Source organism: Hyperolius riggenbachi, chromosome 3, assembly GCF_040937935.1.
Source record: "Hyperolius riggenbachi isolate aHypRig1 chromosome 3, aHypRig1.pri, whole genome shotgun sequence".
NCBI lineage: Eukaryota > Metazoa > Chordata > Amphibia > Anura > Hyperoliidae > Hyperolius > Hyperolius riggenbachi.
The window spans coordinates 140,018,847-140,090,935 of NC_090648.1; the positions used below are offsets into that span (position 1 = coordinate 140,018,847).

At 46.5% G+C, this 72,089-nt stretch overlaps 2 protein-coding genes across 7 annotated transcripts in view; one reads left to right on the forward strand and one right to left on the reverse strand.

Annotated features, from left to right (window-relative positions):
• MTFMT (mitochondrial methionyl-tRNA formyltransferase) overlaps nucleotides 1–4,946 on the forward strand; it is a 68,486-nt gene extending 63,540 nt beyond the window's left edge. For all 3 annotated transcript variants that reach the window (XM_068274996.1, XM_068274994.1, XM_068274995.1), the window contains 2 exons: nucleotides 2,018–2,085; nucleotides 4,331–4,946. In XM_068274996.1, the coding sequence (XP_068131097.1) occupies nucleotides 2,018–2,085; nucleotides 4,331–4,525 (263 nt within the window). In that variant the 3' untranslated portion in view covers nucleotides 4,526–4,946. The remainder of the gene's footprint in view (nucleotides 1–2,017; nucleotides 2,086–4,330) is intronic.
• Nucleotides 4,947–19,301: 14,355 nt separating this feature from the next.
• LOC137561173 (uncharacterized protein HI_0077-like) lies at nucleotides 19,302–59,604 on the reverse strand. 4 transcript variants are annotated; one of them, XM_068272429.1, is made up of 14 exons: nucleotides 59,556–59,604; nucleotides 58,628–58,745; nucleotides 56,682–56,767; nucleotides 55,388–55,506; nucleotides 51,603–51,705; nucleotides 49,147–49,247; nucleotides 47,031–47,180; nucleotides 43,155–43,265; nucleotides 40,465–40,632; nucleotides 40,316–40,385; nucleotides 40,152–40,230; nucleotides 24,779–24,932; nucleotides 21,434–21,538; nucleotides 19,302–19,891 (listed from the first exon to the last, which is right to left on the reverse strand). In XM_068272429.1, exons 2-14 carry the CDS (start codon nucleotides 58,732–58,734, stop codon nucleotides 19,862–19,864), a joined length of 1,383 nt encoding a protein of 460 aa, XP_068128530.1. In that variant the 5' UTR covers nucleotides 58,735–58,745; nucleotides 59,556–59,604; the 3' UTR covers nucleotides 19,302–19,861. The 4 variants fall into 4 exon arrangements, with proteins under 4 accessions (XP_068128530.1, XP_068128532.1, XP_068128529.1 ...); XM_068272431.1 differs by lacking the exon at nucleotides 43,155–43,265; XM_068272428.1 differs by lacking the exons at nucleotides 58,628–58,745; nucleotides 59,556–59,604 and adding an exon at nucleotides 59,344–59,517.
• Between the last annotated feature and the right edge of the window lie 12,485 nt (nucleotides 59,605–72,089).

Below are 72,089 nucleotides of genomic sequence, written 5' to 3' on the forward strand. Positions count from 1 at the left end.
ATTAATATTCACTGCACGTTGTGACGTACAGTGTTTACTTCCTGGTGCGGCCGCTCTGTGCGGCGACTGGCCGGCGGGACCACGTGATGCCGCATGCGTCCAAGAGTACGCATCACGGACGCCAGAGTGAGCTGCACAACGCGGCTCACTCTGACGTCCACATCGAAGTGCACCAGGCCTTGCGTTAGGTGCACGTTATGCGACCTTAACGTAGCACCTAACGCAAGGTCTTGGTGTGTAACTAGCCTAAAGAGGAACTCCAGTGAAAATAATGTAATAAAAAAAAGCTTCATTTTTACAATAATTATGTATAAATGATTTAGTCAGTATTTGCCCATTGTAAAATCTTTTAAATCCCTGATTTACATTCTGACATTTATTACATGGTGACATTTTTAATGTTGGCAGGTGATGTAGCTGCTGCATGCTTTTTTGGCAGTTGGAAACAGCTGTAAACAGCTATTTCCCACAATGCAGCAAGGTTCACAGACAGGAAACTGCCAGGAGTACCACGGTCCTCAGAGTTTCTTGTGGGAGGGGTTTCACCACAATATCAGCCATACAGCGCCCCCTGATGGTCTGTTTGTGAGAAGGAATAGATTTCTCGTGTAAAAGGGGGTATCGGCTACTGATTGGGATAAAGTTCAATTCTTGGTCTGCGTTTCTCTTTAATCAAATAACATAGATAAGGTGAAAACGGAAACAGGTGAAAAAGCTTTGTGAATCGGGCCCAATGCCTGAGGACAAACACCTGGAATCTGCCATTAGTAGGATTTTTTGTAGTATCAATACTTAAGTTTGCCATACATCACTTGTACCATGTGACTCAATGCTTGTAGTGATGTCACACGTGCGCCAGTGTCCTATGCTCTTCTGATTTGATAAAGTGATAGTATCAGAGGGTTGATCGAGCTGTAATATAGAGTACTGTACGGGCACACTTAGTGAGTTACCTTATTAACCACCCTGGCGTTCTATTAAGATCGCCAGGGCAGCTGCATGAGGGTTTTTTTTAAATAAAAAAAAAACTATTTCATGCAGCCAACTGAAAGTTGGCTGCATGAAAGCCCACTAGATGGCGCTCCGGAGGCGTTCTTCTGATCGCCTCCGGCGCCCAGAATAAACAAGGAAGGCCGCAATGAGCGGCCTTCCTTGTTTTGCTTAGATCGTCGCCATAGCGACGAGCGGAGTGACGTCATGGACGTCAGCCGACGTCCTGACGTCTGCCGCCTCCGATCCAGCCCTTAGCGCTGGCCGGAACTATTTGTTCCGGCTGCGCAGGGCTCAGGCGGCTGGGGGGACCCTCTTTCGCCGCTGCTCGCGGCGGATCGCCGCAGAGCGGCGGCGATCGGGCAGCACACGCGGCTGGCAAAGTGCCGGCTGCGTGTGCTGCTCTTGATTTGATCAAAATCGGCCCAGCAGGGCCTGAGCGGCACCCTCTGGCGGTAATGGACGAGCTGAGCTCGTCCATACCGCTAAGGTGGTTAAAGGCCAATTAACTTATTTGTTTTTGGGAAATGGAAACTAGACTTCCCATAGGAATCCCACACAAACTAGGGGAAACAGCATGCAGATAATGCACTGCCATAGATTTGAGCTAGTGCCCTTATCCTAAGCTAGGGCCAATTTCTGGGGAAACAAATAAATGGTTATTGCAGACTCTTACTATATTGTACCAGAGACGGAGATCCCCCAATAAAATATACATACTCGGGGGGTTGGCGCTCTCCACTTCCTGCTGTAATACTGCACAGGAGCAGAAAACTCCAGGTGACGTGAACGGGCGGTAGTGCGCTCGCGGCTGGGCCGCGCATGTGCAGTTGGCCCTGGACCGAAGGAATTTCCGGGGTCAATTACGGGCGCATGGAGGGAGAGAAGAGGATGCCGTGGGAGTGATCAGGCTGGAGGGGGCTGTAGGAAGCCCCAGGTATGTATATTTTATTGGGGAATTTCCGTCTCGGGGTACATCTTAAGCCCAGTATTCTTACCTCTTTTTTTTTTTTTCTTGCTCTTGTAGATTTTTCAAAAGCCCCAGGAACCCTCCGCTATGTACATGAATCTCAGCTCTTGGTGGTGCGCTGCAAAGTAAGCTTCCATGAATTGTTTGGTTACATTATCTCCTCTATGCATGAACTAAGTAGTGTCTGGTTTTTGCTGACCTTCTGGTATAAGTTTGTAAATCACACTACCCAATCTGTCTTGAAATATAAATGCTCCCTCGTCAGCAGGGGTGTTGTATTCCAGATTACAGAATTAAAAATGATAGAGAAAGTTTTTAAAGTATGCCTGTCACACAAAAAAAAAGTCTCCTATGGGGTATTTACCTCAGGAGGGGGAAACCTCTGGATCTTAATGAGGCTTCCCCATCCACTGTAGCCTCATGGATCCAGCGCTGGCTCCCCTGAATATTCCTCCAACAAGCACTGTGTTGGCGCAGCAATATTTACCTACCATGATTCAATGCAGTAGCAGCTTTTCCAATCAGCTCCCACGCAGTAGAGTGGACCTAATCTGGCTGGATTATTTCTGCCTGAGCCCAATGGGAAAGCCGCTACTGCCCCTACGCTGGATTGCGGTAGGTAAATATTTACCTCCCCGGAGTCTGGGGGCTTCCAGCGCTGGATCGCTGGGATGGAGGAAGCCTCATTAGGATCCAGAGCAAGAGTAGGGACCCTATGGCTCAGGAGCCAGATGTGGCTCTTTTGATGGCTACATCTTGCTCACAGACAAATCAGTAGGGGGTTGATTCACTAAGCTACACCGCTCAAGTAGCGCAACTTAGTGTGGCAGCGCAAGTAAAATTGCTTTTCAATCACTTAACAGGCAGCCTATTGGGCCAAAGTACGGGGATCTCATCCTACAAAGTGAATCAACCCCCAAGTCAGCTAGCTAACTGTACAAGCTGTTAGTCGGTATTTCTCCTGTCTGGCTCTCTGGGAAATTGCTGATGTTGCTGAAACCCAAGAGAAGCTGAAGATGTGTCTGACACTTCCGCAACTTGGAGGATCAATCCTCCATCACCATGGCAACAGGGATGTGAGCCCTACTGTCCCAGTTTGAAACATTGTATGGCTCTCATTGAATTACAATTTAAATGATGTGCTGTTTATGGCTCTCTCAGACAAAAAGGTTCCTGACCCAAAGGCTTCCCGCTCCCAAGGTTAGTAACCCCCAGGCGTGGTTTCATTACAGGTACTTTCTTAAAGTGGTATCGTCACCATAAAAATCAAATTTCAACAGCAACTGGTCTGAGTGTATTAAGTGATAAAGATGCTAATCCTGCATTCAAAACTTGCAAAACTTTTTCTGCTGTTATGATTTGGAGTTATCACATACTTAAGGAACACTGGCCCTTTAGTAGTCGTGCTAAAGAATTGCATGCTGGGGGTTCTTTTTATCTATAATCTATTCCTCCTCTTTCCTTTATTTCCCTGCCAGCTTCTTATCTAAAACCTAATCACTTGTGTTTACAAGCAAGGCTGAGGCGACTCAGCGATTGGAGGAGACAAGAAAAAAAGTAAAGGGCAGAAATGACATCACGAGTTATCCTTAAAGAGAACCTGTACTGAGTAAATATATTTAAAATAAACACATGAGGTAACTTCAAATGAAAATTACAGAGTTACCTTGCCATCAGTTCCTCTCAGAAGCTCACCATTTTCTTCTGACAATAATCCCATCCAGTTCTGACAATATTTTGTCAGATCTGAAATATATCAGTTGCTGTCAGTAAAATATCAGTTGCTGTCAGTTATAGCTGAGAGGAAAACGGATGTACCAGGTAATGTCAATGTTTCCCTATGGCTCAAGTGGGCGATGTTACAGTTTAACTGTGTGCTGACCAGAAAGCTGTTATGGGTAATGGCTATTTTCAAAATGGAGGACGGAAAATTCCCTTGATCATAGTGAACAAATAGGACGCGGGACAGGAGAAAGACACTGAGGAGTAGACTACACGGAAGGTAAGTATGACTTGTGTATGCTTATTTTGACTTTTATTTTCAGTACAGGTTTTCTTTAACTGTGGGCAAAAGACATGGCTCCCACCAGGAACAGAATTCTCGTCATTTACTATATAACATTCACTGAAATCAAAACGTGGACAGTATAATACATGTGTTATGTAAGTAGATCAAGTATTTATCTACTTATATGTGTTTTTTCCCTGGCATAGTATGGCTGATCCTACTGCTTTAATCGTAACTGTTATGTGGTAAACCTCAGGACTAAAGCACTACGATCTCACCTTCCCCAGATGGCTACAGCACTTGATTTTGACTTTCCTTTATGACTGGTTGGTAATGGTTTTCTGGGATTTTTGTCTCCATAGGATGGTTGGGTTGGAGTCAGAGCTGTGATACTAAAGAAGAGGATTTCAGCAAAGGATTTTTATAATGCCTACCTGCAGCCATGGTATGTGAAGAAACCATACTTGCCACTGGAGGACTGTCGCTTCACTACACTGTACCTACCAGAAAAACCCAAGACTTCAAAGCTGAAACCAGCGTCCATGCAGAATGTGTGATAGCAGCAGCAATACTTCAAGCTGCAGATAGAAGAATCCATGCAAGGCACATTATGGGACAGGGCAGCTCCTGCACAGGCCACAGGAAGCTGCATCCCAAACTGGAGACTAGACTGACTGACAGGGAAGAGACACTTCACATATAACCGCCAATGTCAAGAACATAAAGGATCTCCATTCCTGACTCCACTCTAAAATTGGCAACATGTTTTGGGGTACTGGAAATGGAAGTGTTAACAGCTATGATACAAATAGACACACAAAAGGGTGTATTTAAATTGTGTTTTAGAGTAGCCTGGGGATGGTATGCACAGCTGTGTTACAATGCAGCAGTTCTGGAGCTTGCAATTATGTTGGTTTTCTTTAAAAAAAAAAAAAAAATCATTTTTGACTTTTTCTATAAACAGTTCCTGATTTAGAAGGCCTAATTTTTGTAGTCTGGTATTGTAACAAGATACATTTTCAGGTACAACTTACTCTCACTCCCTAATCTATGTAAAAACAATATATACTTTCTGGCACTATAAGAGGAGGCAAGAGATAGAAATTATTTAAATATTGAAAATTATATTTTAATATACAGATTTCAGGTATGCTTTAGGCTCAGTTTGCACTCAGGAAAAAACTCAGAGTGCCAACCTGCTGCACCACACACTCAGGGCACAGGCACAATCAGAAGCCTATGAGAGCGGACATGTCTATTCTCTCTATGCTGGTTGCCAACCACCAACTCACTACCAATGAGAATCCTCCCTGGTGGAAAGGAGGATTCCCATAGGTCTTTTGCAATCCAATGGGGAGCTCCATGCTTCTGCTGGGCTCTGATCTGTTTACACCAGATATTTCCTGGTAGTTGATGGTTTGCAAAATCAGTGCTATGAGCAATGGTTCACTCCATCTTTTCACTTGTTTCATACATTTGGCCACATTAACTTATGGTGCAGTGAGAATGACAGAATCACCACAAGTGGTGTATGAATCTAAACTAACAAATAACCATGCCCGTGTACAAACCTCAAGGAATGAAAATTACAGTGCAATCCATGTTGAAAGACTGGTGTATTGGAGAGAGTGAAAGACCAGAGGAAATGCCGTAGTGGGGGAGATAGTGTAGAGCATACAGAGAGGAGAGCACACAGCCCCCACATGTGCCATTACCATTCACCGACAAGTTGCTTCTTCCGGGTTTGGATTTATTTAAACGTTTGTAGGGATTCTGTCACTCAATGTAGTCCTCTCTTTCCTTACCCATCGTCACTTAAGCCCTTCTCAGATAGCATGCTGCACTTTATTCCAGTAGGACTGGGCTCCATTAGAGATTGCAATATCAGGCTTAACAGAGTTTTTAGCTTGTCAGACCTCGTTATGGGCAAGGCATTCAATATTATTTGCTCCCTACTCAATATATTTAGCTTCCTCTTTTTTTGTACCAATAAAGCAAACAGGATCCATTCAGAAATGTACCATTTTGTCCCCTTTGCATTGTAACTGCAACAGAAACTCCAAAGTCCCAACCTGCATGTTTTTTTACAGACACCAGACAGAAGTCAAACACAGCACAATAGATGGTTTTATGACCTGTCTGATGAAACAGTCAGATCTGAATAGGGGCTCCTGCTGAGGACGGTGTGTGCTCTGCAGCTAGTTTATTATGAGTATTAAAGCACAGCTTATGCAATAAATACTGGAGGAAATACACCAGTATAGTAAGTAAAACGCCTCATTTTAAATAAACTTAAAATAACCTGAGATGGTGTAAAAGGAAGAAATGATACATACCTGGGGCTTCCTCCAGCCTGATCGGTCCCTCACCAGCCTTCTGTGTTACCTGGATCCTCTGCAAATTGCCCCGGGTGTACTGCACATGCCTGGCCGCACGCACGCCCAGTTGTGATTCCATGACCAGGGGTGCTCTGCGCCTGTGCAGCACGCTCCTGCCCACAGGAGTGTGACGGGGGAATGTGCGTGGTCTGCGCCAACTGGAGGATTTTCATAGGCAAATTGCGGAGGATCCAGGCAGCGCAGAAGAACGGCGAGGGACCGATCGGCCTGGAGAAAGCCCCAGGTATGTGCAATTTCTTCCTTTTACACCATTTCGGGTACACTTCAAAGGAAAACTTAAGTCAGAAAAAAAAAAATGACATTTACTCACCCGGGGCATCCCTCAGCCCCCCGAAGCTGGATGGTGCCCTCGCAGCCCCGCTCCGATCGTCCTGTCCCCGCCGGCGGCTACTTCCGGGTTCGGCGACAGCTGCCGACAGGCTAGGAGCGCGGCTGATTTTCCGCGTTCCCAGCTGCTATATCACCCTCTATGCTGCTATAGCGTATATATATACGCTATAGCAGCATAGAGGCAAGGCTGTGGAGTCGGTCCAAAAATCCACCGACTCCGACTCCTCAGTTTAGGATTCCTCCGACTCCTCGACTCCGACTCCTCTAATTTGCATATTACAATTTTGTTGATTAAAAGTATATAACATGAAATTCGTCTCTTAACTGCCAACGCCTAGGAATTTTACAAGACAACTGAAGTGAGAAGGATATGTAGACTACTATATTTATTCCCTTTAGACTAAAACTATTCCTTGGTAAGAGTACTTGTAAAAGGTACAAACCGGAACAAAGAACATCTATCAGGCCCTAGGCAATGTAAGTGTGGGTACATGTAAGAATGATGTGCAGGTACTCTGCAGGGGAATGAGGAGATTCTTCCTCTATTACACATTCTTCATGCACAATCTGAACAAGGTTTATGGGTGACAGACAACACCTCTGTGTTCAATGTGCACAGCATTCTCAGTGGATTCCCTGCAGCTCTGTGGGGAGTGCATATGTAGAGTATAGTACTACTGTGTAACAAAGTAAACCTGAGACAGATGAAATTAAAGTTTTATACATACCTGGGGCTTCCTCCAGCCGCCTTCAGGATAATCAGTCCCTCGTTGTTCTCCTCCACCACCTGGATCTTCTGCTATGAGTCCAGGTACTTGAGCCAGTCGGGCGTAGTGCGCATGCACACACTCCGCCGCCAGGAGCATACTACACCTGTGCAGCACTATTGCGCAGGTGCAGAATGTTCCTGGCTGTGGGAGCGGCATGCGGCCGGACAGCGCTGACTGGCTGAATTACCAGGACTCATAGCAGAAGTTTCGGGTGGTGGAGGACAGCGAGGGACTGATTAGCCTGAAGGGGGCTGGAGGAAGCCCCAGGTATGTATAAAACTTTACTTTTCATCTGTCTCAGGTACCCTTTAATTTGTAGTCACCAAACCAAATTTTAACAACATATCACATTTTTTATTTCATCAGCAAAGGGAGTGCATACATTTGCATAAATCAGCATCAGTGCACAATTATTTCCATCTCATTGACCATCTCTATTAGTGACACAGCTACACATTAGGCTGTATTCTTACAGCATAGATGTTATTTAGTATATATATAAGAGATTCCTGTGTACACATCATATATACTGTGCAGTCACAATCAGATATGTATATCTGACCTTAAAAATACGGGAACTGCTTTATTGAAGCAGCACAAGTAACTAATTTTGATTGGTTTATTTCATTTTTGTGGACAGCTATTACTGTATATATACTGTATTTATACATTATTTTTAATGACTATTATCTGAGAAATAGAACATTTTATCATATTTTCTATTTTAATTACAGTTACAAATTCATTAGGAGTCGGAGTTGGTGCATTTTTTCCCGACTCCGACTCCAGGCACCCAAAATTGCCCGACTCCACGACTCCGACTCAGACTCCACAGCCCTGCATAGAGGGGTGAAATAGCGGCTGGGAACGCGGAAAATCAGCCGCGTTCCCAGCCTGTCGGCGGCTGTCGCCGAACCCGGAAGTAGCCGCCGGCGGGGACAGGACGATCTGAGCGGGGCTGCGAGTGGACCATCCAGCTTCGGGGGGCTGAGGGATGCCCCGGGTGAGTAAATGTCTTTTTTTCTGACTTAAGTTTTCCTTTAATTTAAAGGATACCTGAGGTGACATGATGAGATAGACATTACGTTACGTCCTAAGTAGGGATAATTATTTCTGATTAAATAAGGACATAGCTAAACTGTCAAAACTGCTCTGGTCAATAAGTGGGAAAAAAGGTCTGGATGCGAAGTGGTTAAAAAAATCACTCCCATTCACTAGCAATTTTACTGTCATTTTAATGCAAGTGAATTGGAGCGATTTTTTTTTGAAAGCGCTGATGACCTGAAAGCGCTCAGAAAAGTATGTATAGTGTGTCTGAATCCTAAGTGTGTTTAGTATCTAGATAAATGAGCGCTGCCCTTGTTAACTTGATTTCAAAGGGGCAAGATCTGAGGTGCTTCACGGCTATCCAAGTCACTGAACAAGCATGCAGCTAGTACCTTGTCAAGGCTTTGCATGCAGGTTGCAATTGTGTGGCTCACTAACACGTAGGCCTAGTGCACACCAAAAACCGCTAGCAGATCCGCAAAATGCTAGCAGATTTTGAAACGCTTTTTCTTATTTTTCTGCAGCGTTTCAGCTAGCGTTTTGTGTAGCGGTTTTGGTATAGTAGATTTCATGTATTGTTACAGTAAAGCTGTTACTGAACAGCTACTGTAACAAAAAACGCCTGGCAAACCGCTCTGAAGTGCCGTTTTTCAGAGCGGTTTGCGGTTTTCCTATACTTAACATTGAGGCAGAAACGCATCCGCAATCCAAAATCTGCAGCAGCCCGGGAGTATGCGTTTCTGCAAAACGCCTCCCGCTCTGGTGTGCACCAGCCCATTGAAATACATTACCCTAGCGGATCCGCACCCGCAAGCAGATCGCAAACGGCAGCGGAAACGCTCCGGTGTGCACTAGGCCGTAAAGAGTAACTGTCAGGCTGCAAAAGCTAATTTAATCCTCTAGTCTCCTGTGTTAAACAGTTTAGAAGGAAGCCAAAAATGTAATACTGAAGTTAAAAATCCCTCTTACTTTTGATGTGTGCTGAACAGCAAGGCTGTTAGACCCAAGCTCTTAACCTCTTGATGACCAGCTAACGCCGATTGGCGTAAACTGGTCGTCTGCAGGTTACCATGGAAACGGCCGCTCGATTGAGCGGCCTTTCCATGTCAGTTCACGGAGGGTGTCTCCGTGAACAGCCGGAGAGCCGCCGATCGCGGCTCGCCGGCAAAATGTAAACACGCGGGGAAGAAATCCCCGCTGTTTACATCATACGGCGCTGCTGCGCAGCAGCGCCGTAGGGCAGATCGGCGATCCCCGGCCTCTGATTGGCCGGGGATCGCAGGCATCTGATAGGCGGAAGCCTATCCTTCAATGCGCAGGACGGAACTCCGTCCTGCGCATTACGGAGAGAGGGAGGGAGGTAAGGAGGCAGAGGGCGGAAATGGCTGCGGAGGGGGGCTTTGAGGAGCCCCCCCCCCCCCCCCGCAAAACGCAGATGGCCGGCGGCGATCAGACCCCCCCGGCAGGACATCCCCCTAGTGGGGAAAAAAGGGGGGAAGTCTGATCGCCCTGCCATAATACTGATCTGTGCTGCGGGCTGGAGAGCCCACGCAGCACAGATCAGGCAAATCACCCCTAGTCGGCAAGTGGTTAAGAGGCCGCATACCATACTGCAAAGCATTCTGGGGCTGCTTCTTCCCACCTTGGGTCCTCCCCTCTGCTGCTAGCGAGAAGTTACAGGCTCATGTTATAACAGCATGTAACGCAGTCCAGCTCACATCACTGAAAAATCACAGGGCAGAGTATACTGCATGAGTCTGCTATTGTTCCTAGCCACATGGCTAATTAATATTCACTGCACAGTAGTGTTGTCTTTTTTCTGAGTCTAAGCAGGGAGGACATGAGGACACATTTGGCTTCATAGGAGACAGACAAACATGGAACCTGCCATGAGCTGTCAGAAGCATCATTCTCTGCAAATACTATATAAAAATTCTGTGAAATCCAAACGTGGACAGTGAAATGCATATGTAATGGAAGTACAGCCAATCTTTAGCTACTGATATATGTGTTTTTTTTCTCTGAGACCTTATACCTAACAGCTCCTCTTTAAAGGATACCCAAGCTGAAGGCCTCTTTCACAGTGGGACATTAAAGTCGCATGCTATAAAAATGTATAACGCAGACTAACGCACAGCAATGCAAAGTCTGTGCGACATTCACAGTGCACATGTTGCATTGTGTGTAACGTGTAGCAATAATTAGAAAGTGCTGCATGCTGTGCGTTTAGCAATAAATTTGCTGCGTTGTGTGTTGCACATGCTCAGTAATGTTTTTTTTTTTAAATGTAACGCATGCACAGTTTTCGTTCCATTAGTATGCGACGAAAACGGCGCACCAAGAGACACAACGCAGTGCAAAATAACGTCCTATTTCATAACCTACATGCACGTTAGGGGCACATTGTGCAACTTTAATGTCGCATCAAACGCAACGTCCCACTGTGAAAGAGGCCTAATAGTGAGGGTGAAAATGAGGGCATGTATGTTGAGCCTTACCTACACTGCATCTACAAAGAATTCACAGCAATCACTTTTTCCACATTTTGGCTGTGAATACTTATGTCCATGTGCTTTCTTAGTTATTTTTATTTTGGGGATTTGTGTGTAGAATTCTGAGGAAAATTAATTAAATCCATTTTGGAATATGGCTATAACAAAATGAGGAAAAAGCGATGCACTGTATGTTTCAGATTACTTTTGAGAGGCTGTTATGCTGTGGGAGTGACTTTAGTTAGTCACCAACCTTTGACTCTGAGGCAGTAACTCTGCATGCTCAGGCCAGTTTCACACTGCATATTGGCAGTAGTGGTGCAGTCCAGGGACCGCACCATAAAAAACAGGCCTTCGGGGATTACGGTGTTAGTACACGGCAATCCCCGTCTGGCAACTGGCCAAGCAGGAAGTGACGCTCACTTCCTGTGGCCGAAGCGATCATGTGTACGGAAGCGTATTGCTAAAATAAAACTCGTGACTGGAATTTTAAAAAATATGAGACGCTATAGATATCAGGGCTGTGGAGCTGGAGTCGTGGAGTTGGAGCAATTTTGGGTGCCTGGAGTCTGAGTCGGGAAAAAAAATGCACCAACGCCTAATGAATTTAAACTGTAAATAAAATAGAAAATATGATAAAATGTTCTATTTCTCAGACAATAGTCATCATAAATTTATATATACAGTAATAGCTCTGCTTAGTCCACAAAAATTAAATAAACTAATCAAAATTAGTTATTTGTGCTGTTTCAATAAAGCAGTCCCCATATTTTTAAAGTCAGATATACATACTGTATCTGATGGTCACTGTACAGTGTATATGATGTGTACATAGGAATCTCTTATATATACTAAATAACATCTATGCTGTAAGAATAAAGCCTGATGTGTAGCTGTGTCACTAATAGAGATGGTCATTGAGATGGAAATCATTCTGCGTTGATGCTGATTTATGCAAATGTATGCACTCTCTTTGCTCATTAAAACAAATCATTTAATATATTGTTAAAATTTGGTTTGGTGACTATGAATTAAAGGGTACCTGAGAGGGATGAAAAGAAAAGTTTTATACATACCTGGGGCTTCCTCTAGCCCCCTTTAGGCCAATCAGTCCCTCGCTGTCCTCCTCCGCCACCTGGATCTTCTGCTATGAGTCCCGGTAATTCAGCCAGTCAGCGCAGTCCGGCCTCGTGCTGCTCCTACAGCCAGGAACATTCTGCACCTGCACAATAGTGCTGCACAGGTGTAGTACGCTCCCAGCTGTGGAGTGTGTGCATGTGCATTACGCCAGACTGGCTCAAGTACCTGGACTCATAGCAGAAGATCCAGGTGGCGGAGGAGGACAGCGAGGAACTGATTAGCCTGAAGGGGGCTGGAGGAAGCCCCAGGTATGCATTAAACTTTAATTTCAACTGTCTCAGGTTTACTTTGTTACACAGAAGTACTATACTCTACATATGCACTCCCCACAGAGCTGCAGGCAATCCACTGAGAATGCTGTGCACATTGAACACAGAGGTGTTTATCACCCATAAACCTTGTTCAGATTGTACATGAAGAATGTGTAATAGAGGAAGAATCTCCTCATTCCCCTGCAGAGTACCTGCACATCACTCTTACATGTACCCACAGTTACATTGCCTAGGGCCTGATAGATGTTCTTTGTTCATGTCTGTATCTTTTACAAGTACTCTTACCAAGGACTAGTTTTAGTCTATGACTAAAGGGAATAAATATCCTTCTCACTTCAGTTGTCTTTTAAAATTCCTAAGCGTTGGCAATTAACCACTTGCCACGCTTATCTACGCCCCTTTAAAATTCACCTGGGGCACAGGGGCGTAGATAGGCATCTCCTGTTTGTTTTCCCGCTGTGAGCGTTCGCGTGCGCGATCGCGTGCACGCGGATGCGCGGTCGCGTTCGGCACCCGCTGGTCAGCCAATCAAAGTGCTTACAAGTTTGAATGAGCACTGCCAAAGCCAATGACAGTGCTCATTCATTCAGAATGTGTGTAAACATTGAATCAGTCACTATGCTGTTACAGTTACTGAGATCACTTGTGAGAGGATCTCAGATAACCAATACAGCATTAGTGAGTGATCAGCATCAGTGAGGTTTTTTTTTTTAAATAAATTATACCCCCATTAAAGGGAACCTTAACTGAACGGGGGGTATAGAGTTTTACTTACCTGGGGCTATTACCAGCCCCCTGCAGCAGTCCTGTGCCCTCGGCGCCGCTCTGGAATCCTCTGGTCCCCCGCTGTCACTTAGTTTCGTTTTTGACGACTCACCAGTCGCCGGCCGCCATGCGTATTATTGGACGCATTCACCAATGCAATTAGCGCTATTGCGGACCGCAACGCGTACAAAAATACGCGTTGCCGCATATGTACGCGTGCGGAATGCGGCAACGCGTATTTTTGTGCGCGTTGCGGTCCGCAATAGTGCTAATTGCATTGGTGAATGCGTCCAATAATACGCATGGCGGCCGGCGCCTGGTGAGTCGTCAAAAACGAAACTAAGTGACAGCAGGGGACCAGAGGATTCCAGAGCGGCGCCGAGGGCACAGGACTGCTGCAGGGGGCTGGCAATAGCCCCAGGTAAGTAAAACTCTATACCCCCCGTTCAGTTAAGGTTCCCCTTTAAGCCCATTAACCCTTGCCTCCCTGAAATGTTAAAATTGCTGTGGTTTTTAGGTGAAAAACCCTGTGGTAGAGAAGTGGTTAAGAGATGAATTTCATGTCACATGCTTTCAATCAACAAGATTGTAATATTCAAATTAGAGGAGGAGGAGTTGGTGGAATCCTAAACTGAGGAGTCGGAGGATTTTTGTACCGACTCAATGGGAGGGGGAGTAGTGTTTACATTTACCCAGCAGCCTCCTCCTTTAACGCGTCCCACAGCGCGCCCCAAGCCGCCTCACGTGACTACTATGCTTCCTCCAACCCGGAAAGGAGGAAGTGTTTGTAGTCACGTGACAGCCGATTGGAACACCGCATGGGACGGGTTAAAGAGGAAGGCTGCTGGGTAAGTTTAACCCTTCCCCCCCCCTTGCACACACCCATTCAGCTGCACTAATTAGGAGGATGAAATCCAAATGAAACTCATTCGGATTTCATCCGGAGCTCATTGCTACTTTCAGTCCAGCTCACTTCTCCATAGGAGCCACACAGTAACGTAGGTATGCGCACACGTAAGATAGGGTACTTCCGGTGCACCACGGCCAATGTGAACTATCCCATAAACTTACATTGCCCTAGCAGTAGCCTGCGGTAAAATTTGCGCCAGCGTGAAAGGGCCCTCAGGTTTTCGTTCAGGGCATGTTTCCACTGGCTGTGAATTCACATTGCATCAAAACTGACGCCAATGCAAGTCAATGGAGTACTTCCAACTGCATGCGAATGATGCAACGAGACCTGAGAAAAGAATCGGATGCATGCTGCGTATATACGCAACACGCATCCGATTCCCTTAGGCTACATCCGGACTTCTGGAACACAACCGGAAGTCACTTGCACTATATCTACGCTCCTTTGGACTTCAGTTCCCCGCCCGGAGCGTAGATATACGCACCCCCCGCCGCTGTCCACGCTCCCGCTCGCACGTGCGCTTCTGCGATCGTGCACGCCGCCGCCCGCTCGGAGATCAATGAATGGGAAAATTAATTCCCGTTCGTTGATCTCTGTCCCCCAGCAATGATCGGCTGCTTCTATGAGAAGCAGCGCGATCATTGTGAAAAAAAAAAAAAAAGTTTCCCTGCCTCCCTGAACATCCATCCTGTAAGCGTACTTCCGACGCTTACAGGTCGCATTCACAAAAAGTTACTGTGGCCATCTTGTGGACAAAAAGTAAAGCTACACCCAAAAACATTTTTCATATACAAATACATTAGTTTACATTATAAATTGACTCATTAACTCCCACACTCCAATTGTTACCAACTTATTTATTTTTTTTGTAATAAAAAAATTACAATATTATTATTTATATCAAGAGGGTATAACACTGTTACTTTATAAATTATGGGCTTGTAATTAGGGATGGACGCAAAACTGGAAAAACATGCACCTTTATTTGCAAATAAAAAATTGGCGCCAAACGTGATAGGGACATAATTTAAACGGTGTAATAACAGGGACAAATGGTCAAATAAGTTACATGGATTTTAATTACAGTAGCATGCATTATTTAAAAACTATAATGGCTGCAAAAACTGAAAAATGATTTTTTTTTTTCAAATGTTTTCCTATTTTCCCATTAAAACACGTTTAGAATAAAATAATTCTTGGCATAATGTCCCACCTAAAGAAAACCTAATTGATGGCGAAAAAAACAAGATATAGTTAATTTCATTGTGATAAGATAAAGTTATAGGTGAATGAATGTAAGGAGCGCTGAAAGGAGAAAATTGCTCGGATGCTGAAGGGGTAAAACCCCTCAGTTGTGAAGCGGTTAAGCATGGCTCTATTATGAGTCATTTACAGGTATGTAATTGAAAATGCCTTTTTAATAATTTGAATAATAAAATCTTCTCTGCATACTCAGGTTGCATGGTGATTTTATTTAAACCACACTTTACAGATAATAACCAGGGAGTTTGGTGTTGAAAAGTATCAAAAACTCCTCATTCATGGTTTAATAAAAATCATTAAAACAAAGTAACATTCATTAGTACAGTACAGAGATTATTGGAAAAGTTATGGCTTACCTGTGAAGAATAAATATGCTTAAAGGGACTCCGAGCAGTGCAGAAACTGTCCAGTCGCCCTACGCCTTTTAGTTTTCTCTATTTTTGAGATCGAAATCGCAGCCGCGGCAATTTCAATCGCGAAAATAGCGAAAACTAAAAGGCATAGCGCGGTGGTTTATATATCATTGGAAAGAGGAGAAAGAGAGCTTTAAAATGATATGCATCTTCCCATAGTTTCTGCACTGCTCGGAGTCCCTTTAAAGAGGGAAGAAAAATGTTATAGATCCCCGGTAGCAGTCCCATTCTCCACGGCCAGTCGGTGTAGGCGCAGTGTGGCCAAGCACCCTCCATGGCTGGGAACGTTCTGCAGGCTGCAGAGAACGGGACTGCTACCGGGAGATCTAGGAGGCATTGGACCGTGGAGGGGGCTGGAAGAAGCCCCAGGTATGTATAAAACTTCTCTTACCCTTCGTCTCAGGTACACTCTAAGGACCGAATTCAGACTTGCCTTTTATGAAGGCACAATGTCTACAAAAAAAAAAAAAATCCTGTGTTTCATGCAGGGCTGTGGAGTCGGTCCAAAAATCCACCGACTCCGACTCCTCAGTTTAGGATTCCACCGACTCCGACTCCTCGACTCCGACTCCTCTAATTTGCATATTACAATTTTGTTGATTAAAAGTATATAACATGAAATTCGTCTCTTAACTGCCAACGCCTAGGAATTTTACAAGACAACTGAAGTGAGAAGGATATGTAGACTACTATATTTATTCCCTTTAGACTAAAACTAGTCCTTGGTAAGAGTACTTGTAAAAGGTACAAACCGGAACAAAGAACATCTATCAGGCCCTAGGCAATGTAAGTGTGGGTACATGTAAGAATGATGTGCAGGTACTCTGCAGGGGAATGAGGAGATTCTTCCTCTATTACACATTCTTCATGCACAATCTGAACAAGGTTTATGGGTGACAGACAACACCTCTGTGTTCAATGTGCACAGCATTCTCAGTGGATTCCCTGCAGCTCTGTGGGGAGTGCATATGTAGAGTATAGTACTACTGTGTAACAAAGTAAACCTGAGACAGATGAAATTAAGTTTTATACATACCTGGGGCTTCCTCCAGCCGCCTTCAGGATAATCAGTCCCTCGTTGTCCTCCTCCACCACCTGGATCTTCTGCTATGAGTCCAGGTACTTGAGCCAGTCGGGCGTAGTGCGCAAGCACACACTCCGCCGCCAGGAGCATACTACACCTGTGCAGCACTATTGCGCAGGTGCAGAATGTTCCTGGCTGTGGGAGCGGCATGCGGCCGGACAGCGCTGACTGGCTGAATTACCAGGACTCATAGCAGAAGTTTCGGGTGGTGGAGGACAGCGAGGGACTGATTAGCCTGAAGGGGGCTGGAGGAAGCCTCAGGTATGTATAAAACTTTACTTTTCATCTGTCTCAGGTACCCTTTAATTTGTAGTCACCAAACCAAATTTTAACAACATATCAAATTTTTGATTTCATCAGCAAAGGGAGTGCATACATTTGCATAAATCAGCATCAGTGCACAATTATTTCCATCTCATTGACCATCTCTATTAGTGACACAGCTACACATTAGGCTGTATTCTTACAGCATAGATGTTATTTAGTATATATAAGAGATTCCTGTGTACACATCATATATACTGTACAGTCACAATCAGATATGTATATCTGACCTTAAAAATACGGGAACTGCTTTATTGAAGCAGCACAAGTAACTAATTTTGATTGGTTTATTTCATTTTTGTGGACAGCTATTACTGTATATATACTGTATTTATACATTATTTTTAATGACTTATCTGAGAAATAGAACATTTTATCATATTTTCTATTTTAATTACAGTTACAAATTCATTAGGAGTCGGTGCATTTTTTCCCGACTCCGACTCCAGGCACCCAAAATTGCCCAACTCCACGACTCCGACTCCACAGCCCTGGTTTCATGTATATGTTACGGTCAGAACCCGAAGTTTGGCCACTTCTAGTTCTGGCCGGCCACTTCGGGTTCTGGCCGGCCAATGTGCGAAGTGGCCGCTGCGCTGCGGCCAATGTGAGAAATGGAATGAGTCATGTAACATTCATGTATATTCTGGCCGCAGCGCAGCGGCCAAATGTATCGCAACTTAGTTAATTTAATTAAATTAAGCCAGCGGCAATGAAACAGATGAAGCTGCCGGCTTTTGCTCTGCCTCTCTCTCCTCCTCTTATTATGGGCAGCACTCGTGTCCCCCTCCAGAGTCGTTCGTCGCACCAGGGAAGCAGAGCGGGGAGGCTGCAGACATTGCTTCTGGCAGCACCCGCTCTGCGAGAACGGCAGGATTCCCTGCCGCAACGAACGACTCTGGAGGGGACACGCGTGTCCCCCCCCCCCCCCTCGGCTGCCCATAATAAGAGAATGAGAGAGAGGCGGGGGGAGGAGAGAGCGGCAGAGAAAAAGCCAGCGGCTTCATCTGCTACATTGCCGCCGGCTTAATTTCATTAAAATAACTAAGTTGCGATATATTTGGCCGCTGCGCTGGGGCCAGCAGATACATTAATGTTACATAATTCATTCCCTTTCTTACATTGGCCGCAGCGCAGCGGCCACTTCGCACATTGGCCGGCCAGAACTAGAAGTGGCCAAACTTCGGGTTCTGGCCGTAACATATATATTAGTTTGCATTTGAAATTGCAAAATCTCAGCTGCATGGATTCACATGGATCAGCCTCCTCCTTAGCAACTGAATAAACTCACTTAGGGTGCCATACATTAGGCGATTTGTTACTTGCCCACACACTGCAGACAGATTTTCTTATTGTAAATTGTCCTAGCACTGCCACACCGCACCCAGAGTGCCCCCCCTCTTCCAGTGAGTGGTGCATGCTCACCTGTCATGGTGGTGCCACTCCTCGCCTCTACCAGTGTCTTTATTTTAATTGCCGTCGTGAGTGTCCTACCATGTGACACCGATGCACGTAGTAACCTCAGCACATGGACCGGTGGTCATTTGGTACAGGTACTCGCGGTAACAAGAGTAACCGGACACAGGAGGGGGAAAGGAGTCCCGCTGGTGTGACAGGTGAGCATGCAACAATCGCCACGGGCCCAAGGCAAACTGGTCGGGGGGTACGTCGGTTATTGGGCAATCAAACACGGTTACCACTGCACACCTGACTGAGCCCTTAAAACCGAGATTTTCCAGCATGCCCAATCAATCCGTTTTCACCAATTTTTGCCAGAAATCGATCAATTGGGTGGCCATTTTACAGCACTGATATCTGCCCGATTTGATCATTATGATCAAATTGGCCGGATATCAATGCTGAAAATCAAGTGATGTATTAGCTCCCTTACTCTTAAAGGAAACCAGATACAAAGCATAGTGAAAGTTTTATACATACTTGCGGCATCCTCTAGCCCCATCCGCATGAATCACTCCCTCACCGCCATCCTCAGCCTTCTCCATCGTCTGTACCAGGTCCTGTAGCTACGGCCAGTGTTACACATGCCCAGTGCACTCCCCCCGTCTCTCGGGCGAATAGTACTGCGCCTGCGTAGTACTATTCCCTGCCGGGAGAGATGGAGGGAGTGAACTGCACATGCCCAGACTGGCCGAAGATATGGGACCCAGTACCGAAGAGGGAGAATACTGAGGGTGGGAGCGATGCGTGCGGATGGGGCTGGAACAAGCCCCAGGTATGTATAAAACTTTCACTATGCTTTGTCTCTGGAAATCAGTCTTCAGTAGGAAGGCGTGGCTACAGTGTGTCTAATAGCTGCACAAACCTCACTGCTCTGAGCAGTATCACTGCATCCCCCACATACTGTAAGGGGAAGTGCTTCCAATGTAGATTATTAATACAATAAATATTGCATTCATAAAAAGTGAGTATGAACGTCGTCTTCAAGCTACCTTTGTATAAAACAACAGTGTTTTAGAAGATACATATTTTTGGCACAGAAGTGAGGTAATAGGTAGTGGCAGAACCTGTAAGTCACTCCCAGTTACACATTGTCCAGCAATGAATGGTCTTACAGTGTAGGAGTAGTGTGGAACCAGCTGGCTTGCTGAGACTGTAGAGGGAGAAGGTGCTTTATAATAAGCAGAGCAGTGTTTGGTATCTGGCAATACAGCAGCTGCATCCTCTCAGGATGGTTTTACTAGAGGGAGGTACCACTGGAAGAGAGAACACAACAGCCTTAATTAATTACATAGCACAAGTCAATACACAGATCCTCTCCCCTGCTACACCATAAACTGTAACCTAAAAAGGTATTTTACTGTACAAAAAGTACTAAGATATAAGGGGAATCTTTGGGTCTAAAGAAGGTGATGAGCCACTTGAATTATTTAGGGAAATGTGGAGGGAGTTCAAATGTCACAAAAGTGCAGAAACTGAGGATAGAGAGGGACTAGGAGAAAATATGGCAGCCTCCATATACTTCTCGCTTCAGGTTCCCTTTAAAGGACAAGTGAAGTGAAAAGACTATGGAGGCTGCCATGTTTATTTCCTTTTAAACAATATCAGTTGCCTGGCAGCCCTGCTGGTCTGTTTGGCTGCAGAAGTGTCTGAATAACACCAGAACAAACATGCAGCAAATCTGTCAGATCTGACTAATGCCAGAAACTCCTGCTTGCTCAGGGTCTATGGCTAAAAGTATTAGATGCAGAGGATCAGCAGGACAGCCAGGCAACTGGTATTGCTTAAAGAGAACCTGAGGTGGGTTCTAAGAATCCTAATAGCAGACAGAGGCTGGGTCTGCGTAAACTGCCCAGCCTCTGTTGCTATACAGCGTCCATCCAGGGCCCCCCTGCACTCTTCTCTGCCCCCCATAAATCATCTCTGCCCCCCATAAATCACACGCCGCTGTTTACCTCTACCTATCAATCTCGCTGCTCCTCCACCTCCTCTAGGTCGCCGCTTCCCGTCCGCATTCCTTCCCTCCAATCAGCGGGGAGGGAAGGGACGTGGGTGGGAAGCGGCGACCTAGAGGAGGCGGGGGAGCGGCGAGATTGATAGTCAGAGGTAAACAGCCGGCTGGAGACTACTGCGTGTCGCCAGCACGGCATTTGATTTATGGGGGGCAGAGCAGAGCACAGGGGGGCCCTGGAGGGACACTGTATAGCAACAGAGGCTGGGCAGTATACACAGACCCAGCCTCTGTCTGCTATTAGGAGTCTTAGAACCCACCTCGGGTTCTCTTTAAAGGAAATAAACATGGCAGCTTCCATATACCTATATCTTCAGTTGTCCTTTAAGACTGCCACTGCTGTGTCCTCTGTTGAAGTAGAAAACATTCATATTGGCTATAAAACATTTCAACTGTGATTGCTAGATGGTACTTTTGAGTTCAGGACTGAATTTACAATCCCCATTCAAAAAAAATGTAATAAGGCTGTGTAAAGGGTGTATATAAAAACAGAATGTGGTGATTTGTTATTTCTGTAAACTCTATATTTAATTAAAAACAGTACAGAGACAGCATAATGTTAAAAAATAGAAATAATATATATTTTTAAATATACACTCATTTTTAATTTGTTGCTGGCCACACATTTATCAGTGTGTGGCATCACCTATGGGATTCTAAATGTATTCACTTCAGAATGGTAGACAGAGGTTTCTCCCCAGAAGTGATGAACAATAAGAGCCACATAACTGCACTGTGTCTTTATTTTGTGGTGCGATGTAGGATAAGTTACATGACACAACATTACCTCTTCTGACATCCCAGCTGATTTCCTGCCCTCAGTATTGAATGGAGGTTTCAAGTATCCTTTGAAGTACAGCGGTACCAATTCATGGAAAGTGGATAAGCAGTCCTGCAGAGGGAGAGGAATGGTACGCTACAGTGTAAACAATGACTAAAATATAAGTGTACTAATAAGATTACTTCCTGCAGCTTCTTTCTGTCATTCAGTCCACAAACACTGTGATGCTTTGGACAAGCCCATTTATGAGGGTCACCCAGAAAGTAATGCTAGCTACACACTATGAGATTTTCTGGCCGATTTACTGTCAGATCAATTATTTACAACATGTTCGATCTGCTTTCCGATTGATTTCCGAGCATTTTCTGATTAATTTCCGTTCAATTAAACAGGAAATCGCTCGGAAAATGCTCGGTAATCGATCGAAAAACAGACTGAACATATTGGAAATAATCGATCTGACAGTAAATCGGCCAGAAAATCTCATAGTGTGTACCCAGCATAAGGCTTCATTTCCACCAGACGCGATCAGCTCAAAAAAAGTGGATTGTGGCTGTTCTTTCTATCATAATTCGCGGTGCTCATTTTCCATCAGCTCGTTCTGATTTGTAGCAAATGGCAATCATCGGGCTGCACAATTTTTGGTGCAATCGCACTCCATTCTTGACGGTTCATGGCACAATTGCGGCGAGTGGAAAATGTAGGCTGTACAATCACATTGCAATTTTGAGTGTGATCACACCTAATGGAAAAGCAGCCTTACAGTCGTTTTCATTTACTCAATTAACCTCCTTGCCGGTTATCCCGAGCTCAGCTTGGGGTAACCCGCCGCGGAGGATTACTCTGGCCCTGCTGGGCCGATTTGCATAACTTTTTTCTTTATTACATGCAGCTAGCACTCTGCTAGCTGCGTGTACCATCCAATCGCCGCCGCTCACCGCCGATCCGCCGTGCCGCACCCCCGCCCCCTCCAGACCCCTTGCGCAGGCTGGCCAATCAGTGCCAGGCAGCGCTGAGGGGTGGATCGGGACTCCGTCTGACTTCAATGACGTCAGTCCGATCGTCGCCATGGCGACGGGCAAAGCCCATACAGGAAATCCCGTTCAGAACAGGATTTCCTGTTGGGTATTTGCGCCAGAGGGGATCGAAGGGGGAGAAGCATGTAGCTAGCGCTAGGCTAGCTACATGCTTAAAAAATAAAAACAACCCTACCGCTGCCGTGCGCAGCAAGTAATTCGAACGGCAGGGAGGTTAAGGAAACATTTTATTTATTTTATTGAAACACTGTTTTGATACTCCTCCATAATATAATCACTCGTTTTATATAAGCTTTTGTCATATTTCTAAAATGTTTTCAATCCTTTTGTCATAGTAGAATCACACTTCTCACCTATGGTTTGGAGGAATGGGGTGGGGGTGCTTCATGGTAATGCTGTTGAATAAGCAGTTACTGGCATTCTGTGGTCATGTGACAAGTGGTGCATGGAGAGAAGAGGTCAACCTGACAGACTGAAGTTACGTTACACAGAAATAATCCTATTATTAATGATCTTTTCTAAAAGTACTGACATTTATCCAGGCCATTTTGTAGAAAAGCAATACTTTTAGTCTTCATACTTGCTTTGCTTTACTTGCTGACATGCCAGCAGCATGTAGCTATACCAGAGACAGTAGCTCTTTATTAGGCATAAAGGACATGTTAAATGAGCTGTAAGGATACCAACAAAGTTGACAACATCTGTACTCAGGTGTAGCTATCATACAAATGTGAACAACCGTACATTATTACCACAGTAATCTTATTAGTAGTTGATATACTTTAGGAGGTTATAGATAACCCCTGTTAATTTCTCTAATGCTAGGTACACACGGTACAATTTACTGTTAGTTACCTGCCAGATCGATTTTTCCCAACATGTCCAATCTTAATTTTGATCGATTTTCTGATCGATTTCCGCTCTTTTCTATGTGTTTATAGTGTGTGACTATGAATCTGGGGCCTGTCTATGCTGAATTCATATTATTAAAGAAAACCTGTAACATCAAAAAGTTCCCCTGGGAGGTACTCACCTCGGGAGGGGAAGCCTCAGGGTCCCAATGAGGCTTCCCATGCCGTCCTCCGTCCCACGGGGGTCTCCCTGCAGCTCTCCGAACAGCGGCGATGTAAATATTTGCCTTCCCGGCTCCTGCGCAGGCGTTGTGGAGGCTCTCTGCTCCAAAATAGGCGGAAATACCCGATCACCGTCGGGTCTGCTCTACTGCGCAGGTGCAAGTCTCTGGCGCCTGCGCAGTAGAGCGGACCCGACTGAGATCGGGTATTTCCGTCTACTTCGGAGCGGAAAGCCGCCACAGCGCCCCCGCTGGAGCCTGGAAAGGTAAATATCGAACAGGCTGACGGATCTGTCTGGCCGCTGTTCGGAGGGCTGCAGCGAGACCCCCATGGGACAGAGGATGGCGTGGGAAGCCTCATTGGGACCCTAAGGCTTCACCCTCCCGAGGCGAGTACCCCCCAGGGGAACTTCTTGATGTTACAGTGTCTCTTTAAAAGGTTATTAAAGTGATTTTATCATTTCTGTGTGAGAGAGTGGGGTAGTAACCCCTAATCTTTAAAAAGAAGTTGGCAAGGGCAGTTTTCCATTCACTTTCAGATTCCTTTAGACAACATAGCTGCCATACTGCATCATGGCCCATATGCAATTAAACTGGAATGAAACCCAGCATTTCTTTTTTGCTCTAATAGATTATTTACAGCATATTACATACAACCAGCTTTTTTTTATTTTTTTTACTAGAACAGCATTCAAAGGGTTACACACAGGACTTAGAAGCTTCCCTGCCAGCAAAGCTGAACGCATCCGAACTAAAGATAATGTTATCTTGTGGCAGTACAGCAAAACACACTGGGCACTGACCCTTTAAACGCTTTATTTTCCGGTATTAAGACAATCAGAACAATGGTAAAGTCCATAAAACATGTGCATCAAACCTGGATTGATGTTCGCGTATGGGTGCTCGAGGGTCGGGTGACCAGGGGGCACAACACTTTGTGCCGTCCAACCATGGCGAAAAAAAAAAAAGTACAACAAAATGATTTTTTATATATTTTTTTGCTTGCTGGCGTTTTAAAAGGCATATTTATTTACAAGTTGTGAAAATATCACCTAGGAGAAAACTCAGGTGAAAAATGTAATTGCATATGGGCCCATAATAACTCTGATCAATGTCTGCTGGACAGAATTAAATGAATATGGAACTCAAACACATAAAAATACCTGTACAGTATAGCTGAGGAATAGTAGTTACACAGTAGCAGATTAGGATGCTGGTAAGACCAATGTCTTAATAACTTACCCGCTGCTCCTTGGCACAGATGTAAGTGAACCACCTCAGGCCAGCTGCCACATGTGTGATTTCATCAGTGTAAAGTACCTCCAGTATTTGAGCTGAGCCTTCATCCCCCTGAGCCAGGAATCGCTGCAGTGTCTGTGGGTGGACATCTAGACCTCTGCAAAGCATAGTATAGCTATTCATGTAGAACAGAACAGGATGCACACAGTAAAGTTTCACAGTGCATTGCATTATACTATTACTGACGGCACACATACCATATGTGGGCAGAATCACACTCAAACATCATGTTACGGCATTTGTCTGTCCCCCTCTGAATGCCATTATGACTGTAAAACACACTATTTTTTTTCACTGTATTGCCAATCATTCGAACACTGCTGTTACTAGCATCTGTAATGCTCTAATTCAGTGTTTCCCAACCAGTGTGCCGCGGCACACTGGTGTTCCGTGGGAGGTTATCAGGTGTGCCGTGACAGGAGGCGAGGTGACGTCATAAGTATGTGGGAAGGTGGCAGGCAATGCGTGCACAGTGTGCGTGCACAGTATTAGCAGGCAGCGCTGAGTGGACGCCAACGCACATATCGGGCTCGCCGTAACATGGAAACTACATTTGCCTAGTTCCGCCTCCTGGCTCTCCTATTGGCTGATGCGGCGCCGGCGAGAGTCAAATTGGAGGACGGAAAGCGTAAGTGGGGTTGGCACAGCAGTTAGTTGTGTGACAGCACACGGTGTTAGGCCTCAGGACGGGTCCCGCACGCGCTCCCATGAGACTCCCCCGGTCCCCTCTGTGACACCTTCCACATCCGACCTACAGGACGGCGGCAGGCCGGGCTACATAGTTAGCCCAGAGTAGCAAGTACACTGCCAGCAGTTAGCAGCTACACTGGACTAACTGCTGGCTACACTGGGCTAACTGTACTTGCTATACTGTGGTAACTATACTTGCTATACTGGGCTAACTGTACTTGCTGTACTGTGGTAACTATACTTGCTATACTGGGCTAACTGTACTTGCTGTACTGTGGTAACTATACTTGCTATACTGGGCTAACTGTATTTGCTGTACTGGGGTAACTACTATACTAACTATTGGGGGTAACTATACTCAAAATTGGGGAAAGGGGGGTGCTGCCGCCGCCACTAACCACGCCCCCAGGGTGCCCCAGAGAAAAGTTTGGTCGCGATAGTGTTCCCCGGGCTCAAAAAGGTTGGGAAACACTGCTCTAATTACTCAAAAGCAGCATGTAAAAATCCATAGCTTTAGTGCTGTCTGTTTCTCAAACAATGGTCTGTACAGCCATTGTAGAGAGTGATCCATTCACACGCATTGGTTCATGCCAAGCGCTATTCTGCATCTAACAGCTAAAAAGTGGTGATACCAAAACTACCATTCTTTTGACTTGAGGTAGAGGCCAGCATCGGGTCGGCTACCCGCAGGTAACTAGAAATGCAGGTGGGGTTCGGGTACCCATTTTGATTTTAATCGGGTTGTGGATCGGATGTGGGTAGTGGGTCTGCAGGTATCAGATTCACCAGAAAGTGGGTTGCAGGTTGGGTGCGGGTAGGAGGGCTGCGGGTACCAGATTCACCAGAAAGTGGGTTGCGGGTCAGGTGCGGGTAGTGGGTCTGCAGGTACCAGATTCACCAGGTGGGTTGCGGGTTGGGTGCGGGTAGCGGGGCTGCGGGTACCAGATTCACCAGGTGGGTGGTGGGTTGGGTGCGGGTAACAGGGCTGCGGGTACCAGATTCACCAGAAAGTGAGTTGCGGGTCAGGTGCGGGTAGTGGGTGCGGGTACCAGATTCACCAGGTGGGTTGTGGGTTGGGTGCGGGTAACAGGGCTGCGGGTACCAGATTCACCAGAAAGTGAGTTGCGGGTCAGGTGCGGGTAGTGGATGTGGGTACCAGATTCACCAGGTGGGTTGTGGGTTGGGTGCGGGTATCGGGGCTGCGGGTACCAGATTCACCAGGTGGGTTGGGTGCGGGTAGCAGGGCTGCAGGTACCAGATTCACCAGAAAGTGAGTTGCGGGTCAGGTGCGGGTAGTGGGTGCGGGTACCAGATTCACCAGGTGGGTTGTGGGTTGGGTGCGGGTATCGGGGCTGCTGGTACCAGATTCACCAGGTGGGTTGTGGGTTGGGTATCGGGGCTGCAGGTACCAGATTCACCAGGTGGGTTGCGGGTCGGGTGCGGGTATCGGGGCTGCGGGTCTGAAAAATTAGACCCGTGCAGGCTTCTAACTTGTGGCCATTCACAAACGTTTAAGAGCACTGTAAATGTAATTTATTTGCAGGCAGGATTACTGGGTGCTGTAATGTGGAGGCCCATCATTTAAAGGACCACTACAGCGAAAAAGCAGTTAAAATCTGACAGAAGTGACAGGCTTTGGACAAGTCCATCTCCTAAAGGGGGATTCTCAGGGTTTTCAAAAGAATTTCCTGAACTGCAGTTGCCAAGTCTAACTGTGAAAATACAGCTAAGTCCCCGTTATCCGGAACTCAGGCAAACAGAAGTCTCAACTAACCAGCATGCCTGAGTGAGAACGGGGACTTTACTTTGCGTTTGGCGGGTTTTGAGGCTATTTAAATACTTACTGAGCCTCCAGCAACGTGTTTGAGCTTTCCGGCATCACCTAGCGGGCTCCTAGCAACTTTTATGCACACAAGTGGGGTGTCATGAGACCCGATGCAGGTCAGTTATCAAGCCATTAGCAGTCCGCTAGGTGATGCAGAAAGGCTGCTACATGTCGATGGGGGCTCGATAAGTATTGGGGGGGGGGAGGTTTGTGCATTTCAGGCCGGTTGCTTAACCACTTGAGGACCGTGGGCTTTACCCCCCTTAAGGACCAGGCACTTTTTTTCCATTCAGACCACTGCAGCTTTCATGGTTTATTGCTCGCTCATACAACCTACCACCTAAATGAATTTTGGCTCCTTTTCTTGTCACTAATAAATCTTTCTTTTGGTGCTATTTGATTGCTGCTGCGATTTTTACTTTTTATTATATTCATCAAAAAAGACATTAATTTTGTCAAAAAAATGATTTTTTTAACTTTCTGTGCTGGTATTTTTCAAATACAGTAACATTTCTGTATACATGCAGCACGAAAAATGTGGACAAACATGTTTTTGATTAAAAAAAACCCATTCAGCCTATATTTATTGGTTTGGGTAAAAGTTATAGCGTTTACAAACTATGGTGCAAAAAGTGAATTTTCCCATTTTCAAGCATCTATGACTTTTCTGACCCCCTGTCATGTTTCATGAGGGGCTAGAATTCCAGGATAGTATAAATACCCCCCAAATGACCCCAATTTGGAAAGAAGACATCCCAAAGTATTCACTGAGAGGCATAGTGAGTTCATATAAGATATTATTTTTTGTCACAAGTAAGCGGAAAATGACACTTTGTGACAAAAAAAAAAAAAGTTTTCATTTCTTCTAACTTGCGACAAAAAAAAAAAAAATGAAATCTGCCACGGACTCACCATGCCCCTCTCTGAATACCTTGAAGCGTCTACTTTCCAAAATGGGGTCATTTGTTGGGTGTGTTTACTGTCCTGGCATTTTGGGGGGTGCCTAATTGTAAGCACCCCTGTAAAGCCTAAAGGTCCTCATTAGACTTTGGGCCCCTTAGCGCAGTTAGGCTGCAAAAAAGTGCCACACATGTGGTATTGCCGTACTCAGGAGAAGTAGTATAATGTGTTTTGGGGTGTATTTTTACACATACCCATGCTGGGTGGGAGAAATATCTCTGTAAATGACAATTGTTTGATTTTTTTTTTACACACAATTGTCCATTTACAGAGAGATTTCTCCCACCCAGCATGGGTATGTGTAAAAATACACCCCAAAACACATTATATTACTTTTCCTGAGTACGGCGATACCACGTGTGACACTTTTTTGCAGCCTAGGTGCGCTAAGTGGCCCAACGTCCTATTCACAGGTCATTTTGAGGCATTTGTTTTCTAGACTACTCCTCACGGTTTAGGGCCCCTAAAATGCCAGGGCAATATAGGAACCCCACAAGTGACCCCATTTTAGAAAGAAGACACCCCAAGGTATTCCATTAGGTGTATGGCGAGTTCATAGAAGACTTTATTTTTTGTCACAAGTTAGTGAAAAATGACACTTTGTGAAAAAAAAACAATTAAAATCAATTTCCGCTAACTTTTGACAAAAAGTAAAATCATCTATGAACTTGTCATACACCTAACAGAATACCTTGGGGTGTCTTTTTTTCTAAAATGGGGTCACTTGTGGGGTTCCTATACCGCCCTGGCATTTTACGGGCCCAAAACCGTGAGTAGTCTGGAAACCAAATGTCTCAAAATGACTGTTCAGGGGTATAAGCATCTGCAAATTTTTTTTTTTTTTTATTTTTTTTTTTTATTCTTTATTTATCCAATATCGTATTTCCAAAAAAGTGATTAAAAAGGTATCCAAAATTATCAATACTTATACAGTATTATACAATTACTAAGGCTAATTTATACATAGTATTTTACCACCTATTCTCTAGGAGTGATCTTCCCACCCCCCCCCCCCCCTCCCCCTTTTCCTTCAAGGCCGACCCATCTCCTCTGTTCCCGAGCTTATTCTCTAAGTTTTTATGGGTCCTGCCACCTCTTCCAATTTCCAATTTCTACTAGGTGGGGCGTGGTGTGGGTCACCCACTCCCTGTCCTACCTACCCACCACCCTCAGATCCAGATATAGAAACCTCCACCAAGAAAGAAAGGAAAAAAGAAAAGAAAACCCTGTAGTGTAAGTTCACACTGGTATCACTACTTGCTCCAGCGAGCCATTTCCGGCTTCTTCTACTCATCCCATTGTACTCTCTCTTCTCATAACATATTTCCCCGTCCATGGATTTACTTCCTACTCCCCTCCTCTCCTATATTCCTCTGTGTTCCTAAACTCCAACCATTTATCCCATCCCCTAATCTCCCTCCCGTGGACTATGCCCGATAGCTCTTCCATCGAGTAGGTATGGTCAACCTCATCAATCCATTCCTTCAATGTGGGGGCTTGAGGAGACTTCCATTTTCTTGCTATTAATATCCTTGCCGCATTTATCAAATGCATTCCCAGGGAGCCTTTATATTTTTTAACCCCAATCCCAGTCAGGTGTAAAAGATACACCTCAGGGCCGTCCGATTCGGGTATCCCTGCCAGTTTCCATATGTATGTTTTTATTTTATTCCAATAGTTGGCCAGCCCCCTGCACTCCCACCAAACATGTTTGTAATCTCCTCTTTGCTCTCCACATCTCCAACATACTGGGTTGGTCCCACACATTTTATTTAGTTTATCAGGGGTGTAATACCACCTCATTACTACTTTATATCCTGATTCCTGTATTCTAGTTGATACTGAGGCCCCATGAGTCATCCCGACCACTCGTTCCCATTGTGCGGGCGATAGCTCTCTCCCAATGTCCTGTTCCCATTTTATTTTATATTTCTGGGTGTAGTCATTATCTTCCTCTAAAAATGCGTATATTTTTGCCAAAGTGCTCTTTGTTGGTCCCTCCGTTAGACAGAGCTTCTCAAATGGGGTCAACTTTCTTGACAGCTCCTCCTTCGTACCCATTGAAGTCAGGAAATGCCTAAATTGTATTAGACTCCACGTATCTATTTTCCTCATCTGCCTTTGTTCCATTATTTCTTTTTCATTTAGCCACCTTCCGTCCACAATCAGTGAACGGATCTGCAGACTCCCTCCCCGTCTCCATTCCCCGTAGCTTCCCCCCTGGCAGCCTAAGGGGAACCCGCAATTTCCCAGAATTGGCATCAATGGTGAGGGGCCCCTGGATATCTCACTTCTATTTCTCACCTTCTCAAATGTTTTTAAAGTGTGTTCAACCAGGGTTCCTGATATTAAGTATTTCTTTGGGACATATGGTAACCATGGGGCTTCCCCAATAGCTCCCTCCATCATTTCTTTTTCCAGTTGGACCCACTGTTTTGAATTTTCATTTCTATTCCAGTCGACTATCCTAGTACATACAGCAGCATAGTAATATCTCAGGGGGTCAGGTACTGCCAGTCCCCCTTTATTTTTAGATTGTGTAATAAAGGCGAATTTCAATCGCGCCTTTTTGGCCTGCCAGATAAACCTCGCAAAGGACCTTCTGACTTCATCGAAGTAACCCCTGGGAAGAGGGACGGGGAGGGCCTGAAAAACATATAGCAGCCTCGGCATGATATTCATTTTAAGGACATTAATCCTACCAAACCAGGAGAGCCTCAGTTTAGTCCATTTATCCATATCTTTTTTTAGCACCGCAAGAAGTGGATAGTAATTTATCTTAGTGGTCTCCTGTATACTTCTGGCCATCTTCACCCCCAGGTATTTTAGATTGTCCTTTGTCCATCTAAACGGGAAATTTGCCTTCAGATTTTCCACCTCCTCCCCCTTCATCCCTATTCCCATTGCCTCGCATTTATCCCAATTAATCTTGAGGTTGGAGAACCTCCCATATACTGCAAATTCCTTCAATAGATTGGGCAGCGCTATCCTAGGGTTTGTTAAATAGAATAGCAGATCATCTGCGTATGCCGCTATCTTATGTTCTTTCTGGCCTATCCTGACTCCAGTAATATCCCCATTCTTCCGTATTGTTCTCAGGAAGGGTTCCAAGGTTAGGGCAAACACCAAGGGGGACAGAGGGCAACCCTGTCGAGTTCCATTCCTTATCTCAAACGGGCCAGACAGGCACCCATTAACCTTGACCCTGGCAGATAGATCCCTGTACATTGAGAGCATCCAAGCTCTCATGTTATCTCCTAGTCCAATGTGCTCCATAACCACCCTGATGAATCCCCACCTGACCCTGTCAAATGCCTTCTCCGCGTCTGTGGAGAGCAATACGACAGGGACAGGTGAGGATCCCACCCATTGTATCACATCCATTGTCCTAATCGTATTATCTCTGGCTTCTCTCCCTTGTATGAAGCCCACTTGATCAAGGTGTATCAGCTCACCCAGAAGAGGTGATAGCCTATTTGCCAGTATTTTTGCTAGTACCTTCAAATCTACATTTATTAATGATATAGGCCTATACCCAGTACATGATGTGGGATCCTTTCCTTCTTTCGGTATAACCGAAATATGTGACATTAATGATTCCCGCCCAAGTTTCCCCTCTGCATTGTCTTTCCCCTTTATGGCATTCAATGCCTTCACCCAGTATGGTTCCAGTATCTCCTTAAAGCTTCTGTAATATTCCAGGGTATAGCCGTCTGGGCCTGGTGCCTTCCCCCTTGGCATTTGCCCCACTGCCTTAGTCAGTTCCTCTACCGAGATCTCCTTTTCCAAGCTCTTTGCATCCATAGGATGCAATTTCCCCATGCCTGAGGCCGCCACATATTCCTCCATTCCCCCCCCATCCCCCACTGCACTCTCTTCGATCCCATATAAACTCGCGTAATATTTTCCAAACATTTTTCCCATAGACTCGTTCCTAAAGTGCTTCTGCCCTTTATTATCACATAGAAATGGTACATAGTTTGCAGTTTGTTGTTGCTTCAATATTCTAGCCATCAACCTACTCCCCTTATTTCCGAATTCATAGAATCTCCTTTTACATCTTGCTGCCATAAATTTAGCTTTAGAGAATAGTACATTTTTTAATCTCTCTCTTGCTTGGGTCAAATCTACAAAAACTTTTTCTATGGGAGTTTTTTTATGCTGTAATTCTAATCTTTCTATTTCTGCCAAGCTTACTGCCATTTCCCTTTCTCTCTCCTTCTTTATTCTACTTCCTTCCCTTATTAGTATCCCCCTCATAACCACCTTATGAGCCTCCCATAACACGACCGGGGATATCCCATCCCTGTCATTCTCCATAAAATACTGCTTCATTTCTTCTTTGAATTTAACTATTAATTCATCATTTCGCAACAGGGATTCGTTTAGTTTCCAGTTCCAAGGACCCCTTTCCTTTTGCCTATATCCCAGGCTGAGTGTGACTGGGGAGTGATCCGAGATCACTGAGGATTCTATCTCTGTCTCAATTTCTTCCGAGAGTAGGTTATGTGAAATAAAGAAATAGTCTAACCTAGAATAGGTCCCATGCGGGATCGAATAGTGAGTGTAATCTTTTGTAGTAGGGTGTTGTATACGCCATATGTCGATCAACTGGCGCTTACCTAGTTCTCTTTTAACCCTTTGATGAGCTCTCCTAGTAAGGGAAGATTTCCCTGTGGACGAATCCACTTGTGGGTCCATTACCAGGTTTATATCCCCCGCAACTACTATTGACCCCTCTGCAAATTCATCTAACTTAGCCAGAAATTTGTCTAGGAACCCTGTTTGGCCAGTATTGGGAGCATATACCACCCCCAGTGTCATTCTCCTAGCATTAAAAAGTCCTTTGACCAGGAGAAACCTCCCCTGGGAGTCTCTAATCACCTCTGTCTCCTCCTGCCTTATGTCACTTGCTAGTACAATTGCGACCCCTCTACTTTTGGCCTCCTTATAATTACTGTAGTAAGCCGTTGGGTATCTCCTATTAGTGATCCCAGGGTGGTGATCTCCTTTAAAGTGAGTTTCCTGGAGAAATGCCACTTGGATGTGTGCTCTATATAGATTCTGTAGTAGTATTGATCTTTTCTCTGGGATATTCAATCCATGGACGTTCTGGGACAGCATATTAACCCGTGTCATTTTTTCTCTTCCCCCTTTCTCCGCCAACCCATGTGATACCAATGTGTGCATAGAAAAACCAAATAAAGAAGAGACCTGGTGATTTTAAAACAGGCAGTCCCTTCTGCCTTTTGTAGCGTAGTGGACGTCGTCCACTCCTCCTTCTACAAGGATGATTGAAGTACCTTCTTTCCTGTGGCGGTTTCCTGTCCCCCCACTTCGGGGCTCCTTGCCCCCTCCGGGGCCAGAGACGACTTACCATAACCAGCACCGAGCACTTCCCCCGCGCCCCCCTCCCTCGCCGGGCCACTCTTTTCTCCCGATGACTTCACCTTATTTTATCTAAGTTCCTTCCGTTGTTGTTTTTTTTTTTTTTTTTTTTTTCCCTTTTTCCCCTCCTGTTGTCGCTACCCTATTTATATGCGGGTCCAGGGAGGTGGGTCCTGCCTTTCAACTTCGCAAATTCAACCCTCATGCTTGATGCCCTCTTCTCTTCCTCCCATGGGAGCCTCCCCCCCCCCCTCCCTCTCCATCTGCAAATTTTGATGACAGGTGGTCTATGAGGGGGCGAATTTTGTGGAACCGGTCATAAGCAGGGTGGCCTTTTAGATGACAGGTTGTATAGGGCCTGATCTGATGGATAGGAGTGCTAGGGGGGTGACAGGAGGTGATTGATGGGTGTCTCAGGGGGTGGTTAGAGGGGACAATAGATGCAATCAATGCACTGGGGAGGTGATCGGAAGGGGCTCTAAGGGGGATCTGAGGGTTTGGCCGAGTGATCAGGAGCCCACACGGTGCAAATTAGGGCCTGATCTTATGGGTAGGTGTGCTAGGGGGTGACAGAAGTTGATTGATGGGTGTCTCAAGGTGTGATTAGAGGGGGGAATAGATGCAAGCAATGCACTGGCGAGGTGATCAGGGCTGGGGTCTGAGGGCGTTCTGAGGGTGTGGGCGGGTGATTGAGTGCCCTAGGGGCAGATAGGGGTCTAATCTGATAGGTAGCACTGACAGGGGGTGATTGATGGGTAATTAGTGGGTGTTTAGGGTAGAGAACAGTTGTAAACACTGCACTTGGGAGGTGATCGGACGTCGGATCTGCGGGCGATCCATTGGTGTGGGTGGGTGATCAGATTGCCCGCAAGGGGCAGGTTAGGGGCTGATTGATGGGTGGCAGTGACAGGGGGTGATTGATGGGTGGCAGTGACAGGGGGTCATTGATGGGTGATTGACAGGTGATCAGTGGGTTATTACAAGGAAGAACAGATGTAAATATTGCACTGGCGAATTGAAAAGGGGGGTTCTGAGGGCAATCTGAGCGTGTAGGCGGGTGATTGAGTGCCCGCAAGGGGCAGATTAGGGTCTGATCTGATGGGTAACAGTGACAGGTGGTGATAGGGGCTGATTAATGGGTGACTAGTGGGTGTTTAGGGTAGAGAACAGATGTAAACACTGCACTTGGGAGGTGATCTGACGTCGGATCTGCGGGCGATCTATTGGTGTGGGTGGGTGATCAGATTGCCCGCAAGGGGCAGGTTAGGGGCTGATTGATGGGTGGCAGTGACAGGCGGTGATTAATGGGTGATTAACAGGTGATTAGGGGGATAGATGCATACAGTACACAGGGGGGGGGGGGGGGTCTGGGTAGAATCTGAGGGGTGGGAGGGTGATCAGGAGGGAGCAGGGGGCAGTTTAGGGAATAAAAAAAAAATAGCGTTGACAGATAGTGACAGGGAGTGATTGATGGGCGATTGGGTGCAAACAGTGGTCTGGGGGGTGGGCAGGGGGGGGGGGGTCTGAGGGGTGCTGTGGGCGATCGGGGGGCAGGGGGGGGGGAAATCAGTGTGCTCGGGTGCAGACTAGGGTGGCTGCAGCCTGCCCTGGTGGTCCCTCGGACACTGGGACCACCAGGGTAGGAGGCAGCCTGTATAATACACTTTGTATACATTACAAAGTGTATTATACACTTTGTATGCGGCGATCCGGGTGCTAGTAACCCGCCGGCGCTTCCGAACGGCCGGCGAGTTACAGCGCGAGGTGGGCGGAGCCAGTCCCCGGCGGCCGATCGCGTCACGAATCACGCGATCGCGCCGCACATGCCCCTACAAGGACCGCCGCCTCTGGACATGAGCTGGTCCTTGCGGGATCCACTTTCCGCCCGCCCCTGTGCAGTGGGCGGTCGTTAAGTGGTTAAGCAACCAGCAAGCACATGTATCCGGCATCAAGTTATTCCCGTCAATGCCACATATTAAGGACTCTACTGTAGTAAGATACCAGCCAGCCTCCCTTGCACACGATTCTGGCAGTTGGCCTGGTACCTGCACCCCAGAAGGTACTTGAGTTGAACTTAACCGGGGCTTCTAATGGATCCCCGCAGAAGTCCTATGCCCGCTCAGCCACTCACCGATGCTCCGGTCCCCACCTCCGGTTCACTTCTGGAATTTCAGACTTTAAAGTTGGAAAACCGCTGCGTCTGCACGTCCGCGCCCTCGCTCCCGCTGTCGTCACCAGGAGTATATTGCGCAGTCCCAGTACGGTCTGCGCAGTACGCTCCTGGTGATGTCAGCACCAGGAGGCGGGACCAGAGCATTGGTGAGTGGCTGCGCGGGCACAGGACGTCTGCGGGGACCATTAGAAGCCCTGGGTAAGTTCAACTCTTTTTCCCCCTACAGTAGTCCTTTAAAGGGGAACTGAAGTAAGAGGTATACGGAGACTGCCATATTTATTTCCTTTTAAGCAATACCAGTTGCCTGGCAGCCCTGCTGGTCTATTTCTCTGCAGTAGTATCTGAATAACACCAGAAACAAGCATGCAGCTAGTCTCGTCAGATCTGACTTTAAAGTCTGAAACACCTGATCTGCTGCATGCTTGTTCAGGGGCTATGGCTGTTATTGATTAAAAGGAAATAAATATAGCAGCCTCCGTATACCTCTTACTTCAGTTCCCCTTTAACTACTTTGGCCTCCTGGACATACTAGCTACGCCCAGGAGGCCATGTGCGCGTCCGCGCGCTCCCGGCCGCGGTTCGTTAGCCTGGCAATCAGTAAATCGGGCTATTTACGTTCTTTCTCTGCTCTGCCCTACGCACGTTTCGTCCTCAGAGCGCGGACATCCTTCCTATAAACACAGGCGAATGGGCACTGGCAGAGGAAATTGTTACATGCGATCTTAACACCGGGACGCGTAAGTGCAATTCTAGATGGGCCCGGGGCTTATCTGTGACAGGATTACGCCATGTTATGTTTTATGTCTTTTATGGAGCTGGTTTTATTGGAATAAATGAAGATTTATGACGAATTGGTGTTGTGGCATTGACTGGCAGTGAGCCAAAGTGAATTCTCCACCTGCAATCTGAGGTGGGCTACATCTGGTGAGCGTTTTGGCATACATCAATTGGGGACTGTCACGGAGTGAGCACTGAGTGAGAGCACTGGACACGGATGTGAATTGTCACCTGGTGGAACTTGCATGTGAACTGAACAGACTTGTTTAATGTTACGAGAACGGTATCACCCTATGTGAAGTTTTTCATTGCAGGTCAAGGATAAAGTCATTATATTTTAAAGGCGAAGGCACAGGTCTGAGGAGCGCAGCAGTATTTTTTCATATTTGAAGTTTCCTGAACTGGACTTTCTGTAGCGATCTCACATACTGGTGCAACTAGTTTCATGTTTAAAGTTTGAACTGTGGCGCAGTGTTTATTAATTGATAGTAATCAGGAAGTAACTAAGAAGGACGGCGCCCTTAAAGGACCGGAGGGTGTAGAGTGGCAGGATTCATCATTGGCTGCAGACAGAGACAGAGGCGTGTGCCAGCTGGATTGGTGAGTGCTTCCGCTATGCACTCTGCAACCACACATTCAGACTATAAGACACTTCGACAGTTTGGGAGACAAAAAGGTTTGTCTTATAGTCCGAAAAATATGGCATCTGTCAAGGGGGTACTCAAGATGCTACTGTCCATAACAGGGTGTACTTAGTATACTCTGTCTTTCAGAAAGGTGTACAGTATGTAGTTATGTGGAGAAGCACAGATCTACACAGCTGAGCAGCCTGGAATTTGCTTTGTGTATAGACAGGTCTGTTGTAGAAGCACTCGGTGATAATGCGGCCAGTGTCACAGCTTTTGCTGCTAGTAAGTCTGGTTCGGCTCAGTGCTGTCAGAAAGAGGAGAGACCACACAGCCAGTAATCCAGTTTATGTCCTGAGAGAAGCTCTGTGACATATCTCTTGACACAAAGTGGATCCCAGGCTGTTCATCTACACAGAGGAAGGCTGCACAGGAACCTGCATGGAGGACTTGTACTGAGAAAGCACGATGAGGAAAAGGAGAAGTAAATATAGATGCACAGAATCCTACCACAGGGCAAATGGCTGTAAGATTTCTAAACTGTAGAAGAGAGACACAACATTTTCATCTACATTGATGGCTTAGCCATGTCTTGTTAGATACTCTGAGCCAGAACACTGATATTGGGATAAAAACTCATTCAGTTCACAAGACTAAAAACAAGTAGTATACTTATTAGCGAGAGGGTAGTACTTGCCTTAGAACGTTTTCCAAATAGCAGTTCTTTACAGAGAATAAGGCAAGAAAAACGACACCTCATAGGGCCTACTGTGTGCCACTGTACACAATGTGCAAAAATAAGACTCAGAAGAGGCATGACTATTCCAGTCTAACTGATATCACTGGAGTAACGCACCTTATTTACCTTCACAGTAGAACACACATACATAGATTCTCTAGCAGCTACTTATACATGTGTAGATTCTGAAAGCTACACTACATACTGCATATCCTTAAGTAAACTGGCGTAACTATGGGGAGGAAGCCCCCGTGGGAGGGGGGGGGGGCTAGACTTCTTCCTTCCTTCCCCAGGGGCCCCTTCTTATGCTCCCATGCAGGGCTGTGGAGTCGGAGTCGTGGAGTCGGAGTCGTGGAGTCGTGCAATTTTGGGTGCCTGGAGTCGGAGTCGGAGTCGGGAAAAAAATGCACCGACTCCGACTCCTAATGAATTTGTAACTGTAATTAAAATAGAAAATTTGATAAAATGTTCTATTTCTCAGATAATAGTCATTAAAAATAATGTATATATACAGTATATATACAGTAATATCTGTGCTTTGTCCACAAAAATAAAATAAAACAGTCAAAATTAGTTACTTGTGCTGCTTCAATAAAGCAGTCCCCGTATTTTTAAGGTCAGATATACATATCTGATTGTGACTGTATATATGATGTGTACACAGGAATCTCTTATATATACTAAACAACATCTATGCTGTAAGAATAAAGCCTGATGTGTAGCTGTGTCACTAATAGAGATGGTCAACGAGATGGAAATAATTCTGCATTGATGCTGATTTATGCAAATGTATGCACTCCCTTTGCTGATGAAATCAAATAATGTGATATGTTATTAAAATTTGGTTTGGTGACTACAAATTAAAGGGTAACTGAAACGGATGAAAAGTAAAGTTTTATACATACCTGGGGCTTCCTCCAGCCCCCTTCAGGCTAATCAGTCCCTCGCTGTCCTCCACCACCCGGATCTTCTGCTATGAGTCCTGGTAATTCAGCCAGTCAGCGCTGTCCGGCCGCATGCCGCTCCCACAGCCAGGAACATTCTGCACCTGCGCAATAGTGCTGCACAGGTGTAGTATGCTCCTGGCGGCGGAGTGTGTGCATGTGCACTACGCCTGACTGGCTCAAGTACCTGGACTCATAGCAGAAGATCAAGGTGGTGGAGGAGGACATCGAGGGACTGATTATCCTGAAGGCGGCTGGAGGAAGCCCCAGGTATGTATAAAACTTTAATTTCATCTGTCTCAGGTTTACTTTGTTACACAGTAGTACTATACTCTACATATGCACTCCCCACAGAGCTGCAGGGAATCCACTGAGAATGCTGTGCACATTGAACACAGAGGTGTTGTCTTTTACAGTCTCCTCATTCCCCTGCAGAGTACCTGCACATCATTCTTACATGTACCCACACTTACATTGCCTAGGGCCTGATAGATGTTCTTTGTTCCGGTTTGTACCTTTTACAAGTACTCTTACCAAGGACTAGTTTTAGTCTAAAGGGAATTAATTTAGTAGTCTACATATCCTTCTCACTTCAGTTGTCTTGTAAAATTCCTAAGCGTTGGCAGTTAAGAGACGAATTTCATGTTACATACTTTTAATCAACAAAATTGTAATATGCAAATTAGAGGAGTCGGAGTCGGTGGAATCCTAAACTGAGGAGTCGGAGTCGGTGGATTTTTGGACCGACTCCACAGCCCTGCTCCCATGGATCTGCCACCCAGACCTACATATCAGCACAGTGGCAGTGACAGGGCTTAGGCCTGCCTCAGTCAGGTCTCTCTGGTGCGCTCCCTGCAGCCCCTAGGTGCCACTGTCCTTTGTGCTCTGTGCATTCCTCTTGGTCTGAATTGCGATGTGTGTCAGGCTGAGATCAGGGAGGACAGTGACACCTAGTGGCTGCAGAGGAAGTGCCAGAGTGACCCAACGGGGGAAGATGTATGCCCTGTCGCTGCCATCGTGCTGATCTGCAGGTCTGGGTGGCAGAGCCCGGAGAGCACAGGAGCCTCAGTGGAGAAAGGAAGAAGTCCCTTCACACCGATGGGCATGGGGTTGGGTACAGAATGTAGGAATGGGCCCCTCTCCAAAAATTTTCACATGGGGGCCCCATCAGGATTAGATACGTCCATTGCTTACCTGGCTTCATGAACCATATGTACAATAGCCAAACGTCCAAGGAGATCATGGGCTGTGTCTGAAGCTGACTGCCATAGCCCTGAAAGTACACAAAATGTATAGTCACAAGGACCTCCTTAACAACAATAATCTGCCAGCATGAACTGTGCTATGATGAATACTACCGTTGTGCACAGGAAGATCACCAAAACTACTGCCCAGCTCTGTAAGACGCTTCTGTAGTAGACAATAATGCTAAGAAACACACAAAGCAAGTATTAGTTGTATCACCTATAAAAAGGGGGATTCCTTCTGCAAAACACAGAATACAAACCTTTGCCTCATCTCCAGCTACTTTCACAAAGTCAGAGAAAAACTCCTTTGGCAGTTTTTCTCCAGTTTGCAGTTGGATGTTGGCAAAACGTGCAATAATATCCCAGGAAAGGTCTATGGCCCATTGTTCAATGTTTGCTAAGGAGTGCAGCAATGCAATTCTACTAGCCTAAGGGGAGAAAAGAGAAGAAGAACAGGAATGCCACTAAGTCAAGTCAGCTTTACTGGGGCACTATTCTCTACTGAAGCAGGACTCTGACCAGTATCAGTACACAATCCCAGTGTCACTAAAGAAAAACACTGCTTATGTGACAACAACATCTCAGATATTCTTAACAATTATGGGCAAATTAACCACTTAAGGACTGCAGTCATAAAACCCCTTAAGGACCAAACACTTTTTTTCCATTCAGACCACTGCAGCTTTAACGGTTTATTGCTCGGTCATACAACTTACTATCCAAATGAATTTTATCTCCTTTTCTTGTCACTAATACAGCTTTCTTTTGGTGCTATTTGATTGCTGCTGTGATTTTTCGTTTTTATTATATTCATCAAAAAAAGACATGAATTTTGTCAAAAAAATGATTTTTTTTTTAACTTTCTGTGCTGACATTTTTCAAATAAAGTAAATTTTCTATATACATTTTTGTCTACATTTATTGTGCTACATGTCTTTGATCAATAAATAGACCCTTATTGGATTTTCTTTTGTTTGGGTTAAAGTTATAGCGTTTACAAACTATGGTGCAAAAAGTGAATTTCCCCAGTTTGAAGCATCTCTGACTTTTCTGAGCATCTGTCATGTTTCATGAGGTGCTAGAATTCCAGGATAGTATAAGTACTCCCCAAATGACCCCATTTTGGAAAGAAGACATCCCAAAGTATTCACTAAGAGGCATGGTGAGTTCATAGAAGATATTATTTTTTGTCATAAGTTAGCGGAAAATGACACTTTGAAAAAAAAAAAAAGTTTCCATTTCTGCTAAATTGTGACAAACAAAAATGAAATCTGCCACAGACTCACCATGCCCCTCTCTGAATACTTTGGGGTGTCTACTTTCCAAAATGGGGTCCGTTTTGATTATTTTACACACAATTGTCCATTTACAGAGATATTTCTCCCACCCAGCATGGGTATGTATAAAAATACACCCCAAAGCACATTATACTACTTCTCCTGAGTACGGCGATACCACATGTGACACTTTTTTGCAGCCTAGGTGCGCTAAGGGGCCCAACGTCCTATGAGTACCTTTAGGATTTTACAGGTCATTTTGAGGCATTTGGTTTCTAGACTACTCCTCACGGTTTAGGGCCAGTAAAATGCCAGGGCAGTATAGGAACCCCACAAGTGATCCCATTTTAGAAAGACGACACCCCAAGGTATTTCGTTAGAAGTATGGTGAGTTCATAGAAGATTTTATTTTGTCACAAGTTAGCGGAAAATGATTTTTATTGTTTTTTTTTTTTCACAAAGTGTAATTTTCCACTAACTTGTGACAAAAAAATAAAGTCTTCTATGAACTCATCATACACCTAACAGAATACCTTGGGGTGTCGTCTTTCTAAAATGGGGTCACTTGTGGGGTTCCTATACTGTCCTGGCATTTTAGGGGCCCTAAACCGTGAGGAGTAGTCTAGAAACCAAATGCCTCAAAATGACCTGTAAAATCCTAAAGGTACTCGTACTCACCTTGGGGTGTCTTCTTTCTAAAATGGGGTCACTTGTGGGGTTCCTATATTGCCCTGGCATTTTAGGGGCCCAAAACCGTGAGGAGTAGTCTGGAAACCAAATGCCTCAAAATGACTGTTCAGGGGTATAAGCATCTGCAAATGTTGATGACAGGTGGTCTATGAGGGGCCGAATTTTGTGGAACCGGTCATAAGCAGGGTGGCCTCTTAAATGACAGGTTGTATTGGCACTGAAGTGCAGGAAGCGCAGGATGTTCTCAAATCGTGACCTGGACATGGCAGCAGTGAACATGGGCATGTGATGTATTGGGTGCGTAGACCAATAAGACCGCAAAACATTCTTTTTGACTAGACCCATGTTAAGGAGAAGGCCCCAAAAAATGTTAAGTTTGGAAACTTGGAGTGGTTTCCACCGAAAAGGCTGGGCATGGTAGCTTCTCGGATTGGCGGTTGCGTATTGTGTGGCATAACGGTCCAGCAGCCACAATTAAGTCATAGAGATCCACGGTGCAGAACAGATGAAAAGTCTAGGGCCAATCCTAGATTATCTGTCTCCACCAGGACTCCAGAGAGGGGGCAGTACGGGTGCGGCGGAACCAGGGGAATGCCAATTGGGATTTGCCAGCACCTCTGGGAGACTATGGGTAGTACGGGCCCATTTTGCTGGTGGCTGTGACTCGGGTCTTAATGCACGTGCCACCGAACCAGTTTCTACTACCATGCTGGTGCTCGTCACTTCACCAGGGTCTACAGTAGTACTGGTGCTAAGTCCAGGAGATGCTACGCTGCTGGTGCATGCCTCACCAAGAAAACTCGGATCAGCGCTAGCACCACTCTGCTGCCCTTGAGTCTGATCCTGCGGTCCAGTGACATGGGGTGTGGTACGCCTGGCTCTAGCCGGGACCTCAACCTCGTCATTGCTATCGGTCAGAGAGCCACTGCTGTTCACCGGTTTGTATTCTGACTCGGATTCATCAGATGAGACTTCGCACTCACCCCACTGGGCCAGAATCTCGGCGGCCTCTTCAGCGGAATACCCCTTTTTTGCCATGGTCGACTGCTAAATTTAGGGGGTTTTCCTCTGAGATTACCCAGGAAAAAGAGCACCTACATAGCAAAAGGGAGTACTTGTGAAGTAGAAAGCTGTAGTCACTGAGTTTTGATTAAAATAAATAAATAAAAAAATCAAAACTGATCTTTACAGCGCCACAGTTATTGTACAGTGTTTTTTGCAGTGATCAGAAAAAAAAATTCTGTCACTGCAGTGGGGCGAGTGAGGGTTTGGCCGGGTGATCAGAAGCCCACAGAGGGCAGATTAGGGCCTGATCTGATGGGTAGGAGTGCTAGGGGGTGACAGGAGGTGATTGATGGGTGTCTCAGGGGGTGATTAGAGGGGAGAATAGATGTAATCAATGCACTGGGGAGGTAATCGGAAGGGGGGTCTAAAGGGGATCTGAGGGTTTGGCCGAGTGATCAGGAGCCCACAAGGGGCAAATTAGGGCCTGATCTGATGGGTATCAGTGCACTGGGGAGGCGATTAGGGGGGTCTGGAGGCGATCTGAGGGTGTGGGCGGGTGATTGGGTGCCCACAAGGGGCAGATGAGGGTCTGATCTGATGGGTATGATAGGTAGCAGTGACAGGTGGTGACAGGGGGTGATTGATGGGTCATTGATGGGTGATCAGTGGGTGATTAGAGGGGAGAACAGATGTAAATAATGCACTGGGGAGATAAGGGGGTCTCATGGCAATCTGAGGGTGTGGGCAGGTGTTTGGGTGCCCGCAAGGGGCAGATTAGGGCCTGATCTGATGGGTAGCAGCGACAGGTGGTGACGGGGTGATTGATAGGTGATCAGTGTGTGATTAGAGAGGAGAATAGATTGCAAGCAATGCACTGGTGAGGTAATCAGGGGGGTCTGAGGGCGATCTGAGGGTGTGGGCGGGTAATTGGGTGCCCGCAAGGGGCAGATTAGGGTCTGGTCTGATGGGTAGCAGTGACAGGTGGTGACAGGGGGCGATTAATGGGTGATCAGTGGGTGATTAGAGGGAAGAACAGATGTAAACAATGCACTTGGGAGGTGATCTGAGGGCGGGTCTGCGGGCGATCTGAGGGTGTGGGTGGGTGATCAGGTGCCTGCAAGGGGCAGGTTAGGGTCTGATCTGATGGGTGGCAGTGACAGGTGGTGATTGACAAGTGATCAGTGGGTGATTACGGGGGAGAATAGATGTATACAGTACACGGGGGGGGGGGGGGGTCTGGGGAGGATCTGAGGGTGTGGGGGGTGATCAGGAGCCCCCAGGGGGCAGTTTAGGACCTAATCTAAAATATAGCGTTGACATAGTGACGGGGTGATTGATGGGTAATTAGGGGGGTGATTGGGTGAAAACAGTCGGCTGAGGGGGTGATCAGGGGGGGTCTGAGGGGTGCTGTGGCCGATCAGGGGGCAAGGGGGGGCAGGATCAGTGTGTGTGGGTGTCATTACATGCACAGCTGCAACCTGCCCTGGTGGTCCCTCGATCACTGGGACCACAAGGGCAGGAGGCAGCCTGTATAATACGCTTTGTATACATTACAAAGCGTATTATACTGTAACTATGCGGCAGATCGGGGGTTAACAACCCGCCGGCGCTGCCAATTGGACGGCGGGTTGACGTCGCGGGTGGGCGGAGCCTAATGCCGGTGGATGCGAGTGCATCACTGCGCGCAATCCCTGGCTATTCAGTCCCCCAGAAGCCGCCGCCGATCGGCGTTAGGCGGTCCTGGGGGTGCCACTAGGTAGTGGGCGGTCGGCAAGTGGTTAAAAAAAAAATTCAACTGAATTGAAACTGGGCAAAACTCATTAACTGGCTGCTTGCTTACTAACTGATTGCCAGATACTAGGTTTGTTTGGCTCAGTTTTCAAACCAGTAGGAATTTGCTTCTCAGATTTAAAAGCTTTTTAATGATGTTTATTGGGGGGAAAACTTCAGATTTATGGTACAGTATCATAAAATGTAGAAGAATTAAATACACCAAGTTATGAAATTCTATATCTAATTCATATCAAGATGTAATGCTGGCGTGACCAGTTACGCCAGTAATGCTGGCGTTTTGAGTTACTATGGTGTTGTTTCAAATAAGGGATGTCAATACAACTCACAATGAGGTTAGGTACATGTGACCACCTTAAAGTGTTCCCAAGACTAAATAACATTTCCAAACATGACACAGAGGCATGTGCCCACAATATTTACCTACCTCTGTGTCCCCTCTGCACCGCTCTGTTTTCCCTGCGGTTGGCCACTATGTCCCTTTGAAAGGTCCAATAAATGGCTTGTGGGATATGTGAAACAGTAGGGGTGTCCTTTGCTGGAATGACACTACATTGCAGCTTCTGGAAGACTCCTTCCCTGTCTGCTACAAGCTCACTCCCGAGACAAAAGAGGACCAACTGAGCATGCCCAGAACTCAGGTCCTCTAATGATCAGCGCTCATGGGCGTGCTGTGACCCGGAAGTACTTCTGGGGCTGTGGCCATTTGGGTTTACAAATAAGATTTCTTTCCAAGTCTCATAATGAAAGGAGGAGTGGTGGAAAGTGGCCCATCATGATCAGGTGACCTAGATCAGGTAGCATGTTTTTTGTTTTTTTTTACACAAATTTCATCCACTTTGGGTTTGCTTTGAAGGACACCTGAAGTGAGAAGGACATGGAGGCTGCCATAGTTATTTCCTTTGAAACAATACCAGTTGCCTGGCAGTCCTGATGATCCTCAGCCTCTATTACTTTCAGCCATAGACCCTGAACAAGTATTCAGTAGAATGCGAAGCCAGGATAGCACACCAAACTTATAAATGCAGTGTTCAGTTTACTGCATCGCCAGCACAAGCTTGAAAGGTCCACGACCCTCCCTGGCCCCGAAACAAATGTCAAGCTTGTGCTGATGATGCAATAAACAGAACACTCCATTTATAAGTTTGGTGTCCTATCCTGGCTTTGCATTCCAGGGCTGTGGAGTCGGTACTAAAATCTTCCGACTCAGACTCCGTCTCCTCAGTTTATGAAACCAACGACTCCGACTCCAACTCCGGGAACCCCAAATGGCTCCAACTCCGACTCCTCAACTCCGACTCCTTAGTCTAATACTTAACAGGACTGTGGATTTTGTACAAAAATCATCTGACTCCCGACTCCGACTCCTCAGTTTATGAAACCACGACTCCGACTCCAACTCCGGGAGCTCAAAATTACCTCGACTCCCACTCCACAGCCCTGTTGCATTCTACTACCGATTGACTACTGGGTGACTTGGCTTAGCACCCCAAGTTATGCACCTGCATCTTGGGTAAGGTGTGCCACTCCTGAAACTCTTTTGTACTGAACAAGTATTCAGGTCAGGTGTTTCTGACTGAAGTCTGACTGCATTAACATCATGCTTGTTTCAGGTGTGTGATTCAGATACTACTGCAGCCAGAAAGGTCACTAGGAAGCCAGGCAACTGGCATTGTTTAAAAGTAATTAAATATGGCAGCCTACACATCCCTTGCAGGTCAGGTGTTTGTTAACATTGCAGTTTTGACTGGGGGAGAGGAGGAAGCGCAGCAGTGTGGCTCACTACGCTATACCTCCACACTACTCAATCTGTAGGCTGGAGGAGGGGCTTTGCCCAGGCTATGTTGCTCAAATGAAGATGGGTGAAAGGGAAGGGCACAGAGTGCATTTTGCATGCTGTGCTATTTGAATCGAATTAAGAATGACGTGGTAGGTGAAGCATTTTACATCCTCTGTACTGCATCTATCTTTAAGAAAACACAGATAAGATTATTTACATTTGGCACATAACATATCTATAAAATAAAATTCATTTTTCTGTACAAATAGTCCGCATATCTCACCAGTGTGCCCCCTTTCCCTCTCTTGATCCTTCCAGGCTGTACTATTGTGAGATTCTCTTTGCGGCTGGGTTGGGCTGGAGGCTCTGTTTGACCAATATCTGTGATATTTCCAGAGTCCCACAACTGCTGTGCCTGCTGCGTGAGTTTTGCCTGGAAAAGAGATGAATGCAGTCAGTGCAAAGACACAGGTGTATATTGTAATTTTAAGGCCCGAAGAAGGTCCATGTGACCCGAAACAAGTCGAAAGTCACCTAAAAGAACAATTTTTTTTGCAACTTTGCAAGCTCTAACGGGCCTATTATTGGTAAAGAAAACCTGTAACCAAAAAAAAAACAAAAAAAAAAAAACCCTCTGGGGGATACTTACCTTGGGAGGGGAAAGCCTCTGGATCCTAACAAGGCTTCATCTGTCCTCTGGTGTACCGGCAATCCCCCCCCCCCCCCCCCCCGAACAGCAGCAAGGTAAATATTTACGTACCGCGATCCAGCGCAGGCACACTAGTGGCTCTTTTCGGGCTAAGACAAAAGTAACTGAGCCTGATCCTATCCACTATACTGCGCAGGCACAAAGGACTCGCGCCTGCGCAGTAGAGCGGATACGACTTGGCTCGGCTATTTCCACTTTGGCCTGAACAAAGAGCCACTAGTGCGCCTGCGCTGGATTGCGGTAGGTACATATTGCGCTGATTGTCAAGCATTTCGGGGGAGCCAGCACTGGATTCTCTCAAGTTACAGAGGACGGGGAAGCCTCATTGGGACCCTGAGGCTTTCCCCTGCCGAGAAAAGTATCTCCCAGAGGAGTTTTTTTTAGTTACAGAGTCTCTTTAATGGATTTTTGTATATTTGTATTTACAAATTTGTATTTTTGTACTTTATTAAAATCATTAAAAATAAGATCATTTTTGGAATTGGTTTCCAGAAGCCCTTCCTTCAACTTTGTATCCTGTAATACATTAAAGTGACTTTGGGTGTAGTGGTACGCCACTAAGGATCTTTTTAGAAATGTATCCCAATATTTTGGCTATGGCAATATTGCTGTGCACAGACACAAGACTTTCTTTTGTTTTGCAGCTGAATGAAGCAGATTTTATGTCACACTGAGATGGCTGCTGTTTAGAATCCAGACTTAGAAATGTATCCCTGAAATTGAAAATAAAACTTTGAGATTTATCATTTGTAGTACAGATACAAATAATCTCATAAGTTTATTTCCAGTTCAGCTTTTCTTTAGGCCAACTATGCTGATCACAATGCATTATAGTATTGCAATTGGCAGATTAAGATGCTGAAGAACAGTTGATTTTACTTTTTTTTTTTACACAGTGCAATTTCTAGGACATGTTCTAATGCCTGCAAAAGCTTTTTAATACAATTTAATCTTGCAAAGTTAAATTGGGGAAAGCTTCTCTCTTTATCATCACTTCTGTACAAATATACTTTACTCTATACAAGGCAGCAGGGGCGTTGCTAGGATCCTAAGAGATTCGGGGCACTTTGGAAACCCCAGCCGAAAAATGGTTGTGGCCATGCTCCAGAATGTGGGTGTGGTTATGTATGGAGCCATATTTATATGATCTTAACAGTGATCTAAATAGGCCCCTCTCCATTAATACAAAAAAAAAAATTCAGCATATCACATAAATAGGCAGTGTCACTTAAACATAACCTGGCAGAGTTACCTGGCTTCTGTGTTGGCTGGTCTGGCTTTCTGATGGGCGGGCTGGCCTGCTGCCAGGTTGTCTGGCAGTCCCCCCATAGCATTCCCTGACCCCCTCCCATGGGTCTCCCATTAAAGCACAACAACTCCCAGCATGCCCCCATAGTAGAACCACAGCTCCCTGCATGCCCCCATAAAGGCATCACAGCACCCAGCATGGCACCACAGTACCTAGTAGGCCCACATAGATACCCTGTGAAGAGGAGATGTCTACATAATGTGGAGACCAAGACCTGACTGCACCTGAGGGAGATCTAGGGCACCCCACAATAAATCCAGGGCAGACTGGAAAAAGACAGCATACAATGCAAGCCACAATGCTTAGCTGCTATAGTGGCCGTTCCCAATTATGTACACAGTCTTCATGTTTTGCAAAAGCAGAGAATGTTCATTATCTCACCTTCTTCTCTGGATCTGCAGTACAGAGGATCTTGCTGGCCCAGTAAGTCAAGGAGGATTCATCATCCACATTATTAGCACTCTCTCCATGTTCAATATTGCCTTCGAATAAAAAGGATTATGCTATTTCTAAAGCTAGAGAAGGCTAAAGCATTGTTAAATATGCATATCCTATATTGTGACCATGACCAGCTGAAGCCAATTTTGAAGGACAACAGCGTTCCTACATAGCCAGCTATGTTACTGGACAACAATGGTGAGCAAAGGGGACCTGGAGAAAACATCCAGATCTCCAAACCTAAAACTATTATTGTACAATTTGGAAGGTTGATGAATAAATTGGAAGTACAGCTAAAATAAACCTTCTTCTACAATAGTTTTATCCACGCTATTCTACGGGCTAAGCACAAACTTTTACTTTTAGAAAATGTCACAGCATGCCACAGACTGAGAGGAGCATAACGGAACTGTAAACCTAAAAATGTCCACAGACTGCTTAGCCATTGTCCCCCTACCCCACCCCCTTCCATGTCCCCCTTTTCCCGTTGCTTTGGCAATGCCTGTATGAATCTTGGTCATGCTAATAAAGCTATCTTTGATTTGATTTTTATTTGATTTGCACGATCCCTCCTTTTCTGAACTTACCCTGGGCTTCTAATGGTCCCCTGCAGACATCCTGTGCCTGTGCAGCCACTCACCGATGCTCAGGCCCCGCCTCCGGTTCACTTCTGGAATTTCAGACTTTAAAGTATGAAAACCACTGCGCCTGCGTTGCCGTGTTCTCACTCCCGCTGATGTCACCAGGAGCTTACTACGCAGGCCCAGTATGGTCTGGACTTTTGGCTTTGGTCACTCCCTTAGACGTGAGCTCCGGCAGTAGGGTCGAGAGACCGTAATACAAGCAGTACTCCTTCATGCTACGTCCAGATCTGGTATAGTATGACTCCATCATCCTTGCCTCTTTATCCAATTGGCCTCTGCTTGATCTGCCATTGCCTGCTGTGAACTCCTTCAGCTTGCTGCTTGCTATTGTCTCTGCATTTTAATCTGGAGCATTTAGATGCTACTCTAGGCTCAACTGTGCTGCATACTTTAGTGATCATTGGCTTGTTTGCTGTGAACTATGCCTATATGCCTTTGTGGGAGACTGCTAATCCTTGGGATGATTTATTTTGAATCATACAGGCCTGATCATCTGCGTGGTTTTTCCTGGGATCCCTGATCACATTAGGTGATCTTAGGTGCATGAGTGTGGTGATGCATGTGATTGGTTGAGCGATTGTTCCATCAAGCATTGTCTGTGTCTTTTAACATGAATATATTTATAAAGTTTTTGTATTTACATTTTTCAGATTAAAAACAACTGTTTAAATCTGTTGCATATACCCCTCCCTCCCCCCCCCCCCCACACGCACACACACCTCTGCCTTGAATTTACGCAATTACTTTGATTTCTTGCTTGTTGGTGGTTTAAGATGCAATGCATTTTGGTGACAAAGTGTGAAAATATCACCAAGGGGAAAAGGAAGGAGAAAGTGAAATTGCATATGGTGCGGTCACTCAGCAGCTAACACCGAATCCTGCCGCATCTGATTGCGGGCGTACTCAGATGTGAGCGGCCACCTCTACACTATTACACTGCCAGTGCAGAGCGCTAGCAAGTGCCGGTGCACAGGAGCTGTTGGCAGGCAGTGTATATAGCCTCCCGTATGAAAGAGGCCATAAGTCTGGTACACACATCCAATTCTGATTGGCCAATTTCCAAATAATTTTACCACCTCCATATAGTATGAGTGTTTACTTACACAGTCTGTTCATAGTATTCAAAATCTATTGACCCTCATGCTGCACATTGACCCTCATGCTGCACGGAGGTGGTAAAATTTGCCAATAATTGGCCAATCAAAATCAGATGTGTGTATCAGGCTTTACACTTCCTTGGAGTACTTCCCTGAAGGAGGGGACAATAAACCTCTCTCCACAGGATGAGGATTTTGAAATTACAGTAACTCAACTCAATATTTTCTGATGCAGATCCCACAACCATACGCTGTATTTTTTTCTTATCTTTATAAGTAAATGTCACCAGCTTACCAATACCAGTCGTGTTTAAAATAATAAACAATTTTCATGAAGGAGTCCGCACACAAACCGTAGAAGCAATAAACGCAGGGTTTCCTTTGTCAAGACAGATAGCAGATAAGACATACTATCTGTCTTGACAAAGGGGACCCTGCGTGGCCCCGAAACGTGCTTCGACCTAAGCAGGTCAGACCGTGTCTGCACATGTATGTGATGGGAGAATAAATACTTCACGTTTATTGCTTCTACGGTTTGTGTGCGGACTCCTTCATGAAAATTACTTGCACATTGCCTGGGGGTCCAGCACCAGCCTACCTACCGACGTGTGTACGATCCTTGTATTGTAAAATAATAAACAGTCTGCTGTTTTCCTACCTGAGAGTTTACATTTCTCCCGCTTCCATGGCACCAGGGATAGTGCGTCTGGAGTATTGATATATACCTTCCCTTCACACACCTTCACCTCGTATACCTGGTTCTAGAAGTAGAATTTTGTAGAGAAATTAGTTAAATTGTATAGGAAATAGGAGAAAGGAAAACAAAAACATCTCCACTGGTGTCAGTTGCATAGCTCAGGTACTATGGGCAGTTTTACAAGGGCCCCCTCAGGAACTCCATACATAACAATGGCTATGGCAGGGCTGTGGAGTCGGTACAAAAATCATCCAACTCCGACGTTTATGAAACCACCAACTCCGACTCCAGATATCCAAAATTGCTCCAACTCTGACTCCAACTCCAACTCCATAGCCCTGTGCTATGGAGCACCAAGACCTGCCTAGGACAGCTGGAGTGCCAGAGAAGGGGAACAGAGAAGGAGAACAGTTGGTTAATGATTACAGCTACTCAAAGCACATATAGAGTACATCACTGCCATAACAGCCCCAGTGAAGAGCCAATACGGTGGATGAAGGAGAGCCCATTGTGGGCCCCTCTGGTCCAAGGGCCACCGTATATACAACTTCTCCATCCCTAAAGCCTGGTACACACTTTCAATTATGATTGGCCAATCACTGACCAATTTTACCATCTCCATGTAGTATGAGGCCCAACAGATATTGAATACTATGAGATGATGGTGTAGGTAAACCTTCATACTACATGGTGGTGGTGAAATTGGTCAGTGATTGGCCATTCATAACTGTCATAACTCAAACCTGACCATAACCTCCCTGCCTAACATCCCTTTCCTCACACCTAACCCTGCTTAACCACTTGAGGACCCAGCCTTTACCCCCCCTTAAGGACCAGCGCTACTTTTTATGATCTGTGCTGGGTGGGCTCTGCAGCCCCCAGCACAGATCATGTTACATGCAGAGCGATCAGATCGCCCCCCTTTTTTTCCCCCCTATGGGGATGATGTGCACGCTATCCGTCCTGTGCAGCCAGTGACAGGCTGTCCCCTATCACATGGCGGCGATCCTCGGCCGCTGAATGGCCGGGGATCGCCGATCTGCCTTACGGCGCTGCTGCGCAGCAGCGCCGCACAATGTAAACAAAGGAGACATACGTCTCCTACGTTTACATTTAGTCACGAAGACCCGCTCCGTGATCTAACAGGAAACGGCCGCTCGCGCGAGCGGCCTTTCCTGATTAATTAGGGAGGCACCTGGCGACGCAGATCTGCGTCGCTTGTCCTCCAGCTACCACTTTGCCGCCGCACGGTATGAGTGTGCGGTCGGCAAGTGGTTAAAGAAAACCTGAACTGAAAATTAAAAGCCAAATTAATCATATACAAGTCATACTTACCTTCCTTGCAGTCTACTCCTCAGTGTCTTTCTCCTGTCCCACATTCTATTTGTTCACTGTGATCAAGGTAATTTTCCGTCCTCCATTTTGAAAATAGCCATTACCCATAACAGCTTTCTGGTCAGCACACAGTTAAACTGTAACATCGCCCACTTGAGCCATAGGGAAACATGGACATTACCTGGTACATCCGTTTTCCTCTCAGCGATAACTGACAGCAACTGATATTTTACTGACAGCAACTGATATATTTCAGATCTGACAAAATATTGTCAGAACTGGAAGGGATTATTGTCAGAAGAAAATGGTGAGCTTCTGAGAGAAACTGATGGCAAGGTAACTATGTAATGATCATTTGAAGTTACCTCATGTGTTTATTTTAAATATTTTTACTCAGTACAGGTTCTCTTTAATGTCTGATGCTAACCTCTCTGCCTGTTATCCCCTTCCTAATAACGGACCCTAACCTCTCTGCTTGTTATCCCCTTCCTAATAATGGACCCTAATCTCTCTGCCTAATGCCTGATGCTAACCTCTCTGCCTGTTATCCCCTTCCTAATAACAGACCCTAACCTCTCTGCCTGTTATCCCCTTCCTAATAACGGACCCTAACCTCTCTGCTTGTTATCCCCTTCCTAATAATGGACCCTAACCTCTCTGCCTAATGCCTGATGCTAAACTATCTGCCTGTTATCCCCTTCCTAATAACAGACCCTAACCTCCCTGCCTGTTATCCCCTTCCTAATAACGGACCCTAACCTCTCTGCCTGTTATCCCCTTCCTAATAACAGACCCTAACCTCCCTGCCTGTTATCCCCTTCCTAATAACGGACCCTAACCTCTCTGCCGGTTTTCCTCCTCCTAATAACGGACCCTAACCTCTCTGCCTGTTATCCCCTTTCCCTAATAACAGACCCTAACCCCTCTGCCTGTTATCCTCTTCCTAATAACAAAGACAAACACTTATATAGCGCTTTTCTCCTGGCTGACTCAAAGCGAAAGAGTTGCAGCCACTAGGATGCACTCTGAAGGCAGTAGCAGTGTTAGGGAGACTTGCCTAAGGTCTCCTGCTGAAAAGGTGCTGGCTTACTGACCAGGCAGAGCCGAGATTCGAACCCTGGTCTCCAATGTCAGAGGCAGAGCCCTTAACCATTACACTATCCAGCCACCTATCAGACCCTAACCTCTCTGCCTGTTATCCCCTTCCTAATAACAGACCCTATCCTCTCTGCCTGTTATGCTCTTCCTAATAACGGACCCTAACCTCTCTGTTTTACATCCCCTGCCTCTGTCCCCGCCGCTGCCTGCCTTCGTGTGCTTCCTCCAATCGGAAGCTAAGCCGCGACCTGGGAGGTACTGGGAGCCCGAAAACGAAACTAAGCCACGGCGGGGGATCAGAGGACACTCGAGGAGCTGCGAGGGCACAGGACGGCTGCTGGGGGCTTGGGGAAGCCCCAGCTAAGTGAAACTTTTTTTTGTGTCAGGGTTAAGGTTCACTTTAAAGAGAACCTGAGATGGGATGTAATAAAAAAATAAACATATATAAACCTGGGGCTTCCCCCAGCCCCCTCCAGGCTTATCACTTCCACACCGCCTCCTCGTTCACCCACAATTGTCTCCAGAAAGTCCTCCGGTCCAGGGCCGTGCAGTACTACTGGGCAGGCACAGAAGACTCCTGGCCACGGGAGCGTGACGGGGTAGCACACTCGGCCGGACTGCGTCTGTGCCAACTGGCCCCGTCTGGAGGATTTTATGGGGCCAGTTGCAGGCGATTGAGGAGGCGGAAGTTGAGGGCGTGGGGGAGAGAAAAGCCTGGAAGGAACTGGAGGAAGCCCCAGGTATGTATAGATTTTTTTTATTTCAACCCATTTCAGGTACACTTGAACCCTTTGCCAGATTTAACAATAAACTGATTTGAGGCTACAGCTCTATGGAGCAGGCTGTTATTTTAGAGAACTAGGCTGTCGATCTCAGTAGCAAAGCGTGGTGTTTATGCATGGATGTAGATGCGCCTTGGCTTATAGCCCATTATGTATTGAAGCCTATTTGTACAATAAACAGGGAATCTCTTAGCAGCAGTGTTTAGGGCTGGGACCCATTAGGAGCGCTTTTGCAGCGCTTGCTGATCGCCAATGATTGGAAAAGCGCTACGCCAGCAGATCCCTATGGGGGTGGTCCCACTAGCAGCGTTGTGATCACAAAGAGATCGCAGAACTCTGCTTGCAGCATTTTGGTAGCAATCCTGGAGCAATTGCATCAGTGGTTACAGTAGCCAGATCACAATTACTCCAGGAATCGCTGTGAAATCGTGGCACTTCTGTGATTTTACAAATTGCAAGTATTTTGAAATTGTCACAAAGCGCTTGTAGTGGGTCCAATCCCTTACACAGTTATTACAGAAGCTGTTGTACCTGCAATCCAGAAGAGGAGGATCCATCTTCCAAGCAGAACTCAAAATCATGCCAGGGACAGGTTAGTGCCAAGCGCCCATTGCACAGCTCTTCTATGTCCCCCTGCTCTAAAGGTCCACCTGTTGGATGGGGAAATGTAATATGTCATATGCTGTGAAAATGCCATCATCCACAAGAGAACAGCAATAGTATAATATTATTACACTTCAAGGAATACTGTAGGGGGGGGGGGGGGTCGGGGGAAAATGAGTTGAAGTTACCCGGGGCTTCTAATGGTCCCCCGCAGACATCCTGTGCCCGAGCAGCCACTCACCGATGCTCCGGCCTCGCCTCCTGTTCACTTCTGGAATTTCAGACTTTAAAGTTTGAAATCCACTGCGCCTGCGTTGCCGTGTTTTCGCTCCTGCTGATGTCACCAGGAGCGTACTGCGCAGGCACAGACCATACTGGGCCTGCGCATTGCTCTCCTGGTGTCATCAGCGGAAGTGAGGATCCGGCAACGCAGGTGCAGTAGATTTCAGACTTTAAAGTCTGAAATTCCAGAAGTGAACTGTAGGCGGGGCCGGAGCATCGGTGAATGGCTGTGCGGGCACAGGATGTCTGCGGGGGACCATTAGAACCCCCGGGTAACTTCAACTCATTTCCCCCCGACCCCCCTACAGTATCCCTTTAAAGAAGAGCTAAACTGACATGATACATTTTATCTATTTTAATAACCAGGTACTACTATGTTTGGGAGTATACTTCACCTCTAAAGCCTCGTACACAAGGTCAGACACTGTCACACTTAAAGGACAACTGAAGTGAGAAGAATATGGAGGCTGCCATATTAATTTCCTTGTAAACAAGCCAGTTGCCTGGCAGCCCTGCTGATCTATTTGGCTGCAGTAGTGACTGAATCACAACAGAAACAAGCATGCAGCTAATCTTGTCAGATCTGACAATAATGTCAGAAACACCTGATCTGTTGCATGCTTGTTCAGGGTTTATGGCTAAAAGTCTTAGCGGCAGTGGTTCAGCAGGATAGACGGGCAACTGTTATTGCTTAACAGGAAATAAATGAGGCAGCCTGCAAATCCCTCTCACTATAGTTGTCCTAACCATCATTGATTATATTGTCTGACGCAACACAGTGCTGTGAATATAGTCTTCGTGTTAATTTCAATTATCAGCAGTAGGCCCATATTACCACCATGCCTGCCAATGTGGATACTCTAAGCCTTATGATTAAATGCATAGCAACATTCTAGGAAAGCATGAGACTTAAATAAAAACAACATTTTGTATGATGTACCTTCATGTGGGCATGCGGAATCCATAGCGTAGAATTTGCCATCTGTGTGAATTAAAACCAGATGCTCCCCATCTTCTGAATATAATCTATGAAGGAAGATAAGAGGTATTGATGCACACCTGAAACAAGAGGAAGATGGAGGCTGCCATATTTATTTCCTTGGCTCCTCCACCTAAGCATTTTGCGTCATATGACGCTTAGTGTACCCATGTCCCCCTTTGTCCCATGTCTTCCTCTGTCCCCCGTGTCCTTCTCTGACCCCAGACGCAGCTTCAGCGAGCTATGTGGAAGAACTACGGTAACTTGAAGTACAGTCCTTTAACTGGTGCCGATGGTCTCGCAGGCGGGACCACAGCTCCGTCATTGAGGCTAATCACTGCACTCTTTGAGCAGCCGTGACCTATCAGGTGTCAGTGGGCGTCGTTCTTTAAAGGGAACCTAAAGCAAATGAAAAAAAAAGAAAAAACGTTTACCTGGGGCTTCTACCAGCCCCCTGCAGCTGTCCTGTGTCCGCGTCATCACTCTGCAATGTTTCTGTCACCCGCAGCACTCCTTTTTCTTCTGGCTGCATGGCCCTGGTCTGCAATCTCACACGTTGAGTACAGGAAAATCTCTACTGCGCATGCACAGAATGCTCCCAGCGACAAGAGCGTGATCGGGGACAAGTGCGGCCAGGGCCACGCATGCGCAGCGGCCGTTGACTCGCCTGGTCGAAAGAGGTGCATTGCGGGGGACTGGAGCATTGCTAAGTGATGGTGCGGGCACGAGGCAGCTGCAGGGGACTGGTAGAAGCCTCAGGTAAGTTAAAATGTTTTTTTTAATTTGCTTTAAATTTCCCTTTAAACAATGAAGGAACGATGCCCACTGACACTGCTAGTCGGCGAGTGCAGTGATTGGTCCCAATGACAGAGCGGTGGTCCTGCCTGCAAGACCATCAGCATCAGTAAAAGGCCAGTAGTTCAACTTATCCAATTGTCTTTTTTTAAATGTCCTAATTAGTCAGGGGCAGGAGGGCATGCGCCATCTCTCTCTACAGCGTCACACATGCCTTTTTGCCACACGTGCGCTGCGCGTACCATCCAATTAACGCCACGGCCATTCACATTATGGTGGGTCAAGAGGGGTGTATGCTGGGCAGACAGACATTGCTTGCGGCCAATCAGAGAGGGGAGAAGCAGGAGGGGGCGTGTGCAGGACAGAAGGACATACATTACACACAGCAAACTGCTTGGAAATATTATTTTAGATACAGTACATATATTTTTACAGATCTGTACAGCAGTCCTAAAGAGGGACAAATGAGTCACATGGAAGAACAGAGGGATTTAGTTCCCTCTAGAAAAGGGACAGTTGGGAGCTGTGGAAAAGCCAAATTGTACAGTGCAGTTAAATCTTGACAGATGTTCTGATACTTCTTTGCTGTATCAAAACTCTCAACTTTTGGAGGGTTGGAGTTCTACTCGGGGCTCTTGCACATTACATAACGCTTCCAGGAGCCGATTTCCTGCAAGCGTTATGATCTGCGGTGGACGTCGGGATGTTGCGGTGCAACGCTGATTAGTGGCAGTAGTTCTAATTCACCTGACAGGAAAACGCTGGACGATTAAAAGCTCCTGGCTGCGTCATACCGCAACACGCCGAAACGCAGTGTTGGATGTGAAAGGTAAAATTAAAGTCAATGGACTTCCATTTTACCTTAGTTAACACAAAGTATTGACTTTGCGTCAAAATGCAAGAAATCAACTCTGAGGTGAAAGTTAAAAATCAGCTCAAAGTTAAAACACCAACTTCCCAGTCACAGCAGTACAGGCTGCACCATCTGCTTGAACAACAAAAATCCCAACAAGATCTCTCAGACAGGTTGGATGTCAGGCCATGCTGGCACTTGTAGTTCCATCACAGCAGGAGACTGATACTGACTGCTAAAGGTGCCATTAGCTACTTACTTAGTGCACGGAGAGCTGAATCTCCCCTCCTCCCCGACACACTGCCAGCTGCTGCTGCTGACCACTTCCTTCAAGGCGCTCACCAACTCCTCAGGGAAGCTCTCCATAGCACAGGGAGGCAGAGATGGGAAGTTCGGATCTTTTCAATGATCCGGATGATTCGAATCGGATCATTGAAAAGATCCGGATCTTTGATCCGAATCTCGGATCATTTTACTACCGAAGCATTCGGGGTGAGATGACTAGCAGGACAGTTCTTTCCCTGCTGTGGACAGGAGAAGGGGAGGGGGGTGGACACACAGAGAGAAGGGGAGAAGATGGACAGAGGGCAGGGAGTGGACAGAGAAGGGAGGAGGGACGAGCAGAGAGCAGAAATGTTTGTGCACACAATACCCACATGCTGAAGTCATATGCTTTACATGTATTTATTTCACCTATATGCTCATCTGTGTACTTTCCATGCAAACGTCACACAGTGAAGGAAAGCATTCCCAGAAGATAAGTGCAGCTGTTTAGTGCCGAGTGCAGGAGGATCATATTACGCTGCAATCACAGTGCCTGCAAAGTTACTGAGCTGTGCTGAGCCAAAAGCTTCCAATGTGTTCACTGTGCAGCACTACGGAACAGCCAGCCTATAATGGGCAGCACGTTACAGCCAGTATGTGTGCTCTACACATATCTGGCAGTGGCACCGATGTCCCCTCTCTCTCATCTACCTGTCTCCCTGCAAGGCTGCCTCACATCCAACAGAGCGATCCATCTCAGCTCTGCTTCCAGTACCCCGCTGCCCGCTGAGAGGGGGCGTGTCGCTCCTGGCCCCGCCCCTTTTGCGATCCGAATCGTTCATTTTGATGATTCGGATGATCGACTCATTAAATAGATTCGGATCAAAGATCCGAATCGTTCATGATCCGGACAACACTAGGAGGCAGGAGAAGCTAGCAGAGGCCAAGAATCAGGCCTGGCACTGGAAGCTCCAAGAATGACAGAACACACTGATGACGTGCTGCAGCCCGCCCCCGTCTCCATAGCAACAGAGACCACGTTCTGAATCTGAAGACAGTAGAGTTTATTCTGTGCATTTGTGTTCTGCATCCAGCTCTGAGCTCAGCTGCCGCACTGTGCCTGGAAAAAAACAGGGGAGAGCGGAACTCCATAACAATTAAAATAATTGCAATAAAAGAAACGGAAAAAAAATCAGAGTTAATGCTAACTGGGACCAAAAGTAAACTTTTGTATACTACTGAGAGAACCCTCTGTCTGTCCTGTTCGAGATAGAGATAGGTGGCCATACATCAGGCGACTTGGCGGCCGATTGACCATCCAATTCGATTATTATAATCAAATTGGATGAAAATCGGTGCCGTCAAGTGCATGCCCGTCTGACAAAGTGATCAATCTCAGGACGGAAATTGGTCGCATGACCGATCGTGCATGCCGCAAGATGTCCTGCCAAAGTAGGTTGGTTTGGTGTGCGGCGGTACAGTGGCGATTTCCAGAACAAGCAACGAGACGATGAAATCCCCGAATGTATAAGTGTGCCCGGTGTGTGCATTTATACGTTACCGGTGCTTTAGCAGCCTCCGGCCCTCCGCGCGTAGTCCGTAACGTCAGATGCAATGCGCCAGTGGCGTGTACGGAGAGCTATCTGGACACCGCGCGGAGGCTGCTACAGGACAGGTAACATATAAATGCACACACTGGGCACACGCACATTATACATTGGGGGCAGCTGCGGTGCAGACTCAACCAATTCCCTTAACCACCCTGGCGTTCTATTAAGATCGCCAGGGCGGCTGCGGGAGGGTTTTTTTTAAATAAAAAAAAAACTATTTCATGCAGCCAACTGAAAGTTGGCTGCATGAAAGCCCACTAGAGGGCGCTCCGGAGGCGTTCTTCCGATCGCCTCCGGCGCCCAGAATAAACAAGGAAGGCCGCAATGAGCGGCCTTCCTTGTTTTGCTTACATCGTCGCCATAGCGACGAGCGGAGTGACGTCATGGACGTCAGCCGACGTCCTGACGTCAGCCGCCTTCGATCCAGCCCTTAGCGCTGGCCGGAACTTTTTGTTCCGGCTACGCTGGGCTCAGGCGGCTGGGGGGACCCTCTTTCGCCGCTGCTCGCGGCGGATCGCCGCAGAGCGGCGGCGATCGGGCAGCACACGCGGCTGGCAAAGTGCCGGCTGCGTGTGCTGCTCTTTATTTGATGAAAATCGGCCCAGCAGGGCCTGAGCGGCAGCCTCCGGCGGTGATGGACGAGCTGAGCTCGTCCATACCGCCCGGCTGGTTAAGATTTCATGCTGAAATCGGACGGCAATCGGCCTGTAGTGTATGGGCAGAATCAACAAAAAACATATTCGATTAGAAATAAATTTGTCTCTTAGTCGAATCTGCCCATACATCGCTAAATGTATGGCTACCTTTAGTCAAAAAAAAATCATCCAGCAAAGGGAAACAACACCAATCATCCATTGGGAGAATAATAGAACCCATGCTGGGCCAGATTATCTCCTCGCTAAGGTGCCCATACATCAGACGATGGAAGATCGACCATGAGGCAGGTCTCTCTGATCCAATCTGATCAGAGAGAGAGATCTGTTGCCTGCTCATACACTGCAGGCCTATTCCCTATTGATTTCAATATATCATCTCTCAGGAATCGGCCTTGTGACGCCGCATCCGCCGACTCGCTGGCCCTGGCGCTGTCCCCTCTAATATAAAATGCTCCCCCCGATGACCCGTACAGTATACTTTACCTGTCGGTGTACACAGCTGGCCCCGCACTTTGTCCTCCGTGGACATACATGCGCCCCACACCGTTGGGTGTGACATCACACATCTGCCCACGTGTACGCTGGCGACCATGTGACAACTAGCATCTGGTAAAGTATTCTGCATGGGGCAATGGGGGGAGGGGGGTGGGGGTGTGTGTTTCACGTTTACGCCCGCAATCACGTGGCAACCACCGTCAGGTACAGTATACTGGACCGGGCCACATTTTACACTAGGGGGGACAGTGCCGGGGGGTTCTGGTCGCATCGTCAATCAGGCATTCGATTATGATAACTGAAGTAGATGGTAGATCGGCCATCAAGTCGCCGGATGTGTGGCCACCTTTAGTCTCCCGACAGTGCTCATTGTCCTTAGAGATCCCTCCCATTTCCTATGCCCAGTCCTCTTCTGTCCCCAGCCACCTAGCGATTCGGAACTGCGAATGCATACGTTTCGTACCGCACATACACAGTAAAAGAAAGTGCTCCTGGAAAAGTGCTTGCTTACTTTTGCTGTGCACACGCGGTTCAGAACTCTTGCCTGCACAGTTCTGAATTGCGTGGTGCCGCTCAGGGGAACTTCCAGAAAAGTGTCCAGTCTAGTACTTAAAGGGACGGGAACAGTAGGGACCCGAAGACAACAAACAGCGTCAAGCGTCTATGGAGGAGGTAATATAGTCCACCATGGGCTTCATTCAATGTTTTCAAGGGTACTTTAAAGGATACGTCCAGGGGAAAAAGACAAACAAAAATCCACTTACCTGGGGGTTCCTCCACCCCTGGCAGCCGTTCTGTGCTCTCACACAGAATATACATACACTAACAACCAGTAGAGAACAAGGTCTGGTGCATATCATGTTCACATAATCTTTAGCCAGACAACTCGGGCTCATACAATTTCCACTAAAGAGATGGTTCCGGAGTGCAGTGGTGTCCTGGAACCCAAACAGCTGGATTCTCAGGATTTTAGAAAGAGATCTGATTGGAACCTCCAGGTATTAAAATGGGGCCAGCTAGAGAGTTGCCAAGGTGGGTTCATAGATACTAGGCAAGACTGAGGGCCCTTTCACACTGGCACGGTGCTGCAAATTGCCGCACTGCTACAGCAGCCTAATATATCCCTAAGGGGAAGGTACTTCTTACGTTGCGGTATGCTTTGCCGGAAGTGTGACTGTGCCTGTGCCTAACGCCAGCGCAGAACTACGTTACAGTGCGGGACTCGCGGCGACCTGCATTTGCCCAGAAGTCATGTTACTCTATGGTGAAGCAGGTTCTTTAAAAACTACGTTGTTGACTCTGGGCAATTAAAGACTAGAAGACTTTGGTACTTTCATGTTATATGACTATTTTGTTAACCATGCTCACCCTATGTACAAAATTTTGTATTATATGAGCTTTTCCTTCCTTCCTTCCTGTCATCCGACGTTTATGTAAAATTTTCAATAAAAACTTTGAAACACAAAAACTACGTTGTTGTGACGTCGTGGTGCGCAAGCATATTTTTACAATACACTAACGCACACTGGAAGCAGGAAGTGACCGTCAGCGTGCGCCACTTCCTGCTTGGCTGGTGGCCAGACAGGGAACACCGTGTGTCACGGAACAGCCGTGAGAAACGAGAACGCAATCGCAATCGGTTTATTAATGCCGATTGCCATTGACGTGCTAGACCTAGATTGGTTGTGTAATCGTGAAATCGATCAGAAAATGACATTTTTGTATTCTTTTTAAACCAGAGATCTGTCCCCCTGTGAGCAAAGCATTCCCCTCACCCCTCAGGAATGTCGCACGTGGCTAGATTCCCTGCAGGGACCAGCTCATTCCCCCCACAGCCAACTGGCTCCATGAAAAGAGCCAGGAAACTGGCTTCCCAGGGGGCCATGAGAGAGTAGCCGGGGCGGCACCGACAAGGACAGATATGAATGCATGTGATGTATGGTTTCTTACCTATTATATGGAGACCGTAAATCGCACAGCTATAAAATTCATATAGTCTTATTCGTTAAAGTCTTCCCAACGCGCTGATATAACTAACATTCATGGCAATATCTCGTCCAGTTATTGCGGTATGAATCTTCTCAGGAACCTGACCCGCTGCCTTAGCCATGTCTGATGTCATATTATTCGGTATTTTCTGACAATCAGGAATCTGCTATCCACCTAAATATGACATGTACCGTTTATGAGTTACGGCCTTTTAGAAGTTTAAGCCTAAATCTCTCCCCAAGGACTTGAACTGTGGTTGGTTGGTAACTCAGAGGGGGCCGGCATTGCCACACCCCCAAACCAGCTTCATCAAAAGCACATGGCCGGCAGGCGGACCTTATTCCTCCATTTTCCACCTTCCTAAGAGCTGCTGCCACTTTAAAGAACAAATGGTAGCCAAGTTGAGCTAGTAACTGAAGTTGAGCTAGTAACTGACACTGCCCGGGGTGAGAAATGGGAGAGAGTCTGCATGCAGGTTCTCTGCAGCCTTATAGTGCGCCGACCGAAACATATTGTTTGTAAAAAAAATTTAAAATTCCAATAAAAACGATTGAAATCCTTATAGTGCGCCGCTTGTAACTGGCAACCGCCCCCCGTCAGCTGCTCTGCTCACACAGGCTCAGGCAGACAGTCAGAGCGGGGCGGCTGCACACTTGCAGATTGGGCGAGCGGCTCTTCTGGCAGGTGAAAGATACAGTTGAACTGTCACCTGCCCTTCGGAATGAGATGGATTCTGTCGCCCTAGTCCCAGGCCTTGGTGGCCTGCCCCCAAATCCGGCCCTGCTCACTGCACCTGTGTAACCGTACATTGTATTAGTTAAGTCAGTGCATACCTTTCACTTCATCCCCCCCAAAACAAAAGGCAGAGCCAGAGGCAGGCCACCTGGCAGGACTGTTCGAAGTTGCGCTGTCGTGATTTCGTGTGGCCCTCGACCAAAGTACAGTGTTCAGAAGAAGGCACGTGCCATCAACCCCCAATATTGTCAGGACGCAGTTGACTATTTAACACAGAACACCTCATCTTTCTCAGCTTCCACTATGTGTGTGACAGGCAGCTGCACATTTGTAATCCCAATCACTGCACCTGTTCACTGCTCAGTGCACCTACCTAACTATACCTACCTGAGCGCACGCATTGTTAATACCACCAGTCATTGCAGTCCGTGTGTGTGTGTGACATGCAGCTGCACATTTATAATCCCAATCACTGCACCTGTTCACTGTTCAGTGCACCTACCTACCTATACCTACCTGAGCGCACGCATTGTTAATAACACCAGTCATTGCAGTCCGTGTGTGTTTGTGACAGGCAGCTGCACATTTGTAATCCCAATCACTGCGCCTGTTCACTGTTCAGTGCACATACCTACCTACCTATTCCTACGTGAGCGCACGCATTCTTAATAACACCAGTCATTGCACCTGTCATTGCAGTCCGTGTGTGTGTGTGTGTGTGTGTGTGACAGGAAGCTGCACATTTATAATCCCAATCACTGCACCTGTTCACTGTTCAGTGCACCTACCTACCTATACTTACGTGAGCGCACGCATTGTTAATAACACCAGTCATTGCAGTCCGTGTGTGTTTGTGACAGGCAGCTGCACATTTGTAATCCCAATCACTGCACCTGTTCACTGTTCAGTGCACCTACCTATACCTACGTGAGCGCATGGATTGTTAATACCACCAGTCATTGCACCTGTCATTGTAGTCCGTGTGTGTGTGACCGGCAGCTGCACATTTGTAATCCCAATCACTGCACCTGTTCACTGTTAAGTGCACCTACCTACCTATACTTACGTGAGCGCACGCATTGTTAATAACACCAGTCATCGCAGTCCGTGTGTGTTTGTGACAGGCAGCTGCACATTTGTAATCCCAATCACTGCACCTGTTCACTGTTCAGTGCACCTACCTATACCTACGTGAGCGCATGCATTGTTAATACCACCAGTCATTGCACCTGTCATTGAAGTCCGTGTGTGTGTGACAGGCAGCTGCACATTTGTAATCCCAATCACTGCACCTGTTCACTGTTCAGTGCACCTACCTACCTATACCTACGTGAGCGCAGGCATTATTAATTCCACCAGTCATTGCACCTGTTCAGGGTACCTGTGTGTGTGTTACAGGCAGCTGCACATTTGTACTACCAGTCACTGCAATCTGTTCACTGCACCTGTGTAACCGCACATTGTTGTACCAGCAGTCACTGCATACCTGTTCACTGCACCTGTGTGACTGCACGCTGTTTTATATACCAGTCCGTGCATACCTGTTAACTGCACCTGTGTAACCGCACATTGTTGTACCAGCAGTCACTGCATACCAATTCACTGCACCTGTGTAACTGTACATTGTATTAGTCAAGTCAGTGCATACCTTTCACTTCATCCCCCCCCAATATGGACAAAACAAAAGGCAGAGCCAGAGGTAGGCCACCTGGAAGGTCTGTTCGAAGTCGCGCTGTCGTGATTTCGTGTGGCCCTCGACCAAAGTACAGTGTTCAGAAGAAGGCACGTGCTATCAACCCCCAATATTGTCAGGACGTAGTTGACTAACACAGAACACCTCAGCTTTCTCAGCTTCCGCACGGAAGCATGACATATCTTCCTCTTCCTGCTCTGATTCTGGCACCCCACTTAACACTCAGTCGGCCGCCATCACCAAAGTGCCATCACCCCAGGGCTCAGCGGTGTGGAAATTTTTTTGTGTGTCTGCCTCAGATGAGAGCAATGCCATCTGTACTCTCTGCCACCGAAAACTGAGCCGTGGAAAGACCAAGACCCGCGTAGGGACAACTACCTTACGAAGGCACATGATTACAAAGCACAAACTGCAATGGGATGACCACCTGAGGAAAAGCAGCACACAAAAGCAAAGCCACACACCGCAGTGGAAGATACCAGGCCGCAATTTTTTCTCAAAAAAGGCGATACCTAAACTGTACCGTGAAGTTGAAAGGCAAGTGGTGACATCTCTGGCACACAGCGTTGGGTCAAGGGTCCATCTAACCACGGATGTCTGGTCTGGCTCAGGCCTGCCCGAAGACTAAGTCAGTCCCTACACACAGCATCTCTGCCTGCACGCTGTGTGACTGCCTGCCCCAAGACTAAGTCGGTCCCCACACAGCATCTCTGCCTGCAGGCCGCTTGACTGCCTTCTCCGCCACCACCAACTCTAGGCGGATTCCTGAATTTTTAAGGCCGCTGCTAGCAGCGGCCGCTACAATAATTTTTCTGGTGCGTGTACATGCCTGCCTAATTTTTCTGGCTGCACCTCTGCAGCTGCAACAACGAAACAAAAGGCATGTACATGTGTCAATTCCCCTTCGTGATCATTACCCTGCCGCGGTGAAGGGGCTTGCGTATCACAATGAAGCAATGACCGATGGCTATAATAGTGTCTCGGGTAGGGGGTCACACCCAAGATAATAAGGTCGTTGCTTCATTGTGGACAGACCAAATTCGATCAGCTGGACAGTCACTGTTCTGTCATTGAGCTACCTCAGCCCAGCAACCATATGGGCTTGAAAACCGCCATGGCCTGCACTCTGGCCATGGTGCACACCAGTCCAGCATGGCCGTCACAACACAAACAGCTGTTTGCGGTGCGTTGCAAAATGAGTTTGGTCAGTCGGTGTGAAGCAGTACTCTAATTACACTCCCTGATTGATGTATACACTTGCAAGATGTTTTAAAGCACTTTAGGCCTCCAATTTAGCATGCAATGTGATTTCTGCCCTTAAAACGCTGCTTTGCGTCAAATCCAGATTTTTCCCCGGGACTTTTGGCGTCCATCCCACTCATCCATGCAAAAACTCAGATGTTAGACCCCTTGAAACATCTTTTCCATCACTTTTGTGGCCAGCATAAATGTTTCTAGTTTTCAAAGTTCGCCTCCCCCATCGCCTCCCCATTGAAGTATATTGCGGTTCGCAAAAGTTTGCATGTTTGCGAGGTTCGGGCCATCACCATATAGAGGGGACCATGGGAGGGTTTTAGAGATCTAATATATAGAGAAAGAGCCTCGCTGCTTAGTGACATCTTATACACCAGATAAAGAACATTCAACCAAATGTTGGTGAGAAAAATTTAAAAATATGAAACATGAGAGAAAGAACTTTAAACAATATAGGTGGACTGTCTGATTTCTTATCAACAAAAGTGGAATAATACTTTACTTTTTCTCTCAGACAATAATCTAGTATGTGTACAGGTGTCTCCCAACCTCGTTTAAAGGGGACCTGAACTCAGAAGAACTTCCTCTCTGCTCCAAAAGATATGCAACAGCATAATAACCTTTAAGCAAAAAAACATTTCTGTTACAGCTGATACAAATCCTAAAATAAATCTGCACTGTTTCTACTTCCTCATTCATGGAAGCAGACAGATTGTAAACATCCTGTGCTTTCAAATGGGCTTATCTGCCATGGCAGTCATGTGACACAGGGGAGAGATCAAATTACAACTTGTGATTAGACACAAATGAGGAGGCATTAAACAGACTAAACTCTCTATATACATACAGGGAGCATTTCTCTCTGTTGTCCTTCTGTCCTGTGCAAGAGTTCAGGTCCACTTTTTAAAAGGATACCAGAGCCGAAATAAGCTAGAGAAACGGGGGGAGCAGCCATGTACTGTGACCTGACCTGATGTCTACCGCTTCCCCGTTCTCTGCCCCGCTATCTACCTAAATGCCCCTCCGGCAGCCTCTTCCGGGTCACCGGAGTTGGGCACTACTGCGCAGGCGCTGACCGGGCTGCACACCTCCTACAGCACGTGCCCATGGCCGGGAGCTCTCTGCACATACGTATGACGTCACTACCTCATGCGCAAAGAGAGCTCCATGGACGCGTGCTGTAGGACATGCGCAGCCCAGCCAGCCCCTGTGCAGTAGTGCCCGACTCCGGTGACTAGGAAGTGGCTGCTGGAGGGGCATTTAGGTAGATAGCGGGGCACAAAGGAGAAGCGGTAGCATCAGGTCAGGTCACAGTATATGCCTGCTCTGCCCGTTTCTCTAGCTTATTTCAGCTCTGGTATCCTGGGCAGCACTGGGCTGTTTCTGAGAGACATATCTGTGCCATTTGGGTTCAATTTCAATGCAGCTGCAGCGGTTGCGACACCACATGTGTGCTGACGTTACCTAGCGGCAGAGAACCGCAACCCTGCATGTGAGTGTGGTTGCAGCTGCACTAGGATGTGACTCTGTGGGGGCTGCCTGTCCAGCGCTGGTACTGAGCCCTAACAACCACCGGCCGATACAGGACAGCAGTGACTCTGAACTGGAACTGGATCTACACTATGCATGGAGATAATATGATACAGAAAGGTAATGATTAATTATACTGAAAATGATCCATTAATCTTCAAATCTGATTAGGCCCTACAAATATCCAGCCCTGCCCCTGCTAATTCTGGTTCCTGCAGGACAAAATTCATCTATGGGAAAGTAAGGGCTCAACGCACAGACATAAAAAAGTGCAGTATTAATGTACCTCTTTGCAAAGGGTCAGCAGCAAAGCAAGAAGGGCAAGATTTTTCATTCTAAATGACTGATCACTACTGACTGTTCAGAACAATCGCTGCACAGACATGCTACTCGACAGTAGCCAATTCTATCCAGCGTTTACTAAATGAGGATGATCAGCGAGACACACAGCAGTGAGAACAACATGCTAATTCCTTGTTTTATCATCCATCATGGTGGATCGCTAAATTAAATTCATTGGACAGATTTTTACATGAGATATTCATGTAAAATGACTGACTGCCAGGCAACTGGTATTGCTTAAAAGGAAATAAATATGGCAGCATCCACATCGCTCTCACCTCGGGTTCCCTTTAAGTGTGCTTCTTTTTTATCTCAAAATATTCTGCACTCCCTGGTGCTGGTGTATAATCGCACACGAGTTTTACCATCGCACGAGTGTGATTCCGGTGACTACCCTCTTTGTATGGGTGACTGAGGCATCCCAGGTCTTTTTCATGGGATCGTGACCCCAATATATACTGAATAGTAAATATATAATCAAGTTTTACTGGCAACTGGAAATTGTCTAGTGAAGGAGGGGCGATATTGCTATTAGCCCCTATTATTTATAATCTAAAGCGTACAATGTATTTTTTATACTATCCACTTTTTTCTTCTCCAACAATTATATTTAATTCATGCTGGGCATGAGTGCCCTTGTGTGCACTAAGCTGATTCTTCTTCTTCTTCTCGTATCCTTCCTTGGTCAATTCGAATCTCTGTGTCGCCCCGCCTCCTGTCCAACTTCCTTTGGCTGGTATTGCTGTGGGGGAGGAGATTAAGGGCTGCACAGCATCAGATTGGTCCTCAGAAACATTTAGAGATTAGTGTATGTGTGATGATGCGAACTTGTCCATGCCCCCTTGAGGAAGTTGTACAGGCGAAACAGGTCGGGCTCGTTTTGCGTGCTTGCCGGACCTTTGGCTCCCAGCTCACACACCAGACACTGCCGAGAGCGGGGGGAGGACGTGGCCAGAAGGGGCCTGCGTGTGTGCGCGCTAACGGGCTAAGGTCACTAGTATTCTATATTTAACTCTGACTCAAAGCTTTTTAATTAATGTGTACCCTTCTTCTATTATACCCTAGTTTGGTCTTATCTCAAAGAGTTGGAAGCTAGGTCTACTGAATACTTATTCTACAGCCCTACCTAGAATGTCCATCTCCCCTGCCCTTAGACTGTAAGCCTTTGGCAGGGTCCTCCCTTCCCTAGTGTATTCTACATGATCATGTGCTCCTTCCCTATGACTGCCTCGTACTTGTATGACTGGGCCTATCAGACCAGCCCAAAATCGCATGATCATGTATCTTGTACCTTGTTTGCCTTGTATAACTTTGTATTATAACCTTGTTACGTCTGTCATTCTTTGTATCACTGTGTGTATTTATTGTCCAGTGCTGCATAATATGTTGGCACTTTATAAATACAATAAATAATAATGGTAAATGATGGTGGGCACACAAAATATACACACTTTGGGCATCATTTTGACAGTCTCCCCTTTTGCTGTCAACGGTTTTAGACATTAATGGCTGTGTGCAGGGGCGTAACTAGGCCCCATCGGGCTCCCCTGCAGAATTTCAGAGCGGGCCCCTCCCTCCCCTGGGGCCCGCTCGTGGCCGTTTTGTTGGGACTGGAGGGGTGGCAGCATGAGGGGAAGCCTTGGCCACAGTCGGTGGGGAGAGGGGAAGTTCCCCCCCTCTCCCTCACCTCGGGGCTCTCCCCTCTGCGCTCCCCTTCAGCTAGTTCCCCTCATGCTGCCACCCCTCCAACCCCCACAAAACGGCCCCGAGCGGGCCCCCTCCGCAGGCGCAAGGGCCGCAGGGCCTATTGTTACGCCACTGGCTGTGTGTTGAGTTATTTTGATGGCACAGCAAATTTACAAGTTTTACAATCTGTATACTGACTACTGTACCTTGTATCAACATGCCATGTCGCCAGTATTGCCCCATGAGAAAATATAATAAAATATTTACAAAAAAGTGAGAAGTGTACTAATGTTTGTGAGATGGTATATATTTAACTACACTGAACCATGTGCTGTATCCATATCCACATGTTGTACACATAGCTAAGTTCAGTAAACTCATGCAGCGTTCTCTTAGGGCCTGAGTACACGTCTGAATTATAACAAAAATGCTCAGAAATGCATCATAAAAAGCATGTATATTGAAGTGAGTTAATGTGCATTGCAGTGTGTCTTTAAAATGCTTTCTATGTCCTTTCTGGTGTCCTTGCATATTGCACACTGACATTTGTTGCAGAAATCAGCAATGCACAAGTGTGCTCAGGCGTTACCTACACTTTGTACACCCATGTGCTGCATACTTACTGAAGCTTTGTGTACACATGCACAGTACACTTAGGGCTCGTCTCCATATAGCGTGCTTTCAAGCGCACTATTGGAAACGTGATCGCAGGGACATCAGAGAGGGCATAGACTGCACACTCTGATGTTTCTATACAAGTGTTGCGATTCACAGCTGAACAGCAGCACATGATTGCCTGCATTTCGGGGCAATTGCGCCCGTGACCCCATTCAGTATAATGTATGGAATCATAGGCGCCCCCCCCCCCCCGGAAGTCACGTGCAATGCAGAGCCGCGCTAAGCATGCGGCTCTGTGTTGTATAATGAAAGACGAGCCCTCACCCGTATGCTGTACACACAGCTAGATTTATCAGCACACTGTACACATGCACTAAAGTTTTACCCATGATGTGCTGTGAACAAATACACTGTTTTTTCACACACTGTAAAACCATATGCCACTTACAGTTAAAGGATACCAGAGCCCAGCACACTAGGAGAAATGGGGGGAGCAGGCATGTAAGGGGAGCTGTCCTGATGCCCACAGCTCTCCCCGTTCTCCTCTGCCCCCCTTCTTTCATACCTTAAGCCCCTCCAGCAGCCTCTTCCGGGTTGCCGGAGTTGGGCATTACTGCGCCTGCATGCGTCCTAAAGTGTGCAACCGCGCTGGGAGTGCTCTGCACATGCACATGACGTCACTATTTACGTCATGAGCAGGGCACTCCCGGCCACGGTTGTACGCTTACCCAACTACTGTATACTGACATGCGGTGCACTCAGCCACATGCTGTATACATCAGCTGTACACTTACTCATGCACTGTAGGCAGATATGGTGTACACTTACCCACACTCTGTATACAAGGGC

Coding starts and splice junctions, on each gene's coding strand:
- LOC137561173 (XM_068272428.1), bottom strand. CDS start 59,474: ATGAACGATTCGGATCGCAAAAGGGGCGGGGCCAGGAGCGACACGCCC. Junction 40,633..43,154: donor CGAGATTCTGGCCCAGTGGG/GTGAGTGCGAAG, acceptor TTCTCCCCTTAG/GCTAGTAGAATTGCATTGCT. Junction 19,892..21,433: donor CAGCTGGGATGTCAGAAGAG/GTAATGTTGTGT, acceptor TCTCTCTTCCAG/TGGTACCTCCCTCTAGTAAA.